Here is a 72,089-nt window from a genome sequence, read left to right on the forward strand (position 1 = left end):
TTTGTATGCTTCAAAAAGTAAAATAACTAACAATACTCTGATTGGAGCAGCTTGTATGGGTTTCTCATGGTGACGATAAAATAGTCACACAATATTTGGTATGTTGTTACCTTATATGGACTGCTACACTTTGATAGTATTAAAAAAAAAATACATGGGATAAGGTCACGGTCATTGTGCCTAAACAAAGATTTTATTACTTAAATATGAATGTTGATGTTATTAAAAAAATCCAAGGGTAAAGGTCAAGGTCATTAAGCCTAAAAATGGATTTTATCATTTCAGCGGTTAAAGATTTAGCAATGTTGTTTCAGCTATGTCAAAGAGAGGTCAGGCAGCGTGTATCAAAGTCACCGATATTATTTTATAACTGCATGATTTCGCATTTCCAAAAGAAAATGCTGTCTGTCTATCATATTATTTAGAAATAGAGTGTTATTTTTCTCTAAAGGTCATTAAAGCGTAAAGCTCTGATAAGGAAGTGTTATTTACCAATAGATAGTTCATTAGAAGACATAGTGTGTCTGAAATAATGTTGGTCAAAGCGAAATTTCTCCTGTCATTTTATCTTATATATTGAGTCTATAGGCATTTGTCTGTAACTGATGATGTAGTAATCATATAGGAATTGTAGTCGGCTACTTGCAGAGATAATTACTGGTTAGTTATCCGGTGGTATGACCAAAAGTGTGTTAAAAATGGTGTAAAAAAAACAAACAAACAAAAACAGTCTTAAATTATTTATTCTGTTGCAGTAGAGATATATAAAAATATCAGTCCATCAATTTATTTCATATATTCAAAGGTCAAGGTCACTGTAACCTTGACAATATAATCATAAGTTCTAACTGTTCTGTTATACAGAGAGTGCTGTTCCCCTCAGTAATGGCCAATGACAGACAGTTTATGTAAATGTTCAAATTTTCTGTTGTAAAGAGAAGTACCCAATGCTAATTTTATTGGTCAAAGGTGAAGGTTGCTCGTTGACTGGGACTTGAAATGGTTATTGCTGGAAATGTAGTATGCATAATTATGTCCATATATTCAAATGGGGGTGACCTTACTGTCTGTCTTATAGTAAGATGTTACTGGAAAAGCTTTCTAACTGAGTATTTTCCATTTGGCTTTATTGACCATTTCTTAATATTTCAGATTGACAGTTCCAGATGACCAAGTGAAGGCAGTTTACAGATTGTCCCAAGATCTTCGTATACATTCAGCAACAAGGGCGTGTGCGCAGTACTTGACCTCTTGTCTCGACCCTGACAATTGTCTAGGTATCCCATCATCCTCTGTTTTTCCAACAGAGTTAACCTTCCTTTTATATTTGACCTTTGAACCTCCTAGCTACAGGGTTTACAGGCAGTCACTGAAGGAGTCCCAGAAGCATTCTCATTGGTTGCAGTTTGGTCATGTGATGGTGTGGGATGATGAATATGCAAATCAGCTTAAAAATAGATAAAATGGGTAAGAAAAGGTCCAGTTGCTTTTTACAAGTCTTTCATATTTAAACAGATATAACTTTGAAAAATAGAAAAAAAACTAAAAAAGAAAAATTTTTCCACCACTTTGATTTGCGAGAAATTAGTTTTTGAAATGTATTTAAAAATATTTTATTTTGAATGAAGTCTGTCGATCACTTGTGCCCATGCTCATTGCTTTTTATATGAAATGACTTAATTGCAAACTCAGTTTGATTAGGTTTTTATAAATATACCAAGCACAAGTGCATTTTAGATTTGCATGTTCAAAGATTCAAGTTTTTATCCACGTTGCCCCCTTTTACGTGTGCTTAATTTTGGCTATGGTAAGTAGCTTTTCTATTTTATTGATTCCTTTGTTTTAGTACTTTAAAAAAACCTTTACAATTAGAATTAATCAATGAGAAAAAGATCATCGACGTCTGCTAACAAAACACCCTGGTAGAATAGGTTTGTAGTCGAGTTAACCCATTCCACGCTTAATATCTGAATTGGACTCGCCCATCTTTCAGTTTAGACCAAACCATTCATCAGTTTTAGGGGAAATTTCAAAAAATGTACGGACAGATCGAGAAAAAGTGTGGATATCATGATCAGAGGGAACAATGTGATTGGTCGCATGGGTAGAACCATTTGCTGCCTTTAGGTTAAGGGTTTAATATAGAAGAATATTTCAAATTCAATATTGGACTTTGTACTAACTGAATGTGTCTATAGCATTTCTATAGTAGCTCAATAGACTTAAATTTGACCTTTTTTTCCACTTTTTACGTAATTTAGAAATTAAGGGCATCGGTTCGGTCAAAGTAGCAAACCCCTGGTCGATGGTCACAGTTTTTGTTACGGTATTTAAAGGTAATGTTTGACAATGATTGGCTGATTTACTAAACGTAATAAATGTTGTTTGGTCAGTTCTATATATAGCATCATGATGCTTTTACAAAAAAAACACATCAGCATGTGTAGAGTGCATGATTCATACCATTCTTCTTAAAGGTAAGTGATTTATACAAATATGAATTGTGTCAAATATAATATTCAATACTAAGGTCTTTGAGTAAACTATTTTTTTAACCAAGCTCCTTCCATTTGACTAAAAGTTGTGTACATGTACATATACATGAAAAAAAAAAACTTGTGACATGAGGCTTTCAGTATTTTGCTGGACTTTTATGTTTTTCTTTTTCTATATTTGATACTTAATATTTGGATTTTTTTTAATCAACAAGCCAGTAAGAAATTTTAATTCAAAGCAAAATTTGCCCTTTATTGTATTTTCACAGTGCCATTTAGGCAAAAATTTGGCCCCATTCCTGTCCAAAAATTATAATTTTCCCCCAACTTTTGACAAAAAATCCACCTTTATCAGTAAAAAAGGATGAACATTTTTATGCAGTTAGTAATGCTATAACAATTTAACTTTTAATTGACAGTTTGGCCTGACTAAAAATATTTCTTGTTTTTCAACTTCAGAATTCAATATAATCGTCTCTATAACCGTCTCCTGCCCTAATTTCCTGAAAAGTGAAAAAAGCATTGTGCTAAATTAAACAACCCGGTACTTTAATTTCCTACATTGAATATATATCAGTATTTGTATAATTGTTAAATTTTGTTAATCATTAATGAAAACTTACAGTTGAAATGGAAGGACAGGTTAAGAAGTGTTCACAAGGTTTTTAAAGTGTTTATGTATAAACTTGAAAGAGAATATAATTTATGTATACAAACTTGTCTGAGTTCTCACAGCCAACGAATGCACCAACTTACACAGACTAAGTAGCTGTTTAAAATTGCTGTCATTTCTATTCAAATTGCATCGCTATTTACTGACATGCATTTATAAAACATATGGATATATATATATAAATTTACCTAAAGTTACAGTACTTGGGAATATTTGACTGTAAAATTTACAGCTTTTATAAATCACTATTATTTTGATACTTTGAAAACACCGTTTAAACCTTGTGATGCATTACATTCAATGTTGCATTAAAATTCAATTCAAAATTGTCAATTTAAAAGAACAAATGCCATTTTTATGTTGCCATAGCAACTGGGGATATTCGACGATGATTTCTTTATTTACAGATTATGCCCTCGTTTCGGGGATTTCACCTTCGCCAACAGGTTTTTATTTAAATATTGGAAGGAAACTTTGTGACTGCCTTTATTGTACTAATGAAGAAAATGTTTGTTTTATTTTTAAAATTTAAAAAAAAAAAAAAAAAAAAAAAAAAATCGAAATAAAGCCTGTTTCATATTTCTGTTTATTTCACCTGCCTTCCTGAAAAGGAAAGTAATTGTAATTTTACTGTCATTTTGTTTGAGTTGTATATTTGATTTGTTAAGTAACATGTGGTTCTTTTAAAAAAAAAAACGAAATTTTTCATCTGAGTTGATGAAAATATAATATGTGAAATAAAACTGCTGTGGACAGGAAATCGTAGATTTCTGTTTCATTGCTGACGATATTTACTTTTGTCAAATTGAAAAATATTCTGTATACATGTATTCTTGAAATTTATTCTTTTGTTCAACAAATGATAATTTATAAAACTTTTTCCAACATGTACATACTGTTTGAATAAATGTTTTGCTATTGTAAATATTGCTTTTTAATGTAATTAAGAGTACATGTACCGGGGTATGTATTATAATAATATATGATGCTTATTTAATGCATTTTGTTGAAATATTTGAATTACATGAGACACAACTGTTTAGAAAGATTGACTGTCAATGGTTCTGCATAAACCTATTGCTCTGTGGTTTTGTGTTATTTGAGAGTTTTGTCTGATTTTGAGCCATGGTTCAAGGTTTTTAAACTGACAAAACTTTACAAATATTACAAATTGTCTCATAATCCTTAATTGAACATTCTGAATTTATTTGTATAATGGACTTATCTGGCTCTAAATTTGGAAGAGTATTCAATATGAAAGGGATTTCATTATCAAAATGAAAAAAAAATGGAGCTACCAACAGTATAGAGCCAGGTTCGACTGCACTGTAAAGGCCCATAACCAGTCAGCCTCAGACTATAGTTGGCAATCCTTATATTAAAATAATTGGTTATTTCTTTATAATTTGTAAAACTTTTATATCAGTGATATTTGATAGAAACACATTCTCTTTTAAAGTAAACAATATCTTCATCTGTTAACATAGTGTAGTCAAAATGTTAAACTTGTGTGTTATTTGGAGTAATGATTTCTGTTTTCAGGAATCCGTATGTTTGTTGTTGACCCGGAGTTTCGGGAACAGGTGGATCAGTATATAGCATGTAATATAAGGGAGGTTACTAACAGTAAAAAGTTCTACGGGCTGAGCAGGATTTCCTTGGAGATAGTTGGTAAGATTTTTGTTTTGGACCATTTTATAATGTGAGCAATAAAATCACAAAAATCACAAAAATAGATGGTGAATTTTGTCAGTTTATTAATACTATAATAGGCATACACTGTTAATTTCACAAGATGACTTTCCAGCTTTAATCAATTAACTGCTGAATTTGTGTTACGGTTGGCCCTGCAAATAATTTGCAACAGTCTATTTCCTATTGAAGGGATTTCAAAATAAAATACAAAAATTGAGTCAGCCAGGCTGTATACTGGTAACAAAGGCAGGCTTTCAAGCGGGCCCTACTTTTCCTACTTTTCCCTACTTTTTTTGTTTGACCCCTACTTTTCCCTACTTTTTTCTTGAAATGCCCTACTATCCCTACTTTTTTTTAAAAAAAGCTCGATAATTGATAAAAAAATCCAGTATAAGTAGTAGATTGATTTTGATATAATCTTTATCTCAAATTTAATAAGAATCAGATGCTAGTTTAATTGTAGAAAAAAGTTGATGGAAGTAGGTCATCAGTGGTGCAAGAGGGGTTCCATGATGAGGTTGGTTGTAGCTGACATGGAAGAATCAGCATCTTTAGGTGAGTTTGCTTCTATAGAAATATTACTTAATGGTCAATTATTTTTTATGTTTCATTTCAAAATTATAATATGTTTTGTACACAGACTAGCTTCTCAATTGTTTCCCAATGATACTGAGGGACAATACTTGCCAACATCTTTGAGCATATATAGATTTTGTCAATGTTTGGCATATAGGCAAGTTGCTCACTGTGATCATTTTGTCCTGAATTTTCATTGAATGAAAGATACTGGGAAAAATGTTAGGAAGTGTTTTCTGAAAAATACATATGCTTTCATTAGATAGAATTTGAATAGCTTTTAATATGGTGGGGGACTATAGAATTTTTATAACAGAATAATTTAAGAATAACTAACTGTGTGTTTAGGCTTTCAGTATGCCAATTATTTAGTAATTGTAATCATTAAAGTTGTGTGAGAGAATTGTTGTTGCACTCCAAAGTTTACTTAACAGGTTTTTTTGGCTCTCTATCTTTAAATATATAATATGGGCAATAAATACTCATCTCTACCTTGGAATTATCTGAGACCTACTTACATTTCTCGCAAGTGTCATTAAGTTTCTTTTTAAATTCCATTTTACCGTCACTATTTATTATTTCAGGCCCATTAATGTATAAAACTTTCAATGCCACAATGAACAACACAAAATTTAACAATGCATGGTTTAATGCAAAAGATGAAAAAATGGACATGAACCCATTTCTGGGTGTAAAAAAAGACTTCTAACTCTGAATACAGTGGCTAAATTAAATACATTATGAACTGTAAACCTTGCTTTGATTTGTGTCAGTTTTGCATGTACTAAATTTGCATACTAAGTGCTTGTGTATATAATCTTAAAATTTACTTTTGATTGTTACATAAGTATCTATTTTGCATGCCTAGGTAAACTCCATGCACAACTAGGAATGCTAGTAAATTTTTGCTTTTTTTTTACATTTACTCCTTTTCATTTTCTAGTGTGTTATAAATGCTAGTTAAAAAATCATGTTTTAACACCTATCCTTGTTCTAGTCTGTGTTTCATATATTATGCTATCTAAAACTATGTTTTTTGCACATAACATTTTTTAGCTTGACTATTCGAAGAATATGAAGAGCTATTGTAGTCACGTCGGCGTCCAGCGTCCGCGTCGGCGTCTGCGTTGGTTAAAGTTTTTTGTAAAGTCAAATATCTCAATTATTACTTGAGATATTCAATTGAAACTTACAATACTTATTTATAGTAACAAAGCTACATCAGATTGACAAGTTGGATAACTCTGCCTACAATATTTGACAGAATTATGCCCCTTTTTTGACTTAGAAATTTTGGTTAAAAGTTTTTTTGTAAAGTCAAATATCTCAATTATTACTTGAGATATTCAATGAAACTTACAATACTTATTTATAGTAACAAAGCTACATCATATTGACAAGTTGAATAACTCTGCCTACAATATTGACAGAATTATGCCCCTTTTTAACTTAGAAATTTTGGTTAAAGTTTTTGTAAAGTCAAATATCTCAATTATTACTTGAGATATTCAATTGAAACTTACAATACTTATTTTAATAGTAACAAGCTACATCATATTGACAAGTTGAATAACTCTGCCTACAATATTGACAGAAATTATGCCCTTTTTTAACTTAGAAATTTTGGTTAAAGCTTTTTTTGTAAAGTCAAATATCTCAATTATTGCTTGAGATATTCAATTGAAATTTAAAATACTTTTTTATAGTAACAATGTACATCAGTTTGCAAATTGCATAACTCTGGCTGCAATATTTGCAGAATTATTTGCCCCTTTGAAACTTAGAAATTTTGGTTAAAGGTTAAAGGTCTTCAAATATATTCTACTTGAAACTTTACACATGCACTTAGGGTCATAATTGGAGGGTCATAATTGTATGTCACTGACCAAGTTCCATAACTCTATCTTTCATTAAGGCTGATTCATATCCCCTTTTCTACTTAGTCTCTTGGTTAATGTTTACATGCAAGTTTTTACATATCTCAATAACTATTAAAGATATTTATTAAAACTTCACATTAAGGGTCATAATTGTAGGTCACTGACAAAGATCCATAATTCTATCTTGCATTGAGGCTGATTTTTCTCGACCCCTTTTTTCAACTTAGAAATTCATGGTAAAGTTTTTGCATTGTCAGCTGTTTTATCTCAATAACTACAGAAGGGTTTGGTGCCTTTTTTGGGACAATTTTATGCATTCATAATAATAAAGCAGTTATTTACTTGATAAAACATCTTAATAACAAGCCTTTGTACCTTTCTGTCAATTTATGTATTCATAGGTAATTAGTATTATTATACTCAATAAAACACCCTCGTGACATTACCTTCCGAATAGTCAAGCCAATACTGTATAATTAGACTCTCTCTAAGGCCTATAACATGAATTTTATAACAAAAAAAAATTAGCCCTTTTGTGAACTTAGAAAATTTAACATAATCAAGGCTCTTTTACTATCAAGCACTTAGAATAGTCGAGCGTGCTGTCCTACCGACAGCTCTTGTTCTTGTTTGTATTTTGTAACAACCATGCTAATCTTAAACAAGGTTTTACCACATTTCCTGTTTCTAGTCTGTGTACAAAAAACATGCTTACTTAATGTTTAATGTTGCTAATAGTCTGTGTTCTGACATGTTCATTGTTTATAGTTTTCTTTTATTATTTGGAATTTGATCTAAAATATAAAAAAATACCAATTCCAGGTTCATGTCCAGATTCATCCCTGTTGTGGAATCCCTATTGAGACACTGGTGACTGGTTTCCTAAATGAAGAAAATGCCATGGATTTTTTAGTTGATAAGGGTCTGTATTTGTTTTTGCATCAAACTTTGGAAAAATGGTGAGTAGAGTCCTACTTTCCCTACTTTTAGGCTCTGAAGATCCCTACTTTTCCCTACTTTTTTACAAAAAATTTCCTACTTTTATCCCTACTTTTTTATTATTGGCCACTTGAAAGCCTGCAAAGGATTTGGAAGAGTCTATCCAATATTTCTGTTCAAGCAAATCCAAGTTTTATGTGGTGAGGGAAGATGTAATGTGCCCCCTTCAGTACTGTACTTCTGACGCGCCCTGGCATAGAGGTAGAAACAGAGAGCTATAAAAGCTAGTTTCATCTTGTGGAAAATAATACAATTACCCATTTAATTTACATTTATTACAATTATCTGGGATAATTAAAAAGGCCGGTGCAACCAGTTTAAAATCAGGCCAGTCTTGCGTATTCATGCAAACTTGCCCAACGTCAAACAATATGGTTGCTAAGTATGACAATAAGTAACACCTAAAATGTTCATTGGACTATTCCAAATTTAAAGAAGGTCAAGTCCATGTTAAATCTTTAGTGGTGTATAGGTTAAAGATTTGCTGACATAATGAATCAATGATACATTGTCATAACAAAGTGAGTCATACATTATATACATGTATTCTATATGATTGTTATGAATTCACCACATCTGGTGCATATAGGGATATTTAAAAATTGGGAAAAAAAAGAGTTATGTAAAATAATAGATTTGAATACATTTCTTCTGTGGTGATACATATAAATACCCCTGAAATCACTGAAAATGGACTCGTCCGTCTGCTTGAACAGTTCATTTGTAATTTTGGAGTGTTCAATATAAAATTTGAGGGCAATGGTATAGTTCTGATTGGAAATGCAGGCTGTTATGGCTAGCCACTTTTCTCTATCTTAGGAAAGAAATCAAATAATTGATTAAAATCATACTGGAAAGGGAGGTAATCATTATTATACAGAGATGTTTTTTGTAAAGGGGGATTAAGTCAGTAACATTATAAATCATCATAATTATAAATTTTTTATAGGCTATGACATAAAAATAAAATATCAATTGAGGAATCGTTTTAGCTATTGTATAATGTGACTAGTACTTGGCGCAATAAAATAGAATAGATATAATCCCATTCAACATTTATAAGTATGATAATATAGATCATAGGCAAGACAGTATTGAACAGTTGGGGGTCTGTACACTCAGGATACATACTCATACTTAACATTAAGCTTAGGATACATACTTATACTTAACAGTAGTATACATTTCCCAGTGTATGTTTTACTTTTGTGAAGCCATATATGTTTATTTTATATTCACAAAGTGACTGTGTAGCAATATCAGTATTTTCTGATATCAAATTTTGAACAAATTATATCTTTAAGGATATAATAAATAAATTGAGACTTCAGTTACTCCTGTATAGCTACAGGAGATTATTATAAACAGGGGTATGCACACTGCCTGAAAGGACAGATGGCGCCTCATTAAGAAAATACACACACCTTGACTTTTTAATTTAAAAATATCTATAACATTACAGCAACGGACAAGTCAAACTGACTGACAATTCTCATAGAAATATCTATTTCATTACAGCACCAGATGAGCACCAGGTGAACCGAGCCAGTAACGAGGAAATATTACCAAAGGTTCTGAGTTGGTTAAAGGAGAAATTTCCCTCATGTAAAAACAAAATAGAGCCTCTGACTGAAGATGTAAGTAATCTTATATATGATACATCAATTTGTTAATGGGGATGTTCTCTATTTTATACATTTTTCAGGATATAGGTTCATATTGCACAATTGTTTTCAGTTCATAGCTGACTAAAAGTCAACTAGAGCAATAGATAAAACAAAGTCTTGATTAACCAAGGTGTTTATTGAAATAGAACTATTTCTCTAAAAAATAAAGGATAAAAAATGATCAGTGTTTTTTAAATTCAATTTGTGTGATAAAAAAATTATCAGTGTTTTAAATTCAAATTTTGTCTATGTGAGAACTGCCCAAACAAAATATGAAGGATAATAAAAAAATCAGTGCTTTTAAATTCAAATACTTGTGAGATCTGCTTAAAATTTTTTTTTTCTAGAAAATGCTCCTAAGCACATATGGAGTGTGTATTCCTTTAAAGTGAGAGATACATGCTAAAAATGGTAAAAAATTAATTAAATGGGCATTGGACATTCTTAGCATATTTGCCTATCAAATGCTGTATTTGTGTAAGTAATCAAAACATTTAATGTTTAAGCTGGGCATTAAGGGAAATAGATGAAGGGTGTGACTTTTGTTTGTTTTATTTATCTGCAATATGATAAAGTAAATTTATGTAGAACAATACAATAAAAGTGCAATATAAAATAGAAAATTTATTTAGAACAATATATTAAAAGTGCAATATGAAATAGTAAATTTATGTAATATAATAAAAGTGCAATATTGAAAAATATTATGTAGAACAATACAATAAAAGTGCAATGTGACAAAGTAAATTAACGTAGAACAATATATAAAAGTGCAATATGATAAAGTAAATTCATGCAGAATGATTTTATTAAAAGTAATTTTATGCAAATACAAAAAAGATGTTGGTTGTCTCCCAGTTATTATGAGCATACTTCCACACATTCCATGACAGATTTAGAAACATGGAATAGCGTAGAAGTGTGGACATAACTAAACCGGATTTCTCTTCGATGTAACGTCCCTCGATAATGTTGCATGTTATCATCTAAGAGAGCACACATGCAGACATTCCATTGGTTAGATATCAAATGGAAAGCATGCAAGTGTGTTCCCCAAGATGAATGAAATCCTTCGATCCTCAGCATATCCTGAAAATATAAGTCATGTTTAAACAATACTGAAGTTATTAAATCCATGTGAAAGATGTGTTCCAAATATTTCGAGCATACTTCAACACATTCCATGACCAAGGATAAAACATGGAATAGCGTAGAAGTGTGGACGAAACATTTAGTTTCTTGTGTATGTTACTTCTTTTGATGTAAAATCCAACTGGATGCTGATGAACAGTGTTATCCCAGGGAGCATACTTGCAAACATTCCATTTCTGATATCCAATGGAAAGCATGCAAGTGTGGACCCTAAGACAACTTCTCCTCTTAATCCATAAAATTTCCTTCCTATTTTAATAAGTCATTAAAATTCTTATTCCATTTTGTGTGTAATTCCTAATGTTCCAAATGTAGGTTGCTAGATGTTTGTGAGGAAATCAGATTTTTGTTCTCTTTTTATCCATTTCAGACTCAGAATCTTTACTTCTGCTACATTTACTAATTAGCCAATCAGATTGAAATATTTCTATAACACAGCTCTGTCACATCCAATGAAAATAGAGTATTTTTCAAATTCCAATTTCACTCAGCCAATGAGATTAAAGGTTTCATCCCATTTATGCAAATATACTAGGGGTCATATTGACAAGTTGCATATTGGGAAACAGGATGTTTATTTTTATGACACCTCGTTAATTAGCCCCTGGTTGGGGACACAAGATTAGAGGGAGGGTGTGGAAAGTGGATTATACAGGGGGGTATTTGCAGGATCTGTGTGACACATTAGGGGACCCTTTTCTGGATTAGGTCTAACACTGTAGGTGGCCAATTTGCAAGTTTATGGGGGTTTTATTGAGGAAGTATGTCCTCTATTAGAAAAACATTATTATTATTATTATTACTTAAAGTTGAAAGAAGGTATCTAAAAATAAAAGGAAAATTGCCAAAAAAAAAAAAAAAAATGATAATATATAACAAATATAAATTTATTTGAATTAATAATAATTAATTTATCCCAAATATCAATATTTTAATTTTTTTGTTTTCATATAAAGTGTTTGATTGTTCAATATTGAATTAAGCTTTATTTTAGATGTATTATGTATATTAAATCAGTATTTAATAGTTTTATTCATATAAATGTTTTTTGTTATTTAATATTGAACTAAGTTTTATTTTAATTGTATATGAAGATTTAAAGGCTACAATATAATGATAATTATTAATAATTATAAAACTAAAAGATGTCTGAAAACAAAAATGTATGAAAATAATAAAAATGTTCCTGTTGAAATTTAAAAAGTACCAAAACAAAATAATAAAACAAATTGTTAAAAGGGTACAGAATAGAAAATATAGGAAGATAAAAAGAATTGAACCTGTTGAAGTTTTATAATTATACAGTTTAATTATTCTTATTACATTTTTATTCAAGAATTACCAAAACAGTTAAATGAATTATAATAATTTGCATGAATGTATATTTAAATGTTTATTTCTTTTATAATTTCACAAGTCTGAATACTTTGTTTAAATAAAAAAAATTAGAACTTAGAAGAAGAAAAAAATCAGATTTTGAAATAAAATATTACATGATTATGAAATAACAAACTTTTAATTTATATGCACCTTATTAAAAGGAGTGTAAGAAAATTATTATTATTTTTTTTTTTTTTGGTGATAATTTATTTTCATGTCACCATTTGGTGGAAATGATAATTGGGCAGGTTGAATTCCTGAAGCAAAAGCCTTTTAGCTTATCAGTATAAAAGAATGAGAATAAGTTACCTAGAGAAAGTGTTAACTTGATTCAAATCTAAAAGGAAAAAAAAAAGTAATGCATGCACATATGACCATGTGTTTTCTTTGTCCTTAGTAAGCTGTTGTACACATCTACATTAAAATATTTTTATCACAATCTGATATCTTGATCATGGACTCCCCTACCCTCCAAAAGTTTTACATCATTCAGATTCAATTTCCTGCTCAGCATCTGTACAGCATTTGTTGAATATTTGACTACCATATGTGGCCAATTTACTTACATACCTACATGTGCTTTCTGTTGAGTGTTAGGACAAATGCCCCGACTCTTGAGCTCAAAATTTGTATCTTTTTAATTTCATGGAGATCAGTTCTTCAAAATTAACCCTTTTACAAGGCTGTGTTTTTGTATTGATATCTATACAAAAAGGCCATATAATATGACAATTAAATAAAATAAAAATGAATAAATGAAATAAATAAAAATTTTAATTTCTTAAGTGTATGGGAAATATTCAAATAAAAATGTGAATTCAATTTTAATAAGTATATATTCTTTAAAATACTAAGTAAATGTGCCAGGGAAAAAAAGAAAGAGAAAAGTTGTAAAATAAATAAATCTCAAAATTTATATTAAAAATAAAACAAAATGTTTACAAGGTTATTTTGGTGGGATTTTATGTAACATAACAATGTGTATAGGCATTTTTGAGCTTAATTGGTGAAGGATCTCATGTACCCCAACCACTGACTACTGAAATATTTACTGTTTATTATATTTGAATCAATAATTACATAAATGATATAAGTAATAATGTTTGAAGATTTATGCAGTATAATTCTTGTGGGACATATGTATCTCCTAGTTATCAAGTGGTTGTAAGTAAGTAATGTAAACATCATTAAGGGATCAGCAAATAGTGTCAAAATTATAAGTACAGTACTTAAGTATACTCTATTACTTTCTTACAATATGGTGTTAAACTTAATCAAATATATTTTAGCAGAAACCAGGCCTTATAATGGTTAAGAATATGGTTTTAATTATATAAAGGAAATTATAGCCAGCTTATTGTTAAGAAAGGTGTTATTTGTAATCATCACAAAATTTTGTTTAAAAAAAATGTTTATTTTTGAAATATATTGCAGATGTAATTTTAAAATGACGATTAAAAAAAAAACTTCAGTAAAAATATATATTAAAAAAAAGGGAATAAGTAAAAAAATGAAATGTATATTGAAAAAGGCCCAAATTAAAATAATGAAATAAATGAGACTTTAGAAAAAGTAAAACAAAATAATTAAAAAAAGTTATAAGAAAAATCCACATAGTCTGATTTAAAAAAGAAGAAAGTATAAATTATATAAGGTGTTGCATATTTTGATATGGTGATTCAGTCTCCACATTTTCTTATAAATCACCTGACCGTCTTTTAATGGAGACTTTTGTTTGGGTACATAGCATATCCCAAGTTATATAATTATAATCCAAGGTGATATTTTTCCTACTTTGATTTTAAAGAAAACAAACATTGCCCCATGGACAAATGCTGCCTGGACATGAAAAAATGGAGTGTAGGACAAAAGCCCTCCCGTCAGAAAGTGAAATGGCGGACAAAAGCCCTCCTGTTAAAATGACAAGGCGGACAAAAGCCCTCCCGTGAAAATGACAGGGCGGACAAAAGCCCTCCCTTAAAAATGACAGGGCAGACAAAAGCCCTCCCATGAAAATAATAGGGCGGACAAAAGCGCTCCCGCAGCAAATACATATAATATGTACGTTGAATAGTTTATATTTTCTTTTCAATGCACTCAACATATTAAAATTGTAATCATGAATATTTTTGTTTTCCATTGGCATTTACTGTGTTTGTATGAGCTTGAGCACATTCCTGAGAGGCATCTGAATAATTAGTGCTAAAGTCTGTAGGGTGCATATTTATTTCACGTAGATTTATGAAGGTTTACTCCTATGTGAAGTTAAGATTAATAGAGTAAAAATGATGAAAAGAAGTTAAAGTTATCTAACTTTAAAGTTAAAGACATTAATAATGTGCCTTGTAATGAATCAATTACTTTTCAAAGTGACTTTGATTTTAACGACAGTCGTGTAAAAAGTTACCTCATTAAACATTTCAGGAAGGTATGTTTAGAGTAAAAGGTGGTTCTAGCTCATACACATACTTAGGCCAATTGAAAATAACAATAAATATATGTAACAATTTTAATATGTTGAGTGCATTGAAAAAAACACAGGTATTCAACATACATATTTATTTTTGTTATGGGAGGGCTTTTGTCCGCCTTGTTAATTTCACGGGAGGGCTTTTGTCCGCCTTGTTAATTTCACGGGAGGGCTTTTGTCCGCCCAGTCATTTTCATGGGAGGGCTTTTGTCCGCCCTGTTATTTTCACGGGAGGGCTTTTGTCCGCCCTGTCATTTTCACGGGAGGGCTTTTGTCCGCCTTGTCATTTTTTGATGGGAGGGCTTTTGTCCGTTTCCGGAAAAAATGCCCCCCTTTTTTGGCTAATTTGGAAGTGCAGACATCCCCGAGAAATTTTTAAGTGCAGGCATTTGTCCCTCTTTGTTTTATCACATAAATGTGTAAATGTCTGCAGTGTGAACAAGCAGAAAAAAAGCATTTATGACATTTTAAATAATTTTTTGTTCTTATTTTTTTACTAACAGTTGATCGTACTATACTTGAATTCTGACAACACTCTCACAGACTGTGATGAGGTAGACGATGAGGTCATTCAGGACAATGAAGTGGTACAAGACTACAAGAAAATGACCAGACGTAAACAGGTAAGCCGCACAGGTCGCCTCGGGCAAGACAAAATTCCACAGTGACAATTGATCTCAGACTTTTGAGTCGGATAATCATTTGTCTTTCTTGGCTGGTGATTCAGGGATTATAATTATGATTCAGAGATTATATGAGCCACGTCATGACAAAACCAACATAGTGCGTTTGCGACTAGCATGGATCCAGACCAGCCTGCGCATCTGCACAGTCTGATCAGGATCCATGCTGTTGGCTATTAGTTTCTTTACTTGTAGTAGGGTTGGTAAGTGAACAGCATGGATCCTGGTTGCACAGGCTGGTCTGGATCCATGCTGGTCGCAAACCCATTATGTTGGTTTTGTCGTGACGCGGCACAATTATGGTATAAATAGTCGGTCACTCACAGAGTAATTGATAATTATTACGGGTTGGTTATCCAGGATAGCCTGTAAGGTGGTTCAACCTCAAAAATATACCAAAAATGTTTGGAATCAACCAAAAAAACAAACAAATATGTGACAGTAACTTTACATAAGAAAAAGACTTGTATAAATAAGGAATGTAATTGAATAAAGTGTTTTTTCTCTAAATTTGGAAGAAGCCCAGTATGGGCCTGAAAGCAGGTGCAGTGTTAACACTGAAATGGTTTTTTGTTTGGACTCCATATGCAATATGAATGTTATGGTTGATTTGATTAAAACATTATAATATTTTGTTGTATATATTTTTATATGGAAGACGGACAAAACCCCACCAGTTAAAACCCCACCACTCAAAATTTTATAGAGTGGACAAAACCCCACCACTAAATTTTATAGAGTGGACAAAACCCCACCACTAATTTTAAACAGAGTGGACAAAACCCACCACTGGACAAAACCCGACACTTACCAATTATTGGGCAGATTTTGAATGAATTAAAATATATATATAATATACACATTTTTTTCACATCTTATTTTTTAATTTCAATATTACATTTTTGTAATATAAGAATGAACAATTTTATTAACAATGCATGTACATCTTGCATGTGCAATATTCAAAAAAGGTGTTACAAACTGTACACACCTTGAATTATCCATTATTATTAGTTTCTTCAAATTCATTTCTTCAATTTATTTATACTACTACTATTAATCAAGAATATAGCACATTTTATCAATTAATGATTAAAAATAACACATTTTGTATAGCACATTTCTAGTTTATTCAGTTGAGTCTATTTCCTTCATTATACTTAGTTTAAGCAGATACCGTGGCCGATAGCCGGAAGAAACTCAGGTACAGTTTTCTCCTTATTGATGAGTTGTTCACACATTATTTTGAGTTTCTGATGATGCACAATTGTTTGTTATTTAACATGTTTACAAGAAAGTTTTGTCCACTCTATTAAACTGATGTGGTGGGGTTTTGTCCACTCTATAAAATTTAGTGGTGGGGTTTTGTCCACTCTATAAAATTTTGAGTGGTGGGGTTTTAACTGGTGGGGTTTTGCCCTACATTCTTTTTATATAAGTAAGTGTATTTAAATCCTCGAAATTTTCTGTATTTCAGAGTGGAAGGGTTGGTCAGAAAGAAGTAGCAAATGTATCACCCGAAGCTACCGGTACACCAAATTATATGAAGTTTAATATCGAGCCAAAGCACCCTGTGCACGAACAGGAATGGTCCATCGTTGCATCTTATAAAACTAAAGGTATTTTTATTTTATTAGCTCGGCTTTTTCAAAGGAAACCAATGGAGCTTTTGGTAATTAAGGTTTCAGGCACAAGCAGGCACCTGTGTAGAACCACCAATTAGCTTATACTAGCTGGGTAGCTCCCTCTCATTAAAGAATCCAAAGATCTTATTGGTGGGCTTGTTTACTTAACCTTTCCCTTATATAAGCGTGTTTCGACGGCTTTTTGCCCCCCCCCCCCTTTTTTGAGGCCTCAACAGTGAAAAAAATGTCCTATTTAGACCCAAACACTGTTTTTCGTTTGAGAAATGTTGTTAAAAAAAGTGACCATTTTTTCGGCGCCGTCCCCATCCAAATAATACATCAGGGGGTTGCCAGAAGGGGGATGTGCCCCCCTTCTGTTTGGGGGGTTTGAAGGGGGGGCGGAGTCCCCCTCATCGCCAAGAAAATTTTTGGACTTGTGAGAGGCTTAAAATGACCCAGGTTGATCATAAGGTAACGTGTAACCAACGCTGAAAAACCTTTGACTCTATCTCATTCCTTTGAGAAGTTGCAGCATTTTGAAGTAAATTTTGATGGAAAAAATCGAGGCAAAAAGTGATTTTTTGGCAATTTTGAGATGTCCCCTCGTTGCCATGGTAACAGGAAATTTAAGACTGAGCATGTCGTTACAAAGGCAATGGTCAGTCAACATTTGTGCCAAGTTTGATTAGTATTGAAAGCATTTTTCATAGTTTCATAGCAGTTTGAACTTGTAAGAGGAGGCTTTTCAGTGAAAATGGCCATTTTTCACAATATGCTCATGGGGGAAAGGGTTAAAGATCCTGTAACTCAAATTTTTTTATTGTTTTATATCATAAATCTGATGCTCAAATGAAGATTTATCAATATCGTAAGTTCAAAAAAGAATAAAAGATATCCCAAACGTAAAAATATTACCGAATTTGCATTTCATGTAAATAAAGGGAGGTAATTAGAAATCCATTTTCGATAAAGTCCAAGCCAAATTTTTCAGTAAGAAATGAATGCATATATTTTAATGACTACTTATAATGTGAATAAACATTTGCAGTACATATTCCTGGATGTTTGGAAATTGTTTTAGAAGAATAATTATATACATATATAAAATTAGTATTTTGTATCAGGTATATCTTAGGGGCCTCCGTGGCCGAGTGGTTAAGGTCGCTGACTTGAGATCACTGGTCCCTCACCGCTGTAGGTTCGATCCTCACTCGGGTCGAAATCTTTCATGTGAGGAAGCCATCCAGCTGGCTTACGGAAGGTCGGTGGTTCTACCCAGGTGCCCGCTCGTGCCTGAAAAAATGCCCGAAGGGGCACCTGGGGTCTTCCTCCACAAATAAAGCTGGAAAAAATCGACGAAAAAATCTCGGCGGGACGCTCTTGGATGGCCCGACTTGAGTGCACGGTCGCCTATATGGGCTTTCCGGCGGCGACCTTAAATAAACGCATTAAAAAAAAAAAAATCAGGTATATCAACAAACCACGGAAGAATTTTTATATGGATTTTGGCAAGTTTGAGATACATGATCCAATATTATATATACTTATATAGTAGATAATAAAATGTTCTAGATCAAAATAATATTATTCATCATATAAATGTTCATACTGAATCTCTCAGAACTTTATCAGTATTGTTTTCCTCAATAATATTTTAATAAGAATATCCAAATGAAACATTTCAATTGTTTTAATCAACATTTGAAATACTTAAAGCTACATTAAATAAATATGTAAAAATATTTTTGCCGTTGGCCTAAAAACCAAGCTTTCTACAGATTCATTAACCTTTTTAACAGTCTTGTTGTAAATCTCAACAAATTGTGTTCATAAATTAGGATTTTAAACGGAAAACCCCACGGTAACACTAAAGTTCGTATACGAATTTTAACATGCAAATGAAAATTATAATCAGCTTGTGTATGCGCTACGTCACAGTGTTATAGCTGCTATCCGGAACACAACAAATATGATATTTTCTTGTGCAAACACATTTTAACCGTTTAACTTCACGGTGCACTAGGCCTGAGGTTCAGTTAAAAGTAATCATCTCATAAAAAAAAGATTAAATTTGTATGAAAACATCCGTTACAATGCGGAAATATACCGTTAAATTAGGACTGCTACTTATACAGTCATGTTTGTTGATTTAATATTGATGTACGGATGATCTGAAGGCGGAGTTTCTCATGCAAAGAGATATTGTACTTCCGATTTCGCCACAATGAGGTTGTCCATTTTTTATGCTTATAAAACTCATTTTGGTTGTCTGGACACCAAAATAAGATCTGTAGTAGATATAAAACCCAATTTATTTATGAAATATCACTTTTTCTGTTTTTATGAAATTTATTAAATGTAACTTTAAGGAAACTGTCCTCATTGTAGACCAATCCACTTTAACTGGTCAGATTTTTACTTTCAAGTATCTAAGATTAATAATTTAAATTAATCAATACACAATGTATTTTGTTTTCAACCATACAGTTGTAATCAATTTTATTTTATCAATGTTCCTTTATAAAACAAAAACATTTGAAAATTCATGTTAAGTTACATCAACACTTCAATAGGTTATGCAAAAAAAAAATTATTTAGAAATTTAATTAACCAACCCGCCTCCCACCACATGGCTGAATATTTAGAAAAAAAAATTGATACAGACAACAGTAATTCCCGACAGTATTTTTTTCTTCGCTTTGATGACAATGGTGTTTCTATGTCTTATAAGCGAGTAAATCCGGTATGTTTACAAGTTGTTAAAAATCTTTTTTACAGATCGATCATACATGGCTATAGCGATGATGAATGGTAATCTGGTGACTATATCGGTACATTACCGGCCTGCCGTATCAACCGGCAGTGGAAATGAAGAACCCGGTTCTCCGGTGCACAACAGTAACAGCAGTAACAGTTTGTTTGATAAGTGGGTGATCTTTATAACTGTCGTTTCAATTTTTTTCTTTTCTTGTAAATTTTTCATTCATATTTTTCGATACTTTTATCTCATTATATTTTTGTAATTGGCCAGTCCTATTTTAGCCCCTTGTAGCTGAGGAGTTGCCTTTAAAGGTTAAGGCATAATAATTGCAGCCACAATTTATACCTGCGTGATCGTAAGATGTGCCTAACTGGGATCGAATAACTGAAGTTTATGCCTCTCTTAACTCCAGCAGATGAGGTGGTTTTGACCCCTAGTGTTGCATTGATGTTTGTAACACCTGAGGTTAGCTAAAATCATTTTTCCTGTTTTGGCGCCAAATGACCTATACTGTGTTGGTGTGTGGTAAAACCAAACAAACAAACAGTTTGGAACAGTTCATTATGAGCACAAGGGATTTCAGTATAAGAATGCTCCAACCTGACAGCACATAGCGTTGATATGTGCTGGACTGCGTTGATGACCCGGCTTACATAGTTATATATACTCTAAACAACTATCGTATTATCGAGGCATATCTGTTATCGATTCTGGTCAAACATTTTTCAAAATGTGCAGTCATGCAAATGTTAAAGTTAAATAAGTTTTATCCGGTTCAACAGAGAATGCTTTGTGTACAATTAATTTGTCACCTCCAGACAGAATATAATGTATATTTTGTTCTCGCCATTAACGTTCAATGAGGCCGTAGTGGAAACTTAACATACGGCGATATTACAACGCTCCGAAATACTAATCAAATTATTGTCACTCTAAGGTTTCTAAAGTAACACAATTCATTGATTCATGGACATAATAGGATAAGGGTTTGTATTATTGTTTGTTCGTAACTCAGATATTTCATAAGAACCAGGTTTGCCAGCTAAATTTAGTGTATTCATATCTTAGAGTTTTCCCATGTTTTCGCTTTTGATAAAAAGATGTTTCTAAAAAGATAACTGGTATATATGTCCTCTAAATGTTGTTTTTCATTTTACAGGGATGACGATCAGGAATCTTTGAAGGGTATGTCTACCAACAGATGTGCATTTGGTCTGAAAGCTCTCGATGGAAAACTGTTTGCTTGTGGTAAGCCTTTTTGTATTGGTTTGAACATATTTATTTAAGCTTGATTGCGAAACAAGTTCTTGTAACTTATATAAATCACTTTTGAGTCCGCTTCCTGGAACCAACCAGTACTGGTGTCATATGAAGAAACATAGTCGTGACCCGATTAGGGCTCAAACCCATGATCCCTGGGTTGAGAAGCAGACACCTTAACCACTAGGCTACCAGTTCCCTTAAAAGCATTTTTGAATTAATTTTAGACATTTCTCTGATCACTTCATGTCGAATTTATCTGTTGAATGACAGTATGAAATAAACGGATTACTATTTTTAGCACTGATTAGTTTTAAGAGATCATTTTTCTACTTCTAGGGGGATACGATAGAGGGGAATGCTTGAAGTCTTCTGAGGTGTACGACTTTGATACTAACATGTGGTCACTGCTAGGGGAAATGAAGTCTGCCCGAGGGCGATTCAGTATTGCTCTTTACGAGGGGAAGATCTATGCATGTGGCGGATCTAACGGGAACCATGATATGAAAACGGTAGAATGTTACGATCCGAGAGAAAACAAATGGACGGTCGTTGCTGAGTCACCAAGAGGGAAAGCCTCTCCAGGTATTCTGATTTAAAATCTTCAGAGGACCAGACATTACGGTTTACAAACTTATCAATTACAAGTTTTAAAAGTTGGGAGCCTCGGTATTTCATTACTGAAGTATTTAAAGTATGTAATTGTCAAGGGTTTCTGTTGTAATCACTGAACATGGCCCGAAAAAGTCACAAATCAGACATTCCAGGAAATCTGAAAATTTTACGGGGCCGGTTAATTCCAAAGGAACTTTGTGGCCAGCGGGATGAGAAGAAAAACACAGAGTTGTCTCATACTTGTGATGGGTATATCACGTTAAAGGCATGCCCCATGACAGTTTAGTTTCTCTGTTTCCATTAGATATATATGATTATTACAATACACATGTAAATGACATGTACATATGAAAAATATTTTACCTAGATTTATGATTATTTTATTTGAAAGTATAATTGATTCTAAAATTAGTCTTTTTGCATAATGATAACTTTCAATAATGGGGGCGTCTGTGGCCGAGTGGTTAAGGTCGTTGACTTCAAACCACTTGCCCCTCACTGCTGTGGGTCCAAAACTCTATAGAGACTGAATTCTTCATGTGAGGAAGCTATCCAGCTACCTTGCTGAACATCGGTGGTTCTACTCAGGTACCCTCTTGTGCCTGAAATAATGCATGGAAGGGCACCTGAGGTCTTCCTCTATCACTATAGCTAGAAAGTCGCCATATGACCTATACCGTGTCGATCTGACGTAAAACCCAATCAAACAGACTTTCAGTTTTCACTTCTGAATGAATTTACATGAAATTGAACGTAGTAAAGGTAAGTTATTTTTCATGAATAAGGGGTGGTGTCTGCATGGCCAAATGGCTATAGTTAGTTTGCTAACTTAGAATTACTTGTCCGTTAGTGCTGTTGTTTTGATTTAAACTTTGGGTAGAAAGGTATCAAGCTAGCTAATGGAAGGTTGGTGGTTCTACTCGTGTGCCTTAAATCCAGGGGTCACTGGTTCAATCCTTAGTTAAGGCGAAATTCCTCTGTGAAAATTTATTTGGACATTGAGTCTTAAAGTCATTTGTCTTTCACTGATGATTCAGAAATCATGTGGGATAAGTAGTTGGTCATTTACAGAGAAATTGATAGTTTCTGATCCATATTTATCCAGGAAAGCAGGCAAGATGCCTTGACAGCCGAGATATGACCCCCCCCCCCCCCCCCAAAAAAAATAAAAAAAAATTGTTTAATGGGGTTGTAAACTAGAAATACAATAACTTGAATTTATTGAATACCTTCTTTTGTCTACTGTACTGCATCAAGTGTCTTCTGAGATCTTCCTTCACCTTGGAAGCTATTTAGGAATTCTGGCTTGCTAAAATTTTTGTTTTATTGTAGTAAAATGTGATATTTTTTTCCACTCAGGTATCACTGTTCTTCAAGGGAAGTTGTATGTTCTTGGCGGCTGTATTGGTCAATCAACCGTGTCAGTCTGCGAGGTTCTTGACCTAGAAACAAAGGAGTGGAAGGCAATTTCTTCTATGAGAATACGTAAGTTTTTGTTTCTGATAAAAGAGAGAAAATGTTTTCAATATCAGAAGTAAAGTTAACTGAAATCCAAACTATTTGTTAGATAAGGAAATATGATAAATACCTGTGCCACTTTTGGGACTCCGTAAAAATGGTATTGCACGGCTGTGCATATATTTTGACGTGACGTCATTTGTGTTATACAAACATAGCGTTAGGACGCACTAAATGTTAGTGTTATACTATAGGCGCGCAAATGAAAAATGGTTCTTTTTCACTTCAAACGGTATTTATTTTTGGTATGTGATAAAAAGAATATTAAATTCATGTAAGTTCATAACCAAATTTATTGTACTCGTTGAATTAAGTAATATTATGCTTGCCAGAGGCTTGCATAATATAATTTTATTCAATAAGTTTAATAAATTCAGTATTAAACTTACACTCATTCAATATCCTCTATTTATTCATTCATTATTCCAATGAATTAGACCAAATTGAAATCAATTGTATCGTGGACTCTGAAATTCGATTCCGTTCAGAATAATTACTGCCTCACTCTAACTATTATAATTAAACATTAAGGTTTTGGTTTACAACTTTTGGCCATTGCTGCAAACGACACAAAAAACAAAACAAAAAGCTTTAGGCTGATATTTTTAGGTACACAAACAATTTCAAAAGGCACTGTTTAGCTTACTGTCATTTGTATCATTTTCAGCGAGATTCCAGGTTGCTGTGACTGTATTCAGAAACAAGATATATGCTGTCGGTGGCACAAACGGTTGGAAATGTCTGAATGAAGTGGAGGTATATGACCCGCAGACGAATGAGTGGTCTATAACGTCGCATCTGAACATTGCTAGACGAGGGGCTGGTGTTGACGTTCATAAAGGTATGCCTGCTTGTCATAGAATTTTGGTTTAAATATATTCTAGAATTGTTTTGGTGAGGCATAATGATAATATTCTATGTAGATATCATGATGTAATTTAAAACAAGCATTGTTTGTGGAACAATATCTGAATACTATGTAAGAAATAGTCTGTAAATATGACTTTGCCCTTTGTCAAGGGGCCTGTTTTACTAACGTAAGTTTTTGTAAGTATAATAGTAATTTTATGCTTAGGTTTAATCTTGTTTAAATCTTAATCCCAAGTTTGTTAGTAAAATGGTCATCAGGTTTATTATTAAAATTCCTGTTTTCTTGTCTAAGAGTTTACCTTGAAGTTTAAACCTGAATAAAAATATAATTGTTAGACATGAATGTAGTGGCTTCCGGAAATATACACTGGCTTGTTACAGTTGCCACTTGAAAAAAAGAAAAAATGGGTCGCCAGTAGAAATATACCTGGGCCTTTTATAGTTGTCACCGCCAATAAGCATAGGCGGTTAACTTGAAAATACTAAATAGATTTCTCTGAGGAAAGTAAAATGTACATGGTTCCAGAAGTAACAAATAGTTCTTTAACGTTTGTAGATGTAAGGTTCGTTTGAAGTCTCTTACATATTTTAGTGGGTTTAGATGCAGTTTCTAATGATCGAGCCACTGACTTTGTAGTGCCACTTCTTTAGCACTGCACCTGCCCTGAATATGTATGCAGCTCAAGACTTTTGCTAAGATCTTGAATATTTTCTCTTCTGTTTGATTAATCAGATGATGTTATTTTATTGTAATATTTTTCTGTTATATTTTACAGGGAAAATGTATGTTGTTGGTGGCAACGATGGTACATCAGCCTTGAATTCTACTGAAATATACGATCCCGAGACCCATACATGGACACTGGGACCAACGCTCGTCACCCATCGTGCAAATTGCGGAGTTGCTGTTCTTGGGGATAAGCTCTTCGCCACAGGAGGTTTCAATGGCAAAAAGTTCTTGAATTCAATGGAATTTCTCGATCTGCGTAAAAGCGAATATTGGCGTATGGACATGCCTGGTTGTGAGGAAAATGGAACAGATGGTATCCATAATCAAAACGGTACAAATGGTAGTTGTAGCGACGACGGTTCCCAAAATGGCGGCATGTTCATGGAAGCGGGCGACGTGAATAGCAACGTGACCGAAGCAGTGATCTCAGGAGAAAAGGGGAAGAAACATGGCTCGGAAGTTAACGGGGACTTGAACCAAGATACAATGTCCGATATTAAAACAAAATCATAGCCAAGGTTTTCAGATTTTCAGCTTATTGTACTTTCATGTTAATGTTCATTATCCATTTTTTTGTGATTCATAATCTGTGCACTCCTTAAGATTAGAAAAGGGGGTCACTCATAATTTTTTTTTTCATGTAAAGAATGCATTGATATGTGGAAATATTATTATCTATATGTATTACAGTATACATGAACCCTTATAATAACTGGGAATTTATTATAGGCTAAGGCTATGTTTCAATTTTCTCTGCATGCAATTTTTGATAAAATGATTGTATAAAATAAACATACGCTGTTCATATTGGAATGTCATTGAGCCATGTATTTCTACATACATCAGTTTTATGGTGTCACTAAGGTTGGGAAAAAAAAACTGTTTTCAAAACTTTTATGTTTTAATAATAGTCTTGCTTTTTTTAAGCTCACCTGAGCACACAGTGCTTAAAGGTGAGCTATTTGGATCACTCATTGTCCAATATCTGAGTTGAGTCTGAGTTTTCTGAGGTCACAGCTTTGATGTGATATTCATCAAACTGTGTCCAAATATATTTTTTAATGATATCTTGAACAAGTTTAAGCATGGGTAATTTCATGTAAAGAACTAGGTCAACTGGTGAGATCAATTGAAAACCTTGTAAACACTAAAGAGACCACATTTTGTATCATTTTCTATAAGAAACTAGCTAAGTATTGATATGTTAAGTTTAATAAGGTTGTATAAGGGATGTAGAATTAGATCATCAAGTCAGGCCCTAGGAAAAGCTTGTAACAACTAAAATACAGTAAACTCCCATTATAATGATACTCGGGGGGACCACCACATTTATATTGTTATAACCGAGAGGCAGCCAATTTGAAAACAAGAGTCTTGGACCGCAGCAACATCATCGTTATCAGTGGTTTATTGTTATAAACAATATTGTTGTAAGTGGAGTTTACTTTGTGTTTATATTGGCAACTTCTAGGGCAATGGGGGTCAGAATGTAGGTCATCAGGTCAAATAAAGAAAAACAGTGTTAAAACTATTGAGACTTCTAGAGTTAGAGCTATACTGATTTGAGTTTAAAACTTTGTCAGTGGTTTGTATTAACAGAAAATCTTGATTTTTTTTTTTGTCAATAGATATAGGTTACGGAAATTACAGATTTTCATTGAGGTGAGCGCTAAAAGGGCCATAATGACCCTCTTGTCATGATATATTAAATAGTTTTTGTGCTAATTAGGACTGTTTTAGGTCATCTATATTTGAAAGCTTGTATTAAATGTTTATTTTATATTGTAAATATTTTAGGGAAGGAAAACTGTATTTAATCGAATTCTTTCATTTTCCTAAATTATTATTACTCTATATTTATAGACAGTGCAAAATAATTGTAATATTTATTAGGATGTAGGCTTTGCAGAAGAATTTTATAAGAAAAAAATAAGATAAAGTTATTGTATTTTTTAACAAGCAAATTTGTCATTTTGTATTTTCACACTTTTTTGTGCTCAAAATCATTCGTTTATGGAATGTTAAATAAATCTTTGTATACATTCCCCACCATGGAAATTAAAGGGAGACTAATCAGGGATCTTAATTATACAGGGATATGACAGAGTTCTGTCCCTTGCTTTAGAAAAGATTAAATTATAGTTCTATAATTTATTATATACATGTATACATCAAATGGGCTTTCCAAGAAGAATTGTAAATATTCCTGTACACAATGCTATGATGAAATCATATTGTGAATTTGTTGTTAATTAATCACTGTACGATGTAGTTTACAAAGAAATTGTAAGTATATAATTTCATAGGGGTAATTCCTTAAAGTGGTTTTCCATGTTATAATATAGATACCATAAATTCAGAGCTTTTTGTGATTATTTGTAACCGTGTCCTCATCAAGTTTCAGTCTGTCCATCTGTCTGTCTGTCTGTCTCTGTATTGTAAGTTCATATTTAGGAACTAGTTTCATCACTAGTGTAGCTTTATAACACATTGTCAGAATAATAACGTTATATAACGAATACATTGTCAGAATGAACACGTTATAATGAATACATTGTCAGAATAAACACGTTATAATGAATACATTGTCAGAATGAAAACATCAGATTGAACGATGTATCAGAAAGAACATGTTATCAGAAAGAACATGTCAGAATGAACATGTTATAACGAATACATTGTCAGAATGAACACATCTGAATGAACATTTTGTCAGACTGAACATGTTATAACGAATGCATTGTCATAATGAACACATTATCAGAATAAACAAGTTATAACGAATACACTGTCAGAATGAACACATCAGAATGAACATGTTGTTAGATTGAGCACATTATAACAAATACATTATCAGAATGAACATGTTGTTAGATTGAGCACATTATAACGAATACATTGTCAGAATTGAACATGTTGTCAGGAATTGGATAAGTATGAAAAGTATAAATATGTTTATACTTGCAGTGGTTCTAAGCCATTAGCATATTTCATATCCCATTGATATTTTGTTTAAATATTTTTGCCATCTCCCAAACTTGGTGAATATGCAAGTTTTATATAAGGCATACAAAATAAACAAAGTGATTTGTACAGTTTGCATGCAGGAGAACGGTTTATGAAGTGCTCAGATTTGTTAAGAAATTATATGTATTTTTATTTGTAAATTGTAATAAATTGCATGAATTGTTAGTGCTACATCAGATAAGAATCTCTTTAAGCATCTTGCCAGGGTAAAATAGAGTTAGTTATACTGCAATTCTACTTTCAAATTTGAGTTATGTTGCAATTCTACTTTCAAATTTGTCATAAAATAATATATGTGCTATAACCTAGAATAATGTTTTTTACTTTGTCAATATCAAATATGGCAGATTGGCCAAGTGGTTTATGCGGCAGATTGTTCTCTAAGGTTAACTAGCCATGTTGGTTCAAACCCCATTTAGGGCAAGCTGTTGTTTCCTTCAGCAAGAAACTTGTCTGTCATTGCTTAGTTGTGTCTATAATCTTAAAGCTTCCTCCAAAATCTAAAATAAATTCAGTATAAACTATATACAATCAAAACTTTTACTTTTGTAAAAGGGGGGTTGGGTGGTACCACAATTACTTTTGTAAAAGGGGGGTTGGGTGGTACCACAATTACTTTTTTAAAAGGGGGGTTGGGTGGTACCACAATTACTTTTTTAAAAAGGGGGTTTGGTGGTACCACAATTACTTTTTTAAAAGGGGGGTTGGGTGGTACCACTATACTACAATTTTTTGTAATTTGATTGTTTGAATGGACTGCTCCGAATTCAATGTAGGGCAAAAACATTTGACAAATTAAATTCAGTTTGGTAAATGTGAATTTCAGCATTTCTGTGTCCACGCTGTTTCATTATACATTGTTTTTTTAGCATTTTACAAAAAAAAATAAAAAAATTTATATATCAAAAATCACATACCCTAACAATGGTCAATTTTTAGATTTGATATCAGGATTAGTTTATTCTACAAATTTAGCGTGGTAAGAAAAAAATGAAGATTTCACCTGAATTTTTGTAATGGAATTGCCCAGCTTCGAATTTGGCACAATCCATTTTGAAGTTTAAGGGATTTCAGTTTCAATATAGAAGGTGCATCATACAAATTGTCACCTTAGTGCAATAACTGATTTATTGCTATTTAATTTAGAAGGACTTACTACGTTATTGCACAAAGGTGACGAAATTATCCACCCATGGTTAGTTAGGTCAAGGAATGCCTGTTAAAGAACTTATATGAATAAGAATGTATATTTAAAAAAAATGCTTATTATTGTTATTTTACTTGTATAATGTATTTGTATCAAATGTGTTATAACTGGTTAAGGGTGTTTACTTTCGAAACCACTTGCCACTCACTTGTGTTGGTTCAAATCTTCTGGGAGACATTGGATTATTTCATGTGAGGAACCATTCCGGCAAGCTTATGGGACGTCGGTGGTTCTACTCAGGCGCTCGCTTGCGTCTGAAATATTGCACCTGGTGTATTTCTACATCACATAAAGCTAGAAAGTCACACTATGATCTTTTTGCTGTTGACATGACTTACAACCTGAAAATGAACTTTAAATTAATAATGAATGCCAAAATTTAATGTTTGTAGTGTGTTTTTGTTGGGGGGGGGGGGAGGGGTTGTTTGGGTCATTTGATAGGACTTGATAAAGTAAAGTTGATAACAAATGTATTGTTGAAAATAAAGCATATTGTTTATTATTGATTATCAATTTCAGGGAAAACTTGATTTTTGATAGTTTTTAAAAGCCTACACTGAAAATTTAAAACTTTTGTCGTTTTTTGTCATTGAAATGTACTGTGGAAAGTTTGGGGTATGTACAGTTTTCAGGAAATTTTTTACACATTTTTATTTTTGCATTTTTCTGGAATTAAAAAAAAACCCGGGGTTTGTTTTTTTAGCTCACCTAAACACAAAGAGATGAGAGGTTGGCATTTGTGAAACATTACCTTGTGGTTCTCTACAAAAGTTATTTAAGTCACGTCCCTGGGGTATAGATTGGCCCTGCCCTTGGGCTTACTTATTATACATAGACATATAGGATTTTCTGCCTAAACATTGCATTGTATATGTCTAAAAAGTTGTATTTATCAGGGTCCCGTTGTTAATAATGGCACTGATTCTTGAAATGAATTTCAGATGAGCAATCTAGGGCCATCATGACCCTCTTGTTTATAATTTGTTTTTTGTCAAAAGATGCTTTGTTAACATACTTTTTCAAAAATGAAATCTGTTTACATGTATATTAAGCTTTGTTATATGACATTTGCGTATTAATGTAATTGAATGTTTTCATTTAATTGACGAATAAACAAAGTTTCATATAAATTATCATGTCTTGAGGTTATATATACGTCATTGGGTTATATACTACCAGAAAAAAGAAACCGCAAGTATAAAATGTTGATGTATCGCTTAGTAGTGATTGGAACTTCAAACAGGTACTATAGTAAGGTTTGGAGATGGTACTAACAGTTTGGGACTACCAGATAGTTACTTTAACTGAGACATTTGCCAAACAATTTGTGTCATATTGCATTGAAACTAGCAGAGACTATTTTATGGGGTAACGCCGATTTCGTGAATGAGGCACCAAAAAAACAACAAAAACGCAGGCAACCTAATAAGTGCCTTAATCATATTTTAGTGTTACGTGGCACTAGTAGTTTGGCAAATGTCAAAGATATGGCATAAGTAATAGTTATAGTATATGGAACGAGTTAGTTATGAGGATATAACACTGACTGGGGCGACATCAATCGATGTTTCTGCTATAAATAAAAGTGGAGGTCGTTTGAGTTTTCCATTGTTCTCAATATTTGAAATGCTTACATAAAATGCGCTCATAGTAGACCAATCCACTGTTATTATGCAAGTACTTTCTGATTTCTAAACTAAACTGGGGAAAAATACCCCAAACACACTCGTGCACACATGATTCAAACAGTTTCAGCGCACGTTAACGAATCAGAAGTGGCTATAAATGTTATTCGGATAAGTTTGTGTGTGTTTTTTATAGTTTATAACACATTGCCATAGATTTTAATTTAAAAGCATTTTTCGAATATTGTTTTTGACTAAATACGGATTTGGCACTTCCAAGATACATACATGTACATTAAAAAAAAATATTGAGCGTATTATTGGAAAAAACAACAACAACACAAAAACAACAACAAAGGCACGACATAATCACATAAGGGTTTTATTATTCCACCTGTTTGACAGTACATGCATCCAGTTGACGCCACATTTAGCCCACTATTCCTTGGAAGCTGAAAGTAAAATTACATCATAGTTACTGTGGTAAATAAGGCAGATTTATTTTAATGGTTTATTAGGCTCTAGTTCATTATCTTAACGTTTGTCCTGCTCGCAACAATATATTTTTCCCCTGCTAAAATCAGTAGATGCACATGGTGTACACCGCACATATTTTGAAAATTTCCCTAAAAATGATGAACTTCACAGATGGACAAGTCTAATATGTATAAGATATTTAGCGTGATTACGTCATATCTGGTAAGGGAAGTAACTCTTCTTGGACGTTTATCGCTTAAATGAAAGTGTCTATACTGGCATTTGAAGGAAATAAAACAAATTAGTACTTAAGTACATACATATAGAGAGGGTTATTCCATTTTGAGAAATAAATGTTAGTAAACAAAACGGATAATTAGGTAAACTGAAGGGCAATGTTACATAACACTTTTCGTTGTTCATTAAAAAATATCAATGACGGCATTTATTATGTCGATTTTAATGAGTTGACATTATATTTCTTTCTACAAGTAAATTTATTTTCAAAGCAGCATGCCTCCAGATTTATGCTCATTTTCATGGAATTTTGGAAAAAGTACAAAAAGTAGGATATTGTCAAGTGAACAAAGAAAGAAATATACACATTCGTCCATGCAAATTACTCCGTTAGTCCCACATTATAAATATGGTAATACACTGTTCGTTAAATCAGTCATTCATTGCATATAACATGTAAACTATTTATATTTTTACTTTTCTTAAAATAAATTTTAGTACATTTTTCTTAACTTATTTTCCAGTTGCAGCTTTCACTCACCCATCAGGTTTTTTCAAAAATGTAAGGCAAATTCGAAGCGATACAATGTCAATCGTTCCATTGTCCAAAGAAGTTATTCCCGTTTAATTTAGCACAGTTTTAATTATGATCATAATTATTGGGCTTATCCGGATGCCAGTTTGAATATCCAGTTTGTGACATGGGAGCCTTCGTCTCCATCCATACCCAGACCCCTTCTTCTCGTGTATCACTGAGAGTTATCCGGTAGTTTTCTTAAAAATGTGGAAAAATAGAACTAAACAAAGCAAGGTACGATAGCATAACGCTTGATAAGGATGTACGTTGACAGAACTAGTGCCAGTCCAATTCAACCTGCGTATAGCTTCAAGCAGAAAGCGTTATGGACATCTAAAAGACTTGTCCTTGCGTTGTTCAAACTTCTCCAAATTCCGCCTGAGGCGTGCTCATCGAGGAGAAGGCTCGCGGCAGTTCAAGGTCCAGCCGTCCTAAGGACCAGGGATGATTGGTTGACGTACCGTGACTAACTCGAAAGGGTGTGGTCCTGCAAAGGGTCGTTGCTATGAAACACGGATACATACATTTAAATATTGTCGAACTTCATTATCACCAGCAAACGAAGAATAGATCTTAGGCGGAGCGGCATGAAAAAGACGTCCCCGATGCCGCTACAATCAACGGACCGGCAAGGACGCAGTAGGTCTCGGACATATGATTCATTCCGGTGAAGAATGCATGTATAGATAAATAAAAAAAACTAACATGTCAATTGGTAATTATTAATTAGTTATCCACGAAAACCAGTAACTATGACGGCTGATTTGGTACACTTTTCGCGTAGCGTTGTCGATATCGTCAACGAAACCTATATCGTTATCGCATTTTCGTCTTGTCGCTAGCAAAGCACGCCAAACGGCGCATTTTTGTGCGGCGCGTTATCAAGATGTCGCCCTGTCGCTCGGCTTATATGTATACAAATAGCCAATCCTTCGATTTTAGCCGAGCGACAATGTTACATCCCGACAACACGCCGCACGACAATGCGCCATTTGTTGTGCATCGTTAGCGACAAGACGACACATTGCCATAGATGTAATAAGCATTGATCAGATTATGTTTTTGACTAAATATAGATTTCTCACTTCCAAGATACACACATTAAAATAAACAACAAGGACACGACATATTCAAGGTGTTTTTTTATTCCACATGTTTGACAGTTCATGTATTCAATTGACGCCAGATTTAGCCTACTATTTCTTGAAAGCTGAAAGTAAAATATCAAAATAAGTGTGATATATAAGATAGGTTTATTTTAAACTGTCTATTAGGCTAATAATAATTAACTAATTCATTATCTTAACTTTTGTCGTGTTAGCTACTGTATATTTTCGCATGCGACCAGTGCAGACCAAGATAAGCCGGCACATGGTGTACATTGCACATGTTTTGAAAATTTCCGTTAAAAGTGAACAATTTCATCTAGATTGATGGATGGAGAAGTTCAATTAAGATATTTAGCTTGGTTGATAAGGGTTAAACAATGCCACTCAAATCATTTATCCGAATGTTGTCGTGGCCGTCGCCATCCCGAAACTTTAATGATCATTTCTTTATGGATTGTCTTCATACTTAATTACAAAACAATAAAGTATTTGACCTAGATTCATATTGTTGGTCAGCATGTTTAATTGTGCACCTAGTGGTTTACTTGTGTATTTATTCATTATTTCAATTTATTTGTAGAGTAATTGTCCCTGACCTAGTTAAAATTTGCAATTTTCAACTTTTACCGTGTATAGTCCAAAAAGTATTTGACCTAGGTCAGGAAACTTCACAGAAATGTCAGTTAGCATGTGTAGTTGTGCACCTGGAGGTTTGCCTGTAGATTTATTCGGTATTTGTAGAGTTATTGTCCTTGACTTCTTAGTAAGCCCTTGGGTCAAATTGGTCACGCCCGGGTTGGGGGGGGGGGTGGCGGGGTTAATTGATTTAAATTTTATGTGTATAGTAAAATCTTTAAAAATCTCCTTTTATAAACCCAAAATAGCTAGAACTCCGATATCTAGCATGAAACATTTTCTAGTAAGTGTCTACCAAGTTTGTTCAAATAAAAGCCATTGGATCAAATTGGCCTCGCCCCGGGGGTTATTGATATTCTTTATATGCATATATTAAAAAAATAAGTTTTTACACATGCACTATTTCAGATACAAGTATGAACCTTGTGATATCAGTTTAAGACTTAGATTTTATATCAGCTTTTGTTTATAGTTTTCACTATTACTTGCTCCTTGTCATGGAGAGTTTTTATATACAGGTGATCGATTTCAGGGCTATCATGACCCTCTTGTTTCAGTTTTTTTAGAGTTATTGCCCTTGATTTAGTAATTGCTAGGTTGAATCCGACCATGGGTCATCTTGAATGAGAAATAAGGTCACCGCAGCCAAAAAAAAACAGAAATATCTTGTTAACACTCTAGAGGCTACTGCTTCGATTCAAATAACCTAGAAATGTGTCAGAAAGTTATTTTTGATGATTTCTAGCGGGTCAAAAAACAAGGTCACACAGCCAAAATATGGAAAAAAACTTTGTAAACATTCAAGAGGCTACCATTTCAGTTTATATACTTAAAAATTGTTCATGAAGTTTGCTAAGATGATTTGTATTTAAAATTCAAATATGGGTCATCGGTAGTTAAAAACTAGGTCACACAGCCCAAATTTGTAAAAACCTTGTTAACACTCTAGAGGAAACATATTCTGAAAAATTGAAACAGAGGTTTTGTAGAAGATTTCTAATTAATGATAACAATATGGATCACCTAGAGTAAAAAAGAAGGACACACCTCAAATATGAAAAAAACCTTGCTATCACTCTAGAGATAACATTTTCAGTCTGAATATCCTGGAAATTTGTCAGAAAGGGTGTTTTGATGGTTTAAGCTCTTTTACGAATATGGGTAACCTGGGGTAAAAAAACAAGGTCACACAATCCAAATATGAAAAAAAACACATCTTAACACTCTAAAGGCTACTGTTTTGTCCAAATATCCTCCAGATTGGTTGGAAAGGGTATTTTGAAAGTTTTCAGTTCAAGTTTAAATATGGGTTCCCTTTTGGTTTTGAAATAGGTCACACAGCCCAAATATGGAAAAACTTTTTCTCAGAACTGTAGTGATTACATTTTCAGCCCAAATATCCTTGAAATAGCAAGAAATGTTGTTTAGATGATTATAAGCTAAAGGTTGAGTATAGTTCACGTTGGCCCAAATGTTAACACTCTAGAGGTAATATTTTTATTTTAAGATTAAGGCATTATTCATGTATCTGATTTTCATTCATAGTTAACAATTTTAATTGTTCCTTGTCATTGAGAGCCTTAATAATTGTGTGAGCGATATAAGGGCCATCATAGCCCTCTTGTTTCAATACTTAGCTAAAGCTTTGTTTTTATGAATGGATTGTCTTTATACTTGAGCGACATTGTGTTAAAGAAAGATCAAACTCAATTTGACCTTGACCTTTAAATAACCTTAATCTTGAAGATCATATTGTAATTTCACATTTTTCCTTTTCTATAATTGGCTATAACTTTGTAATTAATGAATGAATTGTCTTTGTCTTGTGATCAAAAATTCTAAGGACAAGACCGTAAAAGAAGATTTAATTGCACTAGACCTTAAAGAAATATTGACACTTAAAATTATCTTTTTTTGCTGTAATTTATCAAATCTTTATTATTTATTTATGAATTTGATTTAGACTTAGACACAAACAAATCTGATGACAAAACTCGTATGTTGAACAATTCAAATATGACCACTTTTATTTGACTGACCGTCAATGTTAAATTATTGAAATTTGTTTAAATTATCTTGAATTTGTAATTTACTTACAGGTTTGAAAAATACTTGGATAAAAGATCACATGTGACAAAACCGACAAGTTGAATTATTCTGATATGACCTTGACCTTTACTTGACCTTGACCGTCAATATCAAATTATTGAAGTTTGTTTAAATTGTCAAAAGATTGTTATTTATGGAATTAATTCATTTTTGGACAAAACTGACATGATGATGATTTTAAATGTGACATTGGCCTTTGAATGACAATGATCGTCAAGGTCAGATATGAAATTTGAATATTTTTTTACAAACAAACTTTGTAGGAGAACTCTTTCTTATAGATTCTTCCTCTGTATGTTTGACCTAAGAAATAAGAAAACAAATCAAGTGTTGGCGCTTGATAAAAAAAGAACATCAATCATCAAATTGACCCATCGGGCATTTGCTTTCAAATCTGCATTTTTTCAAACAAATGTCGATTTAGTGAGTTGAATCTTTAAATGAATTTTTAAAACTTACTTATCAGGTTTTTCGCATATGTAAAGCACAGCAGGATCGCTACAATGCCAATCGTTCCAAAGACCATTTTCCTTATGCCCATTCAATGTAACACAGTTTTGATTATGAGCATAATTATTGGGCTGATCCGGATGCCAGTTTGAATATCCAGTTTGTGACATGGGAGTCTTCGTCTCCATCCATACCCAGACCCCTTCTTCTTGTATATCACTGAGAGCTATCCAGTAATTTTCTTTAAACATGTGAAAAAACTATTTAGCAAACAAGCGTACGCCAGCGTCACACATGATTAGGACCTACTTTTACAGAACGAACTACTGCCAATCCAATTCAATCATGTGTATAGCTTCAAGCAGAAACGCGTCATGGTGCTATTGCGTTGTTAAGACTTCACCAAATCCGTCCCGAGGCAGGCACTCTGCAGATCAAGGTCAAATAGTCCTAAGTATCATGGGTGATTAGTTAAGCTGCCGTGATTAACTCGGGATGGTGTGGTCCTGCAAAGGGACTTTGTTATGAAACACAGACACCTTGGAAGTACATGTATTGTCAAATTTCATAACCACCAACGAACGAAGAATAGGACTTCCCCGATGCCGCTACAATCAGCGACCATCAAGGACACAGTAGGCCTCGGACATATGGTTCATTTCGGTGCTGAATTCATGTATAAATAAATAAAAAGAACTTGCAGGCTAGATAGTAATAATTATCTAGTTATCCACTAAATCCAGTAAGATGGACTGACTGCCTTGATATGACAAAAATATGCTAATATAAGCGTAATTTTACCAACCAAGTCACCTATAAACTATCTACAAATTACGTAATTTTTAATAACATTTTATTGAAATAAAAGTCAAACAATCTAAAAGAAAATGCCGTACAACCAACTTCATATTTTAATGGCGTGAGAATATTCCTATGGCCACGAGATAAATAAAAACACACACATGTCACCTTTGTGCCACCGTAGCTACAGGAACAAGATAGTTAAGAAAATAATGATAATAGCCTTGTTTGTCTGTAAGGCTAATAAATATTTTATAACGTTCACAATTAACGTAACTAAAAATTTCCTTTCTCTGTTTTGTACTTTGTTAAAGACCCATTGTCGGAGCGTCCGTGACCCAGTGGTAAAGGGTGTTGACTTCATACCACATGTCCGTCACCGGTTCGAATCCCACCAGTGACTTTGGATTCTTTCATGCTAGCTTACAGACCGTCGAAGATGCTACTCAGGTGCCCGTTTGTGCCTGAAATAATGAGGTTACTACCGGAGGTCTTCCTACATCAGTTAAGCTAAAAAGTCGACATATGACCTTTGCAGTACTGGTGCGACGTTAAGCTCAATCAAAACCAAAAAAAAAAAAAAAAAAGACTAATTAAATTAAATTATATTATGGATTTTTTTGATATAGCCTCTGTCTTTGAAATGTGATTGTTTGTTCGTTTTCTCTTCTAAATTTTACGTCGCTGAGATTAAGAAATGAAAATATGTGCGTAGATACTTACTATCAAACCTCATTGCCATTGATGCAACAAAAGCTTGTTCTGCAGATGATTCAATCTGTACTAGTTCACCACCTAAAATGTGACACATTGTCTGAAACGGACAATACAATGAATTTATTACAGACGTTCTTATCTTACTTTTTACTGACCACATTTAAAAGTAAAATATATAAGCAATGTACTGTTCCTTTATATATATAACACTTTACTACTTAGTTTAGGTGGACTTTTACACGACATAATGGAACAAATTAATAAATCCCAACATTTAAAACTATTTTTTAAGCTTAGACCGTTCTGTGTATTTATACTATTCGAGATTTTTTTGCGAAGTTTTCCGGAATGGGCCGAAAACTTGCGAATGGGCATACCATAGCGTTTGGCCAATCCTCCTGGTCGTGACTAAAGTGATAACAGGAATTATCATGCCGCATCCATCCGCTTGGACAAGTAGATGCATCTAGTAAATAAATGAATATAATTATCCTTCTATATATACCTCACAAGTCTACTTGAATATATATCAACACATGAAAATATACAGGACTTTTGAGGTAAGAGTAAAGGTATATTGTTTTAAATATATTTATTCAACAAAACAGTTAACGTGTGAACAATATTTACAAAATACATTTTGGGATTGGACAGAAAGCTATAAAGCTCTCCCTTTTATAGCAATATACATATAGTTCAAGGTATTACCATGCACAATGGTTACTTGAAATTAATTTCAAGAAGTTTTCATAATAATGAAGTATTCTAAAATGTCACATATGTAAGAGTAAACAGTAATAAAGAACAAAATAGAGCAAAATGAATGAAAAATGAAGCAAACTGCAGAAGATGACAACGCTTAGCATTGAACCAAAAGAAGCACAATAATATCTTATTAAATTGCTTTTAAGTTGCATATAAGCAGACTAGAGCAAAATAGATATACAATGAATATTTAAGGAAAAAGATAAAAGAGAAAGGAAAGAAAAAATGGATGAACAATGATGAAGCAATATCGAGGAACTAGTTAAGATGCATAATCTAGTATCTGTTCAATATGTTGAATATGATGACATTTCTGATTGATAAACTAGAATCATAAGGTAAGAATGATATTGAAAGAGGATTACACAATGGGGAATAGTCCCACAGATAAGTATATTTAGGGCATTCTACGCATTTTCTCTCGCATTAAGGAGAGTCGATAATGTTCTTTCCAAATAAATCGGCAGAAAGTGAACTGCAGTGAGTACGTTATCCTGTCTGAAAAAGAAGAGTAATGTGCGCCCATGCAAAGAAAATGGGCAGGTACACTTGGCATATCAATATTTAGCAGTCGCTTAAACGATGTTAACGTTGTATAGCAGTTTGTGTTGGAAGTGGAAGAGAGTTGAATTCCTTAATAACAGAAGGTAAGAATGATTTAAAGTAAAATTCTGTATTGGTACGAATATTTTGTCTGTTGTCCTCGTTCCGGAGAGGGCAACGATGCTCACTGCCAACCGACGGATGGACACGATCAGAAAGGTAATGTGGTGTAAGATTGTTTTTCTTGTTAAAGAAAAGAATAAGGATTCCCAGCCACATTAATTTTAGTTAATCAATAGACACGAGTATTGTTGTTCCAGTTATTATTTTAGCGGTTTCATGTTGAATTTGTTCGAGCTCCTTTTTATCACTTTGCGTACAATTATCAAAAAACTCATCTTCATATTCTAGAATCGGTCTTATGAAAAATTGGCAAATGACCTTTAATGATTTCCTGTCGAGTTAGAATTTTGATTTTTATAACATTTATTCTATTCCAAGCTCAAGCTTTATTTGTGATATATAAGATATGTGTGGACCGTCTTAGGTCATGAGCGAAAGTATTACCCAAGTGTTGTGTTTGTGAATACATGTACGTACTTGTTTGTGTGCCTTGCATAAAGATGGGAGGATGTATATGCTTATGTTTGTTTTTCGTTATATCAATAGCGATTCTGTTTTTTGGCGGATTAAACTTACCAACCATTTTTCAGGAAAATAGAGAAAATAAGAATCCCTAAAGAAAGTCCAACACAACATAATTGAAAATGTTGCAGACTCGGTTTGATTGAGCCTGTTCATGGACGGTACTGTAAAGTGCAAACTACCGTCCACGCCCCCTGGTACCGGCTTAATCAGAATTCAACATTTAAACATGAAATGGTAAAATTTTGAATTTAGAAACATCCGCAGATGTGTTCATACGGCGGTTATCATGGAACCTTCAACATGACACTTCCGTGCCATTCCATGAAAAGCGGCGTATGGTCCCCAAGTAATAGAAAGCTTGTGCCCTAAACGAGAAAACAATGGGCGGAACTAAATAAAATGGAATTTTGAAAGGGGATCAGAGGTTATGAGGTATATCTTTTGCTTGATATGTGTTACGGATAGTTGAAACAGTGGCGGGATCTTCGACAACAATGAATAGGTTAGTATCGTCGGCAAAAAGTCGATCGACATCTGCCTTTGAAATTTTGCACACTTGTTCACCATTGATGTCGACAATAATATCGTTAATATAAACAAGAAACAACAAGGCCTCCAGCATTGACCCTTGCGGCACATCAGTGGTAATAAAGTTTAGAGAAGATCTACAACCAGGTAGAACAACCCTCTCTTCTGTCCTTAAGATAAGAAGAAAACCAAGAGGAAAGACGACCAGATATACCGATGCAATTTGATTGAAAAGTCCCTTGTGCCATTTATGGTCTAACCATATTGAATTTTCAATTCGAATGAGATGGGTATGTGTATTTTACATGAATATATCGATTTGCGCGAGTTTTTGAAAGCTATAACATCTTAAAACGTGTTTTGTTTTTTTATTATAAATTGAACACTTCACTTATTTATTCCCCTGCACTGTTTGTAATTAAAAGAAATTAAAACAGACTTACGTAAGCACCAGGATAAAGAACATAAAATCAACAAGAAATAAATGTTATCTACTTATCTTATCAATTTCTTAATTTTGTCCCATATATATATTTCCGTGACAATGACAACGATAAAATATTACATGAGTGAACAATTTACAACAATTCCACAAAAAATGACAAAAGTCTGGATAAAGTGTGATCTCTGGGATGCATAAATATCAACAAAATTACATGAAAGTTAACTGGGTTTGATTGAGTCTGTACATGAGGGATATTGAAACCGCACTTTATACAAGTTAATATTGTCACAATATGTATGCTTTAAACAAGACATGCATAAAGGAATAACAAGTATTCTTAAAAACTGGGTTTTCTCTCACTTTCGTTGATGTATTCGGAAAAAAAGATATGTTAAGTTTTTATATGAATTTATATTTTTCACATACCTATAACAATTCATAGTCCTTTGTTCTTATGTTTTAATAGTTGCAGTAAACTCTCTTATCTTTAAAGCTAGATAAGATGCACGGAAACCCACGCTATTATTTCATATGTAGGTGAAGAGTATATATATATCAACGTTCAAACTTTAACGGCATGCTCGTAGGCACTTGATTCTAAGCCTGTCGGAGGCAACAAATTCTGTTCGTGCGACCAGTGCAGGCCCAGAATTGCCGGGAGACCCGTGCCATCTGAGCGTATCTGCACTGTTTACTTTTCTGTCAGTGCTTATTTCTTATCTCGTCTATTCGAAAAATAAGTAGCTCTGTCCTAGTACCCGAGCATTGGCGTCGGCGTAACCATTTATATTAAAGTTTGCGTACCATCTCAAATATTTACAAAGTCCATTATTATCTGGCTTTGAAGCTTTTCACAATTGTTCACCATCTTGACCCCAACCTGTAGACATGAAGAGGTAAATCTATCAAGAATTTTGTCAGAATTATACCCCTTTTTCAACTTAGAATTTATGTTAAAGTTTGTGTACCACAACAAGTTTTTTTTGAATTCCATTGACATCTGGCTTTGAATTGTGTACACTTGTTCAACCTGTACTCAGAAGGAGGTAACTCTTTCAAGCATTAGGACAATATTCTGCCTCTTTTTTGGTCAATATTTCATCTGCCAATGAATATCAAATCATGTATTCAATGGCTCACTGGTCAATAATAATTGGATATTGTGAATTTAATAAAATTCTTTTGTCAATATCCAAGACACTCATAATCATGTCATGTACATTATTTGTATATTTATAAATGATTTATTTCTGCTTATTAATTCTTACATTATCAAAGCTCTTGTTTTACAATTAAGCACTGAAAATAATCCAGCACGATGTCCTACTGACAGCTTTTGTTTGAGGTTATCGCTAATAGTTAAGCTAAGGGTTAATAGAATTAGAGATATTACCAACGCAATGGCTTGAGTTGTAGGCGAACGAGTTGAACAGAGACTTTTGTGACAAGTCACTTATTATATATCACTCACACACTAAACGTTCACAACGCACGCGCGCGCACACGTACACACACACACACACACAAACACACACACACACGCACACACATGTTCGCACTTGAGCGCACTCTCTCACATACGCACGCAAGCACAAACACGCGCGCAGGCACGTATGCACCTACACATGCTCACACACAAAATCACTATCTCTTACTGATCCTAACAATCCGCCCATTGACAAATTCTTGAAATACAAAACGTATTTTATTAGAAATGAAAACATCCAATTTATAATGTAAGTGGTATTAGTAATAAGGAAGATGAAAAAATATGCAATAACAGTAATGGCATTGTGATCTGATAAGAAAGACCTCACATTTGCACTTTAAACAAAGTGTTCTTGGAAACTGGGCAAAGTTAACCCTTTTAGCTCACTGGATCTCTTCAGAAAGTGTATATGACGACCATTTTTCGTCTTAATATGAATCAGCTCATATACTTTCCCCGCAATAGTGCATTGCAAGTTATGTAAATATATGATAAGATTAACCGGTTCTGCAAACAGTTCAGTTTAAAAGCAAGATTTTATATGTCCGGTGATTATACTTTGAAATAATTGAAAATAATCAAATAATTATCATTATGCAGAGATGTTTCTGCCATCAACAACAAAAACAACAAAGGCACGACATAATCACATGATTTTTATTTCACTTGTTTGACAGCACATGCATCAAGTTGACGCCACATTTAGCCTACTATTTCTGGTAAGCTGAAAGTAAAATTACATCATAGTTACTGTGGTAAATAAGACAGATTTATATTAACAGTTTATTAGGCTCTAGTTTATTATCTTAACGTTTGTCGTGCTAGCAACAGTATATTTTCCCATGCTAAAATCAGTCTGCTCATGGTGTACACCGCACATATTTTGAAAATCTCTCTAAAAATTATGAACTTCACATAATGAAGATATTTAGCGTGATTACGTCACATCTGGTAAGGGAAGTAACCCTTCCTCGACGTTTATCGCTTAAAACTGGCATTTAAAGGAAATAGAACAAGTTAGTACTTAAGAGAGATTGTTCGATTTTGTGAAATAAATGTAACTAAACAAAACGGATGATAAGTTAAACTAATGGGCAATGTTAAATAACATCTTTCGTTGTTCATTAAAAATATCAATGACATAGCATTTATTATGTCGATTTAAATGAGTTGACTACAAGTAAATTTATTTTCAAAGCAGCATGCCTCTAGATTTATGCTGATTATCATGGAATTTTGGAAAAAGTACAAAAAAGTAGGATATTGTCAAGTTAACAAAGAAAGAAATTTACTCATTTAGTCCACGCAAATTACCAAATATGTTATATTTGTAAAATATACAAATATAACATTTACTCTGTTAGTCCCACATTAGAAATATGGTAATACACTGTTTGTTAAATCAGTCATTCATTGCATATGACATGTAAACTATTTATATTTTTACTTTTCTTAAAATTTTAGTACATTTTTGTCAACTTATTTTCCAGTTGCAGCTTTCACTCACCCATCAGGTTTTTCGCAGTTGTAAGGCAAATTCGAAGCGCTACAATGCCAATCGTTCCATTGTCCATAGAAGTTATTCCCGTTTAATTTAGCACAGTTTTGATTATGATCATAATTATTGGGCTTATCTGGATGCTAGTTTGGATATCCAGTATAGACTAGTGCCAATCCAATTCAACATGCGTATAGCTTCAAGCAGAAAGCGTTATGGACATCTAAAAGACAAGACTTGTCCTTGCGTTGTTCAAATTTCTCCAAATTCCGCCTGAGGCGTGCACATCGCGGAGAAGGCTCGCAGCAGTTCAAGGTCCAGCCGTCCTAAGGACCAGGGATGATTGGTTGACGTACCGTGACTAACTCGAAAGGGTGTGGTCCTGCAAAGGGTCGTTGCTATGAAACACGGATACATACATTTAAATATTGTCGAACTTCATTATCACCAGCAAACGAAGAATAGATCTTAGGCGGAGCGGCATGCAAAAGACGTCCCCGATGCCGCTACAATCAACGGACCGGCAAGGACGCAGTAGGTCTCGGACATATGATTCATTCCGGTGATGAATGCATGTATAGATGAAAAACAAACTAACAGGTCAATTGGTAATTATTAATTAGTTATCCACGAAAACCAGTAACTATGGCGGCTGATTTGGTACACTTTTCGCGTAGCGTTGTCGATATCGACAACGCAATCTATATCGTTATCGCATTTTCGTCTTGTCGCTAGCAAAGCACGGCAAACGGCGCATTTTTGTGCGGCGCGTTATCAAGATGTCGCCCTGTCGCTCGGCTTATATGTATACAAATAGCCAATCCTTCGATTTTAGCCGAGCGACAATGTTACATCCCGACAACACGCCGCACGACAATGCGCCATTTGTCGTGCATCGTTAGCGACAAGACGACACATTGCCATAGATGTAATAAGCATTGATCAGATTATGTTTTTGACTAAATATAGATTTGGCACTTCAAAGATACACACATAAGAAAAACAACAAAATTTTGGAAACAAAGTGATCCCTCGGAAGCATTAATCACAACAAAATAACATAAGAATTGCAGACTCGGTTTGATTGAGTCTGTACATGAGGGATAATGAATAAAGACACGACATATTGAAGGTTTTTTTTTTATTCCATCTGTTTGACAGTTCATGTATTCAATTGACGCCAGAATTAGCCTACTATTTCTTGAAAGCTGAAAGTAAAATATCAAAATAAGTGTGATATATAATACAGGTTTATTTTAAACTGGTTAACCTGCTAGCAACAGTATAATTTCCCATGCGACCAGTGCAGACCAAGATCAGCCGGCACATGGTGTACATTGCACATGTTTTGAAAAAAAATCCATTAAAATGAACAATTTCATCTAGATTTATGGATGGAGAAGTCCAATTAAGATGTTAAGCTTCGTTTGCAAGGGTTAAAGTTGACCACCGTAATGCATTACCTTCACTTTGAAGAGTATTCAAATAGGCTAAAATCACTGTCAACTGCATTGAAACTGAGGGGCGTGGGTTCAAACCCCAAACGGGGCAACTTTTTTCTTTCTTTTTAACATTATTTATGTATCTCTCAGATCCCTTTCGGAAAGAAAATTGTTTGATTTTAAATATATTATTATTGTAGGCAATTATTTGCTAAATAATGCCAAATTTAATTGCAAATATGATTCCAGGTATTTTCAAAGTTTAATAAAATAAAATTTACACGGTGAAAGTATTTAATATTTTGAAAAAATCAACAAATATACATTAAGAAAATTAGACACATTTTGAAAACAGCCTCTCATTGTTGTAAATTTTAGAGATTTTATAAATAAGGCTTTTTACATTGGTCAATTCAATGCTTAAAGTGGATGGGGTAGGGTAACATTTTTATACATTTTAAAAACGTTACACTCGTGTAACTTGTTAGCTGAAAGTAATTATTTGTTTCTTAACATTGATCAATAGAAAAACATTTTTTATAATGATGACGTTATGAATTATATAGTGTTTCCTCATTTCTGAAAAAGAGCCCTTCATATAGCAAAGTCTTAGTTCAGAAAAATGTCCATAACTCATAAACCACACGGTAAATTTTGTTTAAAATTTGCCTTCAGGTGACCTTTAATAACATTACTGTACTATGTTGTCAATTTTACAGTTCTTTTTAGTGTCCTAATAGGGGTGGCATGGCCTACCTTAAACAATGCCACTCAAATCATGTATCCAAAACCTTCTTAAAAAAGGTATGAAATGTCATTACTATTTATTATCAGAAAGTGGTTAGGTTTGTTGAGTTTAGGTATGAATCTCTTAGTATTTACCCATGTAACTTATATTTACATTGGTTTCTACCGTTCCCGCACTTATATTATAAGCCATTCTATTTTCAGTTACAGGTTCTATACAGGCTCCCATGGAAAGTACAGTGATCCGAATTGGCAGGTGCTTGTAATTGCAAGACGTGGTTTCTCCAGACCTCCCCAAAAAAGTTGGCCGTAAGTACCAATCAAACGACTCACTGATAACAACCAAATCAATAAAAACTGATGATGACTAAATTTATCGTTTCTTTTTTCAACTAATCAACTTATTATTATTATTATTATTATTATTATTATTGTGTGAAATAAAAGTAACTAAACAAAATAGCGAATAAGTTAAGCTTATTGAGTTGACATTAGATTTCTTTCTTCAAATAGATTTCTAAACTTATTTTTAAAGCTGCATGCCTCAAGATTTATACTAATTTTCATGGATTTAAAAAATGTACGTGAACAAAGAAAGTAATGAACACATTGCAAAAGGCAATTCAGTCTACATAAATTTACCAAATGAAGGTAAAATATGACTGCTTTAGTCACCAAGATAATTGTATTTGTGCAGTCATTCATTGCATATAACATGTAAATTATTTCTTGAAGTAAGAATATTTTTACTTTTCTTAAACTTTTAGTACATTTTTCTCAGTTATTTTGCAGTTGCAGCTTTAACTCACCCATCAGGTATTTCGCATATGTAAGGCACAGTAGGATCGCTACAATGCCAATCGTTCCAGAGGCCGTTGTCGTGAATCCCGTTCAATGTACCACAATTTTCATTTTGATGACCATTATCGGGCTCACCCGGATGCCAGTAAGAAAATTCAGTTTCTGAAATGGGATTTTTAGTCTCCATCCATACCCAGACACCTTCTTCTTGTATATCACTTAGTGCTATCCAGTAATTTTCTATGAATATTTTGAAAAATTAAACAATGCAGTAGTCTAAATAAATTCGGCGCAAAATGTTTGACTCATTTTACAGACTTTTTTCCTACTGTCAAACAGTTAGAAAAAGACATATTCCGAATGAAAAATATCTCAATCGTTTTATTAGCGGACTAACAGAAAAGCATACGATAGCCGAAAAATTGTCGCTATCCTCATGACTGATATATGTGACTTATTTTACTTGTTACGTAATCAAAAGACACTCTTATATTGATGTTATCAACATGTGTACATTGTCTTGCGATCGGTAGACAACATTGTGGCAGTATACATAAAACGTCCATCTTTACCTCAATACCTTTACCTCAATACTTTGATTTAACCCACCATCTTTAATGAAATGCCAACGCTGTCGACATACTCTATTTGATAGATCCTGGTCAACGTAAAGAAAGTTCTATACATTGCTACTGCTACAGAACAAAAATTGTCTTAAGATAGTTTAGAAAATAATGTTAATAACCGTTTTTGTCTTTTAGGCAAATTAATCTTTTATAATGTATTAAAAACGTATAATAATTGATGTTGTTTTTTGTTTTTGTTCGTTTTCCCTTCATGATTTGCTGAGGTGTAGATACTTACTGTTAAACCGCGTTGCCATTGATATAAGGAAAGCGTTTTCTGCAGCTGATTCAATCTCTACTAGTTTACCACCTAAAATGTGACACATTGTCTGAAACGGACAATACAATAACTTTATTAAAGAACATTCTTATCTTACTTTTTACTTTTCCCCTTTTTCAAAATGCATTTGAAATTATGATAATTGACCGCCGCCACGAGAAAAGGGCACTCGGGCATATATGACGTAACGTCAAAAACTTCGGGAAAAGGAGAGCGGCTAAAGACAGCGATTTTTTCGTCGCCATACTAGTTTCGGTGCGCGAGATTTATAAAGTATTGGCTGTATATGAATTGTTTGAGGAAATGGACGAATTTGAGGTAAAAAACAAACATTATATTATATTTATTTTTAAAAAATTTGGTGTCTAGTCGTTGTGTTACTGTCATATTTATTGACTTTTAAACACGCCTGCTGTTCGCTATCGTTTGCAGCTTTAATCCCGGTCTACGAATTATTCACAGCAAAACTGTACATTAATTTTAAATGATGTCACACTTTGCAATTTCTGTCAGTTTATTTCATATTGAATTTTATTAGCGCTGTATTGATTTTTTTCTTTTGACAGCAGTGTTTACATAAATGCTAAGCGACGTGATTCTCTCCCCTGTTTGCTATTTTTAGCAAAAATTATTTTATATAATAAATATTGATGGCATATGATAATATTTTCCGTGGCTCAGTGGATACAGCGTTTGCGTTGCGTGCACGTCGATCGTGGTTCGATACCTCGTTCAGTCTTATTTTTTTTTTTACATTTAATCTTTAAATGTTATTTCAAATACTTTTTTCGATTATTTTAGGAATTAAATGGATTATTTGAATCATTTGGAGTACCTGCCGAGCAGAGTCCAACATCAACAGAGGTTGTTATTCCTGAAGATCTGAGCCAGGAGTTTGAAGTCAGTGACAGTGACACAGAACAGTCTGACACAGAACAGGTAGTGAATGAAAGGATTGAAGAAGTGATTAGAAATTATGACACTGTAAATACCAGGGAATCAGACTCAAACAGAGACACTGATGACGAATCATGCAACAGAGCCAGTAATGTTTGTACATGTAAAGTGGATTGCCTTCTCCAGTTTGACAAAACTAGTGTTGACAGTCACATACTTTCTATGAGAGAGATTGACAGAAATGAAGCAGAGATGTTCATTACTGGGAGTGTACATCAAATTGCTACTGACGAAACTCTTAAAGGGAAACGCCGGAAACGGACTCGTTTTAGATACACTTTTCATGGTAAACCTATCTGTAAGAAGGCATTCATGTATGTAAATGATATCGGATCAAAAGCTCTCCGAAACCTACTTGATCACTTTACTTCCAATGGCGCAATACCACGTACCCACGGTAACAGTGGAAGAAAACCACACCATGCCCTCGGTTACAATGAGATACGGTTTTGTGTAGACTGGATTTTATGGTATGCAGATATCAATGGTTTACCTATGCCAGCAGCACCCAGGGGCCGTGACGGGGAAGCCCCTATTCTTCTCCCGTCGAACCTTACAAAAGCTTCTCTACACAGTCAATATTGTCAGGCATGTGAGGAGACAGATGTACGGAAGCTCGGAGTGTCATCATTCAAAAATGTATGGAAAAATTGCATTCCACACATAAAGATAATGTCACCAAAAGATGACGTGTGTCATAAGTGTGAGCAGTTGCGACATAGTGTTATGGATGCTGTGACGGAGCAAGCAAAACTTGATGCAGCAAATTGTCTCCGGGAGCATGTGCAGGTATTCTATATTGCTAATTGTTATCTTGTATTTTCAAAGTAGCTTTTTATTTTCCCTTTGTTACATCTCATGTAAGTAATACCGTAGGCATAAAAATCATAGATATTTTATATACATGTACATCTTGGACAAACCACAATATATGTTTTACTTTAATGTTTTAGGATGCTCAAACAGAACGACAGGCGTACATGACAGCGGTTATTCAAGCGAGAGAAGAGATGGTAGGTTACACCCGACCGACAATACCCGTTGCACCAATTTCCACAGAGTTCAGTAAGGTATGCATATGACAGTTATGGTATAAGCTACAGGTTATATGACCATATATAAACGGTTGTTGTATATATAACCGAGCCGTAAGGCAATTGCAAATTACCGTTTATATTCATTAAGAATTTTATTACGAATTTATAATAATGCAATCTTTCTTTATTATTAGAAGTAAAATGAAATAAATATATAAATCGATTGCAGCAGTGCAGATTATATTAACGTCACGATTATCCGTTGAAAAAATGACGTTATAAACGTGCAATATTATAATTATTAGTGCAAATAACATATTGAGAGTGCAATAGAAGGCTCCTGTCTTTATATTTGATAATTAAAAAAATGGATTTAACATACAAAACTGCATGGTTTTTAAATTAACAATTTACAAAGGCAATTTGGAAAATGCATATGTGATTCATATTGGTAAACTTAGATTAGTCAGAATATTAGTAAATAAAGTCATCATTAGAATAGTCAACATACATGTATAATATAAAAAAATGCTTAGTATTTTATTGATTAATATTTTGGTCAATTTATCAGGTTCATATCACTTTTGACTACAGTCAGAGTGTGACAATCCCTCATCACAGTCGACAGATGGGACCCATGTACTTTGTAACAGGCAGGAAAATAAATATGTTCGGTATCCGCATTGACTCTACAAGTGAGCAGTTCAACTACTTAATAGATGAAGATCAGTCTATAGGTATGTTAACTATTAACCAAATTTACTTAGAAACGTATATCATGACAGAATAGGATATGTGATCGGATGTGGGTAATAGTGGGTTATTTTATGCACGTACAGGCATATTGTCGTCCTCCCGAAATATAATTATGATCCTTGCATTAATGAGTTTTACACTACGCTATATTATTGCCATTTTTATAATTTTATAAATTGATATAAAACTGTATTTCATATAAATTATTGTCACCTTACAGGTTAAGATGGAACTGGGACACATGGACCGAATTCAGTATTAAGCATGCTCCATCATTGTTTACAGAATTACGGATTTGGCGAGAAAGGACTTTATCTACATGCAGATAATTGCGGAGGTAAATCTTGTTTTTACATTAACTTATGAATAAAAATATTCAACATATTCATTGATTAATAATACTAAAAACAAGTAATACAAAGTTATTTCCGTTCCTTTTTCTTGTTAACAGGTCAAAATAAGAATAGATACACACTGGCGTATCTTTGTTGGAGAGTAAACAGAGGGTTACATGAACCCATTCAATTGAATATGGCTATTCCCGGGCATACAAAGTAAGTACCTCGATATATTTATATATAGCATCGTTGCGGCGTATTTGTCAGCGTTGGTTATGTTACTAAAGTAATAAAAATCCTTATGTTTCGTCACAAAATTAAATAAAATCCTCATATTTTATTCAGATATAAGTGAACACATAGTTAAGTAACAGCTTACTCAATACCGGTAATATGTGACGAAGTGGATTTTACTACTACAGTGTTTTTATGGTTATGTGATAACTAATTTGTTTGTACTGTCATTCTTTAATTCTTGTACTTTATTTTTTATCTAAGGTGTCTTGTCGATGGTGGCTTCGGGCGAATTAAAAAGCTATTCAAGAGGTCTGATTGGGAGAGTCTGAGTCAATTTGCAGACATTGTGGATAAATCGGCAAGGAACAATTTCCCTGTTTTATATCGAAATGAAAACAATGATCAAACATGGAAATGGTAATTAATTTTCTACAGAGTTTAAACAGATTTTCGATAACTAGTTAATAATATAATGTAGGCTTAAACATTATAACAAGCATGTATAATAATGATGATCACTATCATAGCCACGCCGATCGCTAGCAATACACATACATAGTAGCAACAAACAAAAACGTTACTTATTTTAAATGCAACAGAAGAAAAGAATTGCAATACCTAAAATCTTTTTTCACAAAGATGGTATATTTTTCAATAAGAATATACGTTATATACATTATTAACTGCATTTAATAAAATAACATTATTTCAACACAGGTATGACTGGAAGTCGTATTTGACGCGATATTTCCTTCAAGTGAAAGGCATACAGAAATATCACTGCTTCAGATTTTCTGCTGCAGACAAGTCAGCTGTGTTTGTAAAGAAAAGAACAGAGAGCGAGGAGATTAGAGTTCCGCTGATAAGACGTAATACTGAAGTTCTAACAACAACCTTTCCCGAGGTCATACAGCCCGCAGGATTAAGTCGTACACGGCGCGAATATTTATACTGTAATGTTAGAAAATATGTGCGTCCTGCATACCAAGATGCCACGTGCCCGGCATACACTGAAGAGTGATTCACGCTGCATGCGTACAGACTGACTGATGAATTTTGTTATTGTTTTCAAGTTCAATTGTTACAATTTTTTATAATTAAAGTTTTGCTGGTTATGACAGCAGGGGCCAAGTCTTATAATTATAAAATGTAATTGTTTTACATGTATAAGTCAAGAATACGATAATTTTGAAAATAGTGTTATAAAATAGTTTTTAAATTATATTTTAATATCTTACTTTTATATATTTTAAGATTATTCTTGTAAGTGCAAAATTAAACTTTTGAAATACTTGACTTCATTTGTTATCTGCTAAACTACATTTGACGTCGTCATAATTATTATGACGTTACGTAAATCTGTCGTTGACGTTGCATTAATGTCCTCTTTTAAACCTCTATATCTCAAAAAGTATTTGCAATATCAATGTGAAATAAAGTGCATCGTGCACAATAATGCATGTCCTAAAATATTAGCCATAAAACTAAAAATCGATAAAAAATGCCCGAGTGCCCTTTTTCTCGTGGCGGCGGTCTTATTATACTATTGCTTAAAAAAAATTAAATTCATCCAATTTTGACATTCGTCATAAATCAAAACCATGTTTAGTGTAATAGCATACCGTAATCGGAACACCCCGACGGTAATTTGTAATAATCCCGGAGTTATAGTACTACCATATGTGACTACAGATATAAACAAAACAGAGAGTGTAATCTTTGTATAATGAGTAACGAATGCATTTATTGACATCCAAAGGAAAAGAAAGTAGTATTTGTAAAATTGTGAATGAAAAATGTGTTTAGCTTAACCGTGTATGTTTTTAGTTATGACCGTTCTCAGGGTTCTGTGTATGATCTTTATCCGAAAACTGACGGAAAGTGCCGAAAAGTTGCGATTGAGCATACCATAGCGTTTGGCCAATCCTCCTGGTCATGACTAAAGTGATAACAGGATTTATCATGCCGCATCCAACCGTTTGGACTAGTAGATGCATCTAGTAAATAATGAATATAATTATCCTTCTATATATTGAGTTCATACCTCACAAGTCTACTTGGCATGAAAATATACAGAACTTTTGAGGTAAGAGGTGTATTTGTTTAAATATATTTATTCAACAAAACATTTAACTACTAGTGAACAATATTTACAAAATAAATTTTGGGATTGGACAGAAAGCTATAAAGCTCTCCCTTTTATAACAGTTAACATACAGTTCATGTCATTACCATGTACAATGGTTACTTGAAATTATTATAATAATAATAATTATTTCAAGACGTTTTCATAATAATCAAGTATTTTAGAATGTAACATATGTAAGAGAAAACAGTAATAAAGAAAAAATAGAGCAAAATGAATGAACAATGAAGCAAACTGCAGAAGATGATAAAGCTTAGAATGCGCCAAAAGAAGCACACTAATATCTTATTTGATTGCTTTTAAGTTGTATATAAGCTAGATATACACTGAATATTTAAGGAAAAGATAAAAGAGAAAGGAAAGAAAAAAATGGATGAACAATGATGAAGCAATATCGAGGAACTAGTTAAGATGCATAATCTAATATCTGTTCAATATGTTAAATATGTTGACATTTCTGATTTTAAGATTGATAAATTAGAATCATAAGGTAAGAATGATATTGAAAGAAGGATTACACAATGGGGAATAGTCCTTACTATTTCAGGTCACAGATAAGTATATTTAGGACATTCTACGCATTTTCTCTCGCATTAAGAAGAGTCGATAATGTTATTTCCAAATAAATCGGCAGAAAGTGAACTGTAGTCTGAAAAAAAAGTCATTTGCGCCCACGCAAAGGACATTGGCAGGTACACTTGGCATATCAATATTTAGCAGTCGCTTAAATGATGTTAACGTTGTAGCAGTTTGTGTTGGAAGTGGTAGAGAGTTTAAATCGTTAATAACATAAGGTAAGAATGCTTTAAAGTAAAATTCTGTATTGGTACGAATATTTTGTGTGCCGTCCACGTTCCGGAGAGGGCAACGATGCTCACTGCTAACCGAAGGAGGGACACGATCAGAAAGATAATGTGGTGTAAGATTGTTTTTCATGTTAAAGAAAAGAATAAGGGTTCCCAGTCAGCTTAATTTTAGTTAATCAATAGATACGAGTTTTGTTGTTCCAGTTATCATTCTAGCTGCTTCATTTGTTCGAGCTCCTTTTTATCACTTTATGTACAGTACTCATCTTCATATTCTAGAATCGGTCTTATGAAAAATTGGTAAATGACCTTTAATGATTTCCTGTCGAGTTTGAATTTTGATTTTTATAACATTTATTCTACCCCAAGCTCAAGTTTTTTTGTGATGTGGACGCTTGGGTCATGAGCAAAAAGTATTACCCAATTTTTGGGAAATCATGTACGATTGTTTGTTGCCTTCCCCAAAAGAGAGAGGATGGATATGCTTATTTTGTTTTGTTATATCAATAGGATTCTGTTTTTTGGATTAAATTTACCAACCTTTTCAGAAAAGTAAGTTTTCTTTTCAGATATGTGATACGGAAGTTGAAACGTGGGGGATTTTCGACTAAAATGAATAGGTTAGTATCGTCGGTAAAGTCGATCGACATTGGCTTTTAAACTTTTACATTGTACCATTGATGTCGATAACAATATGTTAATAAAAACCAGAAAGCAAGGGAAAAAATTGCCCCTTGCGGCACATCAGGGGTAATAAATTTTGGAGAATACTCAACCTGGTAAAACAACCCCTTGTTTTTCTGTCCGATAAGAAAAAAACCAAGAGGAAAGACGCCCAGATATAACGACGCAATTTAATTGAGAAGACCCTTATGCCATTTTTTTGGTCTAACCATATTGAATTTTCAATTCAAATGAGATGGGTTTATGTATTTTGCATGAATTTATCGATTTGCGCGAGATTTTGAAAGCTATAACATCTTAAAACGTGTTTTGTTTTTCATTATAAATTGAACACTTGTTTATTCCCCGGCACTGTTTGTAATAAAAAAAAATAAAACAGACTTACGTAAGCGCCAGGATAAAGAACATAAAATCAACAAGAAATAAAAGTTCCACATATCTGAAGCGGTAGTTATTGTACATTGAACATAATCTACTTTGTTCTTATCAATTTCTTAATTTTGTCATTGTGTCCCATATATATATTTCCGTGACAACGACAGCGATAAAGTATTACATGAGTGAACAATTTACAACAATTCCACAAAAAAAGACAAAAGTCTGGATAAAGTGTGATCTCTGGGATGCATAAATATCAACAAAATTACATGAAAGTTAACTGGGTTTGATTGAGTCTGTACATGAGGGATATTGAAACCGCACTTTATACAAGTTAATATTGTCACAATATGTATGCTTTAAACAAGACATGCATAAAGGAATAACAAGTATTCTTAAAAACTGGGGTTTCTCTCACTTTCGTTGATGTATTCGGAAAAAAAGATATGTTAAGTTTTTATATGAATTTATATTTTTCACATACCTATAACAATTCATAGTCCTTTGTTCTTATGTTTTAATAGTTGCAGTAAACTCTCTTATCGTTAAAGCTAGTTAAGATGCATGGAAAACCACGCTGTTATTTCATATATGTATTTGAAGAGTATATATATATCAATGTTCAAACTTTAACGGCATGCTCGTAGGCACTTAATTCTAAGCCTGTCGGCGGCAACAAATTCTGTTCGTGCGATCAGTGCAGACCCAGATTAGCCGGGAGACCCGTGTCATCTGAACGTATCTGCACTGTTTACTTTTCTGTCAGTGCTTTGTTTTAGCTCGACTATTCGAAAAATAAGAAAATCTATCCTAGAACCCCGAGCGTCGGCGTCGGCGCAACCATTTATATTAAAGTTTGCTTACCATTAACATCTGGCTTTGAAACTTTTCACAATTGTTCACCATCCTGACCCCAACCTGTAGAAAAGAAGAGGTAACACCACTAGTATCAAGAATTTTGACAGAATTATACCCCTTTTTCAACTTAGAATTTATGTTAAAGTTTGTGTACTACAGCAAGTATTTTCGAATTCCATTGACCTCTGGCTTTAAATTGTGTACACTTGTTCAACCTGTACACAGAAGGAGGTAACTCTATCAAGCATTTGAACAATATTCTGCCTCTTTTTTTGGTCAATATGTCATCTGCCAATGAATATCACATCATGTATTCAATGGCTGACTGGTCAATAATAACTGGATATTGTGAATTTAATAAAATTCTTTTGTCAATATCCAAGACACTCATAACCATGTCATGTACATTATTTGTATATTTTTATAAATTATTTATTTCTGCTTATTAATTCTTACATTATCAAAGCTCTTGTTTAACTATCAAGCACGGAAAATAATCCAGCACGATGTCCTACTGACAGCTCTTGTTTGAGGTTATCGCTAATAGTTTAGCTAAGGGTTAATAGAATTAGAGATATTAACAAGGCAATGGCTTGAGTTGTTGGCGAACGAGTTGAACAGAGACTTTTGTTTTCCGTTATTGTTTTAAAAGACAAGTCACTTGTTATATATCACTCACACACTAACGCATGCGCAACGCACGCACGTGCGCGCGCGCACACACACACACACGCACGCACCAACGCACGCACACACACACACACACACACACGCACGCACACACACATGCTCGCATTCGAGCGCACTCTCTCACATACGCACACGTGCACACACACGCGCGCAGGCACGCATGCATTCACACTTGCTCACACACAATCTCTTGCTGATCCTAACAATCCGCCCTTTGACAAATTCTTGAAATACAAACGTATTTTATTAGAGATGAAAACATCCAATTTATAATGTAAGTGGTATTAGTAATAAGGAAGATGAAAAAATATGCAATAATAGTAAAGACATTGTGATCTGTTAAGAAAGTCCTATCACTTGCACTTTAAACAAAGTGTTCTTGGAAACTGGGCAAAGTTAACCCTTTTAGTTCAAGGGAGCTCTTCAGAAAGTATATATGACGACCATTTTTCGTCTTAATATGAATCAGTCCATATACTTCCCCCGTAAAAGTGTACTGCAAGTTATGTAAATATACGGTAAGATTAACCGGTTCTACAAACAGTTCAGTTTAAAAGCAAGATTTTATATGTCCGGTGATTATACTTTGAAAGAATTGAAAATAATCAAATAATTATCATTATGCAGAGATGTTTCTGCCATCAACAACAAAAACAACAAAGGCACGACATAATCACATGAGTTTTTTTTATTTCACTTGTTTGACAGCACATTCATCCAGTTGACGCCACATTTAGCCTACTATTCTTGGTACGCTGAAAGTAAAATTACATCATAGTTACTGTGGTAAATAAGACAGATTTATTTTAACAGTTTATTAGGCTCTAGTTCATTATCTTAACGTTTGTCCTGCTAGCAACAGTCAATTTTCCCCTGCTAAAATCAGTCTGCTCATGGTGTACATCGCACATATTTTGAAGATAGGCAAGTCCAATACAAGTAAAATGGTTTCCTGCGGGTAACATTTTTAAAGATATAAAGATCTTTCATTTAACTATTTTCAACATTGTTTGGGGGAGGGGGGGGGAATAAACGTTTGTTGACAATAATAAGGTCTTTGGAGACTTGTGACCGTTGAAGACCGGAGACCGGAGAAAGTCGAAAATAAAACAATTATTTCTTTTTAAGAAAATGATTAAATACCATTGTATGAATAATTCCATGTAAAAAAGGGAAAACACACACGTGTACGCAGAAAATATCACTATTTATTATGGCAGCTGCCACTAAGAATGTTTTAATTTTGTAGATTTTCACTGTTAACAATTTATTGTTTGTAAAATTTGAGATACACATGTAGATATTAAAGAAACATTGATAATTTTCAAATACATCATGCCAGTTTTTTCACCTTAAATGGTTAAATTAGAAATATCCCGTAATAGTTTTATGTTCTTAATTAGGTGTGATTGGGACTAATTCCCTAGAGGTAAATCCGTAACCTACCGGGCAAACGGTATTTAGCTAGGTTTTCGAAAAGGTCAATTATCCAATCATGTACGGTTTACAGATCACATGCTCCTCCATGTACCGAAAACAGGTCACGTGCTCCTCCATGCCTCAAAAATTAAACGCGTACCAATACCCTGCGGGCCGAAGCCCGCAGGGAATAAGATATTTAGCGTGATTACGTCACATCAGGTAAAGGAATTAACTCTTCCTCGACGTTTATGGCTTAAATGAAAGGATCTCTACTTGCATTTAAAGGAAATAGAACAAGTTAGTACTTAAATACATACATATAGAGAGATTGTTCGATTTTGTGTAAACAAAACGGATAATAAGTTAAACTGATGGGCAATGTTAAATAACATATTTCGTTGTTCATTAAAAATATCAATGACATAGCATTTATTATGTCGATTTTAATGATTTGACATATTTCTTTCTACAAGTAAATTTATTTTCAAAGCAGCATGCCTTCAGATTTATACTCATTTTCATGGAATTTTGGAAAAAAGTACAAAAAGAAGGATATTGTCAAGTGAACAAAGAAAGAAATTTACACATTTAGTCCATGCAAATTACCAAATATGTTATATTTGTAAAATATACAAATATAACATTTACTCCGTTAGTCCCACAATAGAAATATGGTAATACACTGTTCGTTAAATCAGTCATTCATTGCATATAACATGTAAACTATTTATATTTTTACTTTTCTTAAAATTTTAGTACATTTTTTCAACTTATTTTCCAGTTGCAGCTTTCACTCACCCATCAGGTTTTTCGCAAATGTAAGGCAAATTCGAAGCGCTACAATGTCAATCATTCCATTGTCCATAGAAGTTATTCCCGTTTAATTTAGCACAGTTTTGATAATGATCATAATTATTGGGCTTATCTGGATGCCAGTTTGAATGCCCAGTTTGTGAAATGGGAGTCTTCGTCTCCATCCATACCCAGACCCCTTCTTCTCGTGTATCACTGAGAGCTATCCGGTAGTTTTCTTAAAAATGTGGAAAAAAATAGAACTAAACAAAGCAAGGTTCGATAGCATAACGCTTGATAAGGATGTACGTTGACAGAACTAGTGCCAGTCCAATTCAACATGCGTATAGCTTCAAGCAGAAAGAGTTATGGACATCTAAAAGACTTGTCCTTGCGTTGTTCAAACTTCTCCAAATTCCGCCTGAGGCGTGCACATCGCGGAGAAGGCTCGCGGCAGTTCAAGGTCCAGCCGTCCTAAGGACCAGGGATGATTGGTTGACGTACCGTGACTAACTCGAAAGGGTGTGATCCTGCAAAGGGTCGTTGCTATGCAACACGGATACATACATTTAAATATTGTCGAACTTCATTATCACCAGCAAACGAAGAATATATATTAGGAGGAGCGGCATGAAAAAGACGTCCCCGATGCCGCTACAATCAACGGACCGGCAAGGACGAAGTAGGTCTCGGACATATGATTCATTCCGGTGATGAATGCATGTATAGATAAATAAAAAAAAAACTAACAGGTCAATTGGTAATTATTAATTAGTTATCCACGAAAACCAGTAACTATGGCGGCTGATTTGGTACACTTTTCGCGTAGCGTTGTCGATATCGACAACGCAACCTATATCGTTATCGCATTTTCGTCTTGTCGCTAGCAAAGCACGGCAAACGGCGCATTTTTGTGCGGCGCGTTATCAAGATATCGCCCTGTCGCTCGGCTTATATGTATACAAATAGCCAATCCTTCGATTTTAGCTGAGCGACAACGTTACATCCCGACAACACGCCGAACGATAATGCGCCATTTGTCGTGCATCGTTAGCGACAAGACAACATATTGCCATAGATGTAATAAGCATTGATCAGATTATGTTTTTGACTAAATATAGATTTGGCACTTCCAAGATACACACATTGAAAAACAACAAAGACACGACATATTCAAGGTGTTTCTTTTTATTCCACCTATTTGACAGTTCATGTATTCAACTGACGCCAGATTTAGCCTACTATTTCTTGAAAGCTGAAAGTAAAATATCATAGTAAGAGTGGTAAATAACACAGATTTAATTTAATCTTAATTCCGGTCCTGTAGCAACTGTATATTTCCCATGCGACCAGTGCAGACCAAGATCAGCCGGCACATGGTGTACATTGCACATGTTTTGAAAAAATCCATTAAAATGAACAATTTCATCTAGATTTATGGATGGAGAAGTCCAATTAAGATGTTAAGCTTGGTTGGCAAGGGTTAAAGTTGACCACCGTAATGCATTACCTCCACTTTGAAGAGTATTCAAATAGGCTAAAATCACTGTCAACTGCATTGAAACTGAGGGGCGTGGGTTCAAACCCCCAAACGGGGCAACTTTTTTCTTTCTTTTTAACATTATTTATGTATCTCTCAGATCCCTTATGGAAAGAAAAAAGTGTTTGATTTTAATTATATTATTGTTGTAGGTATCTATTTACTAAATAATGCCAACTTTAATAGCAAATATGATACCAGATTTTTTCAAAGTTTAATAAAATAAAAACTACACGGTAAAATTATATAATATTTTGCAAAATCAACCAATATACTTAAAACAATTTATTCACATTTTGAAAACAGCCTCTCATTGTTGTAAATTTTAGGGAGTTGATGAATAAGGCTTTTTGCATTTGGAAATTGTCACATAAATGCTTAAAGTGGGTAGGGTAGGGTAACATTTTCATACATTTTAAAACATTTTGTTTAGAAACAATCATTTTGTTTGTGTTATTTGTTACCTGAATGGTATTATTTGTTTCTTAATAATAATTAATAGGAAACTATTTTTTTCATAATGTTGATGTTATAGATTATTTAGAGTTTCCTCTTTTTTGAAAAAGAGCCCTTCTTATAGCAAAGTCTTAGTTCAGAAAAAATGTCCTTAACTCATAAACCATACGGTAAATTTTGTTTAAATACTATGTTGTCAATTTTACAGTTCATTTTAGTGTCCATTAGGGGTGGTTTACCTTAAACAATGCCACTCAAATCATGTATCCGAAACTTTCTTCAAAAATGTATGAAATGTCATTACTTTTTATTATCAGAAAGTGGTTAGGTTTGTTGAGTTTAGATATGAATCTCTTAGTCTTTACCCATGTAACTTCTTATATTTTCATTGGTTTCTACCGTTTCCACACTTATATCATAAGCCAGTCTTTTTCAGTTACAGGTTCTATACAGGCTCCCATGAAAGAATTTGCAGGTGCTTGTAACTGCAAGACGTGATTAGGTGATTTCGTTTATCCAGACCTCACAAAAAAAGTTGGCATGTTGTCATTAGGCCGTAAGTACCAATCAAACGACTCACTAATAACAACGAAATCAATTAAAACTGATTATGTCTAAATTTATCGTTCCTTTCTTCAACTAATCAACTTATGTACAAAAAAGAATTTTTTATTTATATAGAGAGATTGTTCCATTTTTATCATTACTATTATTATTATTATTACTATTATTATTATTATTATTATTATTATCATTATTATTATTATTATTATTATTATTATTATTATTATTATTATGTGTGTGCGTGCGTGCGTGCGTGCGTGCGTGTGTGTGTGTGAAATAAAAGTAACTAAACAAAATAGAGAATAAGTTAAGCTCATGGGTAATGTTCCATTACATCTTTCGGTATTCATTTAAAAAATGTAAACCATAAAATTTGAACTCTCGGGCATTTGCTTTCAAATCCAGCACTTTTTATTATGTCAATTTTAATGAGTTAACATTAGATTTCTTTCTCCAAATAGATTTCTAAACTTATCTTTAAAGGCAGCATGCCTCAAGATTTATTCAAATTTTCATGGATTTAAAAAAAAATGTATTGAATAGTAGAATATTTTCAAGTGAACAAAGAAAGTAACATTAACACAGCAGCTTTAACTCACCCATCAGGTTTTTCGCATATGTAAGGCACAATAGGATCGCTACAATGCCAATCGTTCCAGAGGCCGTTGTCGTGAATCCCGTTCAATGTACCACAATTTTCATTTTGACCACCATTATCAGGCGCACCTGGCATCCAGTTTGAATATCCAGTTTGAGAAATGGGAGTTTTAGTCTCCATCCATACCCAAACCCCTTCTTCTTGTATATCACTGAGAGCTATCCAGTAGTTTTCTATGAATATTTTAATAAATTAAACAATGCAGTAGTCTAATTAAATTCGGCGCGAAATGTTTGACTCATTTTACAGACTTTTTTCCTACTGTCAAACATTTCCCGAATGAAAAATATCTCAATCGTTTTATTAGCGGAACTAACAGAAAAGCATACGATAGCCGAAAAATTGTCGCTATCCTCATGACTGATATATGTGACTTATTTTACTTGTTACGTATGAAATATTATTCAAAAGACACTCTTATATTGATGTTATAAACATGTGTATATTGTCTGTAAGAATTATTAACATTCTTAAAATTTTAATTTGTTCACTTTTTGGCGCTAAAAGCTCTCGCGTCACGTTAACGTCGCCGCCTTTTTAGCGACGTCATGGACGGCAGAGTTTTCCGGAAGTTACATAAAAAGATTACAAACAAGTTTATTTTTGAAGACATTAACGGTAGCGATATTTGATGTAAAATATTATTATTACAGTAAATATTCAGGATTGAAGAAATTAATTAAATTGACAGGACACTATTGTTGAGAATCGCTACGCTACGCATAGCTACAATTATATGAACTTTGTAGATGTAAAATAAACGAAATTACAAGATTGCAGCGCATTTCTTACTTGGTTTTCTGAATCCTGAACAATTCTCAACAATGGTGTCGACTATATATCGCTAAAAGAAAATAATGGACTACGATACTGCACGGAAATCGCGGACAGCGCATTTGGCACGTTAACCAAGATTTATAGAGAACTTGAAGAGTTGATGTTAACCACTGAAAATGAGCAAAAAGTAAAAGAATTGTTTAATCGACTGTGCGAAAGATACGAAAAATTTTAAAACAACACACTTTGAAAGTTTAGACTTTGCGACGATCCTAAAACTATAGAAACACTAAAGAAGAACTTTGAAAGTTGCCGAGCGAACTTTATAGAATTCAAGGAAAGATATGCCGAATGGAATCCCGTAGCATCAATACCCAGTAGTGCAGTTTCATCAACAACTCGGCTAAGAAACGCAAAAGTTAAGCGTCTGATAGCTGAACAAAAACTGAAGACTCTTAAAGAAAAACAAGCTTTGGAGAAGGAGAAACTGCGATTAGAGGCAATACAGAAGGAGCTCAAAGATAAATCGCAACTACTGGATCAAGAAAGTGCTGTGATGGAAGCGAGGCTGGAGGAGTCAATGTGGGCAGACGAAAGCACGGTGATAGAAGCAGACGACATATTAGAAGATGGGCATATTGTGCAGAAAAACTATGGATTTTGACATACTTATCGAAATGATAATGTAGCCGATAGCAATACGGCACGTTATTCTCGTGCTTGTCCCGTAAAGATCACGAGGCTGCAGACGCACGTAAGTTCGAAGATGTAACGCAGCAAGATGGCGGAAATAGCGCTTCCGGTTTAGAAGTGGAACGACTTGCATCAATCATTCAAGAAGGATTTAATTTACCAAAACCAGAGTTACTGACATTCAACGGTTCTGCGCTTGATTATTGTAAGTTCATTAAAAATTTTGAGACCAACATTGAGTGCAAAGTAAGTGACAATAGGTTAAGATTAAGTTATCTAATACAATATTGCAATGGTGAGGCAAAATCTTGCATAGAAGATTGTGTGTTATTGGATTCAAATGTAGGGTATAACGAGCTAAATCAATTTTGCAATCTCGTTATGGTAGGCCACATGTTGTTGCGAGAAGTCATATTGATAAATTGTTGCTTGGCCCTAATATTAATGCATCTGATGTTAAAGGATTGTCTCAATTAGCTTTAGATATGCAAAAATGTCAAATGACACTTTCACAACTAGGGTTTGTTTCTGACGTAGATAACTCTGAGAATTTAAGGCGCATTGTAAGACGTCTCCCTATGCATTTGAGATCAAGATGGGCAGAGGTAGCCCACTCTATTTTTGAGTCTGGGAGAGAACCTAATTTCTTTGAATTGACCAAATTTATTGATGAAAGGTCACGTGTTGCTAGTTCAGTTTACGGCATTGATGTTGTAAAAGAAAATGTCCGAGAAAATAAAGCGTCTGCGTCAGGAAATACCACAAAAGGTAAAATAACTACTCTGTCTACATACACAGAAAACCAAACGTCAAAATACAGTAGAAAATGTTTTTGTTGTTCAGGTACATGTTCGAATTTATCTTTATGTGATAAATTTAGAAAATTGTCTTTAGAAGATAGGAACAGGTTTGTCATAAAATCTAAATTGTGTTTCAATTGCCTCAAACCCAATCATATGTCACGCAAATGTAGGCGGGATAAATTATGCACTGTGTCTGATTGTACCACTAAACACCATTTTCTTTTACACAATTGGTCCCCAAAGCGTCCCGATAATTCAATAACCCAACCTTCTGTTAATTGTGCAGCAGTTAATGGTTCATTTGCTAAAACCTGTCTAGGGATCATACCTATAACTGTAAAGGGTGGGAACGGTTACTCTTGCCAAACTTATGCTCTGCTCGACGATGGAGCAGACAAAACGCTTTGTGATGAAAGTCTTATACAGCAGTTGCATTTGACCAGCCGGCCTGTCACCTTCCAGATATCGACCATTAGCTCGACCGGAAGTACAACTTGTGGACAGGAAGTTAATCTCAGCGTTTGCCCAGTTTCTGGAAATGGTGAAATTCACCTTAACAATGTTTGGACGGTTAAACAGTTACCTATCTCTACCCGTTCTGCAGTGACAAGTGATGACATTATTGGCGTTCCATACTTGTCCGATTTACAAATTCCCAAAGTAAAGGCTAATGAAGTCCGGATTTTAATTGGTACAGATTTCCCCGAAGCACATATTCCACTTGAAGTGCGTTCTGGAAGCAGTCATCAGCCATATGCTATAAGGACACGACTTGGTTGGGCAGTTCGTGGGCCAGTCCCTCGTCCTTTTGTTGAACAGAACAGAACAAAACATAACAGAGCAAATATAAACTTTGGTCATTCAAATGACATAATGCTGCAACAACAGCTCGAGCGTATTGGGACGTGCTCTGACTTCAACGATTGTTAAAATTCTGCGATAAAGAGTCAATGTCCCATCGAAGATAAAAAGAGCGTTGACATTTGAATCATCCCTTCTATGCTAGATGGTCACTTAAGATTGGAATAACACATAATAAGACTATACTACCAATATACAATATGCAATAGCACGTAATCCTTAAACAAATTAGTCTACTGAAAAATAATAATAACATGATAGATCCGTTAAGATAATAGAATATATGGAATAAAATAACATACAAACTCTAAGCGCTATGTACTTAAACCAACACCCTGTGAGAACATACCCAGAAAAGTATCTATAGTATATAGAACATAGACACGACGAAAATACAACGATACTTCAAATGAAAATAGCCAAGCCCTCAAGGTCAGATTAATGACAAATAAGTAGAGGTAACTTATTAATATCATAGAGAAAAATAAGCTCTGATACTGCTGAAAATAATAGAGCAATATAACCATCATTATATAATATACAACACACACAAATACATAACATAAATACACATACACATACATACAACTATAAACTGTATCAAGTCAATACTAGTATAACAAAGAAAAAACACACATCTACACATACATATACAGAATATATACATAGAAAAAAAACAGCCAAAAACAAACACGAAAAAAACACATAAATAAAAAACTGTAAGAAACTTCCTATAGTCATGATTGCCAGATCGTAACTCAAAAGGGAGAACAGACAAAGATAAGCAGCGAAAATTACATCAAGATAAAAATGAAAGAGTAGGAACATAACACGTAGGATGCACAGAATAGATCATACAAAATCATAACCAAAAATTACACGCAAGAATACACCAAACGTTGTTAACACACAATACCACGAATATACATATATAACGTGTATTAGGCATTAATTGGAACGTTAATGACGATTTCATCACATTCAAAATCAAGAAAAACAAATAAACCTGTAACTAGACGCGGAATGCTTTCCATAGTTAGTGCGATATTTGATCCACTAGGACTTTTAGCACCAGTGACATTACGAGCAAAGGCTATCGTTCAAAGCTTGTGTAGAAGGAAATTTGGTTGGGATGAAGCAATTCCGCAAATTGATCACGATGAATGGCAACGTTGGATATTAAACTTACCTTGTTTGGAAAACGTTCGAATAAGCCGTTGTTTTCAACCAAAATATTTCAGTACTTTAAAAAATATACAGTTACACGTGTTCAGCGATGGTTCTGAGACGGGTTACGGCGCATGCGCATATTTACGCATTACTGACGAAAATGATAATACTGCATGTTGTTTAGTGCTTGGCAAGTCCCGACTCGCCCCGATAAAACAAGCTTCGATACCGAGACTCGAACTGTGTGGAGCTGTTGTGTCATGCCGCCTGTATGCCATGCTGAAAGAAGAACTTGATTTGAAAATTGACAAAGTTGTTTTCTGGACAGATTCAATGATCATTCTTGGATACATAAATAACACTTCAAGACGTTTTAAGACTTTCGTCGGGAATAGAATTAGTTATATTCATGAAATGACGAGTCCAGAACAGTGGCACTATATCGACTCCAGTTCGAACCCCGCTGACATAGCATCAAGAGGCATAGATCCTGGCGATAAAACTAGCATTTCTTTCTGGCTAAATGGACCAGACTTTCTGGCGCAGGACGAGTCTACTTGGCCTAAATTTGTAAACATAAACGATATCGCCGACGACGACTCCGAAATTAAAAGAGACGTAGCAATAAATACCACTGGGGTATACACTGGGCTGACTATAGGAGACATTATCAACCATTATTCAGACTGGAACAGGCTACTAAGAGCATTTGCTTGGTTACAGAGGTTTGTGACATACTGCAGAAGTCAAAATAAAAATGAACAAAATTGTGAAGACCTCAAACTAGCTGAGATACAAAATGCTACTCATGAAATTGTTCGGTATGTACAGAAAATCAATTTCCAACAAGAAATAAAAGACTTATTGAAAGGAAACCCCGTAAAAGAGAACAGCAGATTAGCTATGCTTAACCCTGTGATGAAAAATGGACTCATCCGAATGTCTGGGAGACAAATTTACACTGACTATGAAAAAGCCCTATAATTCTTCCCCACAATGATCACGTGACAGAGCTGATAATTCACAATAGCCATAGCAGCAATGGACATGTAGGATGGCAACACGTTCTAGCAGAAATACGGTCAAAATTTTGGATTTTACGTGGTCCTAGTGCTGTTAAAAAGACCATAGGAAAATGCATTGCTTGTAAACGACAGAGAGTCCATTACTCGCTCAACAGATGGCGCCACTTATCCCAGAGCAGACGACACCTTGCAAACCACCGTTTACATTTGTCGGAGTGGACTACTTTGGACCATTGATAGTAAAATTAGTCGATCTAGCGTTAAAAGATATGGTTGTCTGTTTTCTTGCTTGACAACGAGACAGCAGTGCATATAGAAGTAGCCCATAGTTTGACAACAAATTCATTCATAGCTGCCTACCAGCGTTTTACATGCAGACGTGGACAACCAGAGAAAATGTTTAGTGACAACGGTACCAACTTAGTTAGTGGAGACAAAGAACTTAAGAAATCTTTAGAAGAGTGGAACCAGTCTAAGATCGGCAGATATATGTTACAGAATAAGGTAGACTGGCACTTTAATCCACCATACGCGAGCAATATGGTGGGGCATGGAGAGAATGATAAGATCTACACGCACCATTTTGAAAGCTCTTGCCAAGGAACAACTTTTAACAGACGAGAAATTACTCACTTTCATCGCAGAAACAGAAAGAATTCTAAATGATAGACCAATCACTTCCGTGAGTAGCGACCCTAGAGATCTTCCAGCGCTCACACCAAATATGCTTCTTTTAATGAAAAGTAATGCGAGTATTCCAAGAGGTAGGTGTTTTTGAAAAAAGAAGATGTATACAGTAAAAAATGTGGAAACAGATACAATATTTGAGTGACGTATTCTGGAAAAGATGGATCAAAGAGTACTTACCTTCTCTTCAGAACCGACAAAAATGGCAGAGAGAAACAAGAAACATGAAAGTGAACGACATCGTACTTGTAGCAGACGATACCATTCCACGAGGGCAGTGGCCACTTGGCAGAGTAACTGAGGTTTTTAAGGGTAGGGATGGGCTTGTACGCAAATGCCTTGTCCGTATAAGAAATTCAAATGTCCTCAGACCAATAACAAAATTATGTCTTTTAGAAGGCACAGAGTAAATAATAGTTGCGTTAACATTTTGTCAAAATACATTTAGTGATGTACAAAAGCCTTCTTTAATTTAATTTTATTTATTTATTTTTTTTTTACGCGTGGATTAGACATTTTAACAACCCAAAAAAAAAGAATTTGATATACTATAATATGTATTGTACTTCTTGCAAGAGCATGTTCTTACCATGACTAGATAGCGGTTGTAAATTATAATAATTGCAAAATTTAAAAATTGCAATCTTTGATGATATTTATATTTGTGTCATGTTATATATTTTTCAAAATAATTACGTATATATGAGTATTGGTTGTTTTTTAAATATTTATTTTTATTTTCATTTACAAAAAATATTAAGTATGTAGATTTATACATTTTTTGATACATATACACAACGTTTTAGTATTAATTTTTTTTTTACTAGTTTTTCTTCTACATTATTTTCAAATCATATATATTTGATAAGTAAATTATTGATATTTTGAGAAAACAAAATTTGCTTAAGTGCTATTCTTATTTGATGAAATTAAGACATTTCATGGAGGGCACTGTAAGAATTATTAACATTCTTAAAATTTTAATTTGTTCACTTTTTGGCGCTAAAAGCTCTCGCGTCACGTTAACGTCGCCGCCTTTTTAGCGACGTCATGGACGGCAGAGTTTTCCGGAAGTTACATAAAAAGATTACAAACAAGTTTATTTTTGAAGACATTAACGGTAGCGATATTTGATGTAAAATATTATTATTACAGTAAATATTCAGGATTGAAGAAATTAATTAAATTGACAGGACACTATTGTTGAGAATCGCTACGCTACGCATAGCTACAATTATATGAACTTTGTAGATGTAAAATAAACGAAATTACAAGATTGCAGCGCATTTCTTACTTGGTTTTCTGAATCCTGAACATTGTCTTGCGATCAGTAGACAGCATTGTGGCAGTATACATAAAACGTCCATCTTTACCTCAATACCTTTACCTCAATACTTTGATTTAACCCACCATCTTTAATGAAATGTCAACGCTGTCGACATTCTCTATTTGATAGATCCTGGTCAACGTAAAGAAAGTTCTATACATTGCTACTGCTACAGAACAAAAATAAATTGTTTTAAGATAGTTTAGCAAATAATGTTAATAACCGTTTTTGTCTGTTAGGCAAATTAATCTTTTATAATGTTCTAAAAACGTATAATAATTGATGTTGTTTTTAGTTTTTGATTTGTTTGTTTTCCCTTCTAAATCATGATTTGCTGAGGTGTAGATACTTACTGTTAAACCGCATTGCCATTGATATAAGGAAAGCGCTTTCTGCAGCTGATTCAATCTCTACTAATTTACCACCTAAAATGTGACACATTGTCTGAAACGGACAATACAATAACTTTATTAAAGAACATTCTTATCTTACTTTTTACAATATACTATTGCTTTAAAAAAAAAAATTCATCGTCATAAATCAAAACCATGTTTAGTGTAATAGCATACCGTAATCGGAACACCCCGACGGTAATTTGTAATAATCCCGGAGTTATAGTTCTACCATATGTGACTACAGATATAAACAAAACAAAGGGTGTAATCTTTGTATAATGAGTAACGAATGCATTTATTGACATCCAAAGGAAAAGAAAGTAGGTATTTGTAAAATTGTGAATGAAAAATGTGTTTAGCTTAACCGTGTATGTTTTTAGCTATGACCGTTGTCAGGGTTCTGTGTATTCATACTATTTGAGATCTTTATCCGAAAACTGACGGAAAGTGTCGAAAAGTTGCGATTGAGCATACCATAGCGTTTGGCCAATCCTCCTGGTCATGACTAAAGTGATAACAGGATTTATCATGCCGCATCCATCCGTTTGGACAAGTAGATGCATCTAGTAAATAATGAATATAATTATCCTTCTATATATTGAGTTCATACCTCACAAGTCTACTTGGCATGAAAATATACCGAACTTTTGAGGTAAGAGTGAAGGTGTATTGGTTTAAATATATTTATTCAACAAAACATTTAACTAGTGAACAATATTTACAAAATAAATTTTGGGATTGGACAGAAAGCTATAAAGCTCTCCCTTTTAAAACAGTTTACATACAGTTCAAGTCATTACCATGTACAATGGTTACTTGAAATTATTATAATAATAATAATTATTTCAAGACGTTTTCATAATAATTAAGTATTTTACAATGTAACATATGTAAGAGAAAACAGTAATAAAGAAAAAAAAGAGCAAAATGAATGAACAATGAAGCAAACTGCAGAAGATGACAAAGCTTGGAATGCGCGAAAAGAAGCACAGTAATATCTTATTTGATTGCTTTTAAGTTGCATATAAGCTAGATATACACTGAATATTTAAGGAAAAGATAAAAGAGAAAGGAAAGAAAAAATGGATGAACAATGATGAAGCAATATCGAGGAACTTGTTAAGATGCATAATCTAATATCTGTTCAATATGTTGAATATGTTGACATTTCTGATTTTAAGATTAGAATCATAAGGTAAGAATGATATTGATAGAAGAATTACACAATGGGGAATAGTCCTTATTATTTCAGGTCACAGATAAGTATATTTAGGGCATTGTACGCATTTTCTCTCGCATTAAGGAGAGTCGATAATGTTCTTTCCCAATAAATCGGCAGAAAGTGAACTGTAGTCTGAAAAAAGAGTCATTTGCGCCCACGCAAAGAAAATGGGCAAGTACACTTGGCATATCAATATTTAGCAGTCGGTTAAATGATGTTAACGTTGTAGCAGTTTGTAGAGTTTAAATCCTTAATAGCATAAGGTAAGAATGCTTTAAAGTAAAATTCTGTATTGGTACGAATATTTTGTGTGCCGTCCACGTTCCGGAGAGGGCGACGATGCTAACCGACAGAGGGACACGATCAGAAAGATAATGTGGTGTAATATTGATTTTCATGTTAAAGAAAAGAATAAGGGTTCCCAGCCAATTTAATTTTAGTTAATCAATAGACACGAGTTTTGTTGTTCCAGTAATCATTATAGCTGCTTCATTTGATCGAGCTCCTTTTTATCACTTTATGTACAATACTCATCTTCATATTCTAGAATCGGTCTTATGAAAAATTGGTAAATGACCTTTAATGATTTCCTGTCGAGTTTGAATTTTAATTTTTTTATAACATTTATTCTATTCCAAGCTTAAGCTTTATTTGAGATGTGGACCGTCTTAGGTCATGAGCGAAAGTATTACCCAAGTATTTGTGAATACATGTACGTACTTGTTTGTGTGCCTTGCATAAAGATGGGACGATGGATATGCTTATGTTTGTTTTTCGTTATATCAATGAGGTTCTGCTTTTTGGCGGATTAAATTTACCAACCATTTTCAGGAAAGTATAGTTATCTTTTGCAGATATGTGATACGGATAGTTGAAACAGTGGCGGGATATTCGACTACAATGAATAGGTTAGTATCGTCGGCAAAAGTCGATCGACATCTGGCTTGGAAACTTTGCACACTTGTTCACCATTGATG

General features: G+C 33.7%; 4 protein-coding genes and 1 pseudogene across 4 annotated transcripts in view; 2 read left to right on the forward strand and 3 right to left on the reverse strand.

Moving 5' to 3' along the window:
• Positions 1–1,154: 1,154 nt before the first annotated feature.
• LOC132731078 (influenza virus NS1A-binding protein homolog) lies at positions 1,155–26,041 on the forward strand (the record flags this gene model as incomplete). The annotated part of the gene is given in 11 exon segments (XM_060717189.1): positions 1,155–1,277; positions 4,711–4,839; positions 9,837–9,955; positions 15,491–15,610; positions 17,148–17,289; positions 20,074–20,221; positions 21,216–21,304; positions 21,656–21,901; positions 23,291–23,416; positions 24,117–24,290; positions 25,096–26,041. Coding segments are annotated over 11 exon segments (1,883 nt in total), but the record flags the coding sequence as incomplete, so codon positions are not given.
• Positions 26,042–33,326: 7,285 nt separating this feature from the next.
• On the reverse strand, positions 33,327–40,988 carry LOC132731086 (perlucin-like protein). Its single transcript, XM_060717197.1, has 5 exons — positions 40,949–40,988; positions 38,399–38,487; positions 38,028–38,118; positions 36,513–36,744; positions 33,327–33,409 (listed from the first exon to the last, which is right to left on the reverse strand). Exons 2-5 carry the CDS (start codon positions 38,459–38,461, stop codon positions 33,388–33,390), a joined length of 408 nt encoding a protein of 135 aa, XP_060573180.1. The 5' UTR covers positions 38,462–38,487; positions 40,949–40,988; the 3' UTR covers positions 33,327–33,387.
• A 4,073-nt stretch (positions 40,989–45,061) lies between these two features.
• On the reverse strand, positions 45,062–55,373 carry LOC132731084 (perlucin-like protein). Its single transcript, XM_060717195.1, has 5 exons — positions 55,180–55,373; positions 53,067–53,155; positions 47,792–47,882; positions 46,936–47,167; positions 45,062–45,145 (listed from the first exon to the last, which is right to left on the reverse strand). The coding sequence occupies exons 1-5, from the start codon at positions 55,229–55,231 to the stop codon at positions 45,124–45,126; spliced, it is 486 nt and encodes a 161-aa protein (XP_060573178.1). The 5' UTR covers positions 55,232–55,373; the 3' UTR covers positions 45,062–45,123.
• On the forward strand, positions 47,982–52,614 carry LOC132731079 (uncharacterized; annotated as a pseudogene).
• Positions 55,374–60,106: 4,733 nt separating the features above from the next.
• The window catches only part of LOC132731082 (perlucin-like protein), a 12,493-nt gene continuing 510 nt past the window's right edge, over positions 60,107–72,089 (reverse strand). The window contains exons 2-5 of the mRNA XM_060717191.1: positions 70,365–70,453; positions 69,849–69,939; positions 62,094–62,325; positions 60,107–60,189 (exon numbers count right to left, since the gene is read on the reverse strand). Of these exons, the coding sequence (XP_060573174.1) occupies positions 60,168–60,189; positions 62,094–62,325; positions 69,849–69,939; positions 70,365–70,453 (434 nt within the window). The 3' untranslated portion in view covers positions 60,107–60,167. The remainder of the gene's footprint in view (positions 60,190–62,093; positions 62,326–69,848; positions 69,940–70,364; positions 70,454–72,089) is intronic.

This window comes from Ruditapes philippinarum, unplaced genomic scaffold, assembly GCF_026571515.1.
Source record: "Ruditapes philippinarum isolate M1 unplaced genomic scaffold, ASM2657151v2 ctg1060_1_1_1_1, whole genome shotgun sequence".
NCBI lineage: Eukaryota > Metazoa > Mollusca > Bivalvia > Venerida > Veneridae > Ruditapes > Ruditapes philippinarum.

What these genes read in the sequence shown, in the direction of transcription:
- LOC132731086 (XM_060717197.1), bottom strand. Translation starts at nt 38,461, where the DNA reads ATGCGGCATGATAATTCCTGTTATCACTTTAGTCACGACCAGGAGGAT. An exon ending in AGGATTGGCCAAACGCTATG is followed by an intron (nt 38,119 to 38,398) that starts GTATGCCCATTC and finishes TGTCCGTTTCAG; the next exon opens with ACAATGTGTCACATTTTAGG. An exon ending in AATGGCAATGAGGTTTGATA is followed by an intron (nt 36,745 to 38,027) that starts GTAAGTATCTAC and finishes ACATGTTTAAAG; the next exon opens with AAAATTACTGGATAGCTCTC.
- LOC132731084 (XM_060717195.1), bottom strand. Translation starts at nt 55,231, where the DNA reads ATGTGGAACTTTTATTTCTTGTTGATTTTATGTTCTTTATCCTGGCGC. An exon ending in AGGATTGGCCAAACGCTATG is followed by an intron (nt 47,883 to 53,066) that starts GTATGCTCAATC and finishes TGTCCGTTTCAG; the next exon opens with ACAATGTGTCACATTTTAGG. An exon ending in AATGGCAACGCGGTTTAACA is followed by an intron (nt 47,168 to 47,791) that starts GTAAGTATCTAC and finishes AAATATTCATAG; the next exon opens with AAAATTACTGGATAGCACTA.